Source organism: Cannabis sativa, chromosome 6 (assembly GCF_029168945.1).
Source record: "Cannabis sativa cultivar Pink pepper isolate KNU-18-1 chromosome 6, ASM2916894v1, whole genome shotgun sequence".
NCBI lineage: Eukaryota > Viridiplantae > Streptophyta > Magnoliopsida > Rosales > Cannabaceae > Cannabis > Cannabis sativa.
Genome location: NC_083606.1, coordinates 71,970,654 through 72,023,996, shown reverse-complemented (window position 1 = coordinate 72,023,996; position 53,343 = coordinate 71,970,654). Strand labels below are relative to the sequence as shown.

At 30.6% G+C, this 53,343-nt stretch overlaps 5 protein-coding genes across 8 annotated transcripts; 3 read left to right on the top strand and 2 right to left on the bottom strand.

Moving 5' to 3' along the window:
* The first annotated feature begins 8,104 nt into the window (after positions 1–8,104).
* On the top strand, positions 8,105–12,967 carry LOC115695863 (conserved oligomeric Golgi complex subunit 8). The gene is made up of 12 exons (XM_030622954.2): positions 8,105–8,355; positions 8,439–8,591; positions 8,821–8,969; positions 9,781–9,858; positions 9,960–10,053; positions 10,159–10,233; positions 10,407–10,703; positions 10,930–10,997; positions 11,125–11,179; positions 11,315–11,453; positions 11,787–11,971; positions 12,281–12,967. The coding sequence occupies exons 1-12, from the start codon at positions 8,233–8,235 to the stop codon at positions 12,575–12,577; spliced, it is 1,713 nt and encodes a 570-aa protein (XP_030478814.2). The 5' UTR covers positions 8,105–8,232; the 3' UTR covers positions 12,578–12,967.
* A 1,780-nt stretch (positions 12,968–14,747) lies between these two features.
* On the bottom strand, positions 14,748–16,502 carry LOC115695906 (large ribosomal subunit protein eL34). Its single transcript, XM_030623005.2, has 5 exons — positions 16,346–16,502; positions 15,975–16,076; positions 15,792–15,871; positions 15,130–15,239; positions 14,748–15,041 (listed from the first exon to the last, which is right to left on the bottom strand). The coding sequence occupies exons 2-5, from the start codon at positions 16,051–16,053 to the stop codon at positions 14,951–14,953; spliced, it is 360 nt and encodes a 119-aa protein (XP_030478865.1). The 5' UTR covers positions 16,054–16,076; positions 16,346–16,502; the 3' UTR covers positions 14,748–14,950.
* A 3,660-nt stretch (positions 16,503–20,162) lies between these two features.
* On the bottom strand, positions 20,163–27,069 carry LOC115695881 (serine/threonine-protein phosphatase PP2A-3 catalytic subunit). 2 transcript variants are annotated; one of them, XM_030622975.2, is made up of 11 exons: positions 26,704–27,046; positions 23,919–23,975; positions 23,342–23,425; positions 22,956–23,027; positions 22,453–22,524; positions 22,112–22,152; positions 21,712–21,778; positions 21,310–21,501; positions 21,103–21,192; positions 20,907–21,014; positions 20,163–20,791 (listed from the first exon to the last, which is right to left on the bottom strand). In XM_030622975.2, exons 1-11 carry the CDS (start codon positions 26,788–26,790, stop codon positions 20,726–20,728), a joined length of 936 nt encoding a protein of 311 aa, XP_030478835.1. In that variant the 5' UTR covers positions 26,791–27,046; the 3' UTR covers positions 20,163–20,725. The 2 variants fall into 2 exon arrangements, with proteins under 2 accessions (XP_030478835.1, XP_060973576.1); XM_061117593.1 differs by lacking the exons at positions 20,163–20,791; positions 20,907–21,014; positions 21,103–21,192; ... (5 more) ...; positions 23,342–23,425; positions 23,919–23,975 and adding an exon at positions 23,976–26,209 and having other exon boundaries at positions 26,704–27,069.
* An 11,851-nt stretch (positions 27,070–38,920) lies between these two features.
* Positions 38,921–43,264, top strand: LOC115695893 (proteasome subunit alpha type-5). Its single transcript, XM_030622994.2, has 10 exons — positions 38,921–39,098; positions 39,345–39,390; positions 39,488–39,569; positions 39,770–39,850; positions 40,679–40,792; positions 40,881–40,982; positions 41,873–41,931; positions 42,173–42,275; positions 42,705–42,770; positions 42,863–43,264. Exons 2-10 carry the CDS (start codon positions 39,377–39,379, stop codon positions 42,953–42,955), a joined length of 714 nt encoding a protein of 237 aa, XP_030478854.1. The 5' UTR covers positions 38,921–39,098; positions 39,345–39,376; the 3' UTR covers positions 42,956–43,264.
* A 1,083-nt stretch (positions 43,265–44,347) lies between these two features.
* Positions 44,348–48,499, top strand: LOC115695875 (F-box/kelch-repeat protein At1g55270). Of its 3 annotated transcripts, none has more exons than XM_061117592.1 (2): positions 44,348–44,484; positions 46,952–48,499. In XM_061117592.1, exons 1-2 carry the CDS (start codon positions 44,425–44,427, stop codon positions 48,200–48,202), a joined length of 1,311 nt encoding a protein of 436 aa, XP_060973575.1. In that variant the 5' UTR covers positions 44,348–44,424; the 3' UTR covers positions 48,203–48,499. The 3 variants fall into 3 exon arrangements, with proteins under 3 accessions (XP_060973575.1, XP_060973574.1, XP_030478828.1); XM_061117591.1 differs by lacking the exon at positions 44,348–44,484 and adding an exon at positions 45,271–45,395; XM_030622968.2 differs by lacking the exon at positions 44,348–44,484 and adding an exon at positions 45,396–46,013.
* Positions 48,500–53,343: the final 4,844 nt, after the last annotated feature.

Sequence of the window (53,343 nt, the reverse complement as noted above, 5' to 3'; positions counted from 1 at the left end):
GTGATAAATATTAAAAATGGTAAAATTAACAAAAAAAAAGTACATATATTTTTATACATAATAATATTGTATATGTTCTACAAAAATTAATAATTTAAAATTAAAATATATATTTCTTATTTATTAAGAAACTTTAAGAATTTTTTTTAATTAATATTTGACAAAGATTGAAAAATGCGAAAATATATGTTGCATTAATTTTAAAAAAAAATTACAACTAATTGGAGAAAATTAAATTTATCAATTACTCAAATTGTAAATAAATAAATATCAATCACATTATTAATAAATAATACTAATTTTGGAACAAACAATAGTGAAATATATATAACCTATAAGTTTAGCATTCACAATAGTGTCATGTCACGAAAAGTATATACATAAAAAGATATATTTAAGGAGTCTTATTATTCTAAAATAAAATATCATATATTAATAAATGAATATAATTTAAATTATTTTATGGATATAATCATTTTAAATATAAAATGACAATAATTTTTTTTTTATAATTAGAAAAATTGAAAAATAATTTACTTTATATGAAAAATAAAGATTGAAAAATATGATATATGAAAAATAATTAAAGATGTTTTTATAATTATTTTAAAATTTGATAAAGATTGAAAAATATAAAATTTTACTTTACATTCACTTAAAAAAAAATCAAGTAATTGGGTAAGATTAACATTATTAATTACCTACATAGTAAATAAATAATACTAATTTTGTCACAGACCAAAATAAATAAAAAAAAATATTGATGTATATAATCTAGAAGTATATTACTCACAATAGTTTTTAAACTACGTGAGACTTTTTCAAAATAACTCTCATGTTACTAAAAGTATAAAAAATAAAAAATAAGAAAAAAGATACACTACAATAAAAAATACATAGCAAGTCACCACTTTTGTTTAGACTTTCCTTTATATATATTGATATTAATTATTTTATTTTATTAATTAAAAATGAGAAAAATAGATAAAACAAAGAATGTCAACTAAAATTCATGTAATGCCACATAAATCATTTTAAATTTCATATTTTATTTTTAATTTTTAATGTAAAACTACAAAAAAAAAATTATATTTTAGGTAAGAACATCAATTTTTATCTCTAATTTTAACCATCTAAATAATTTAAACTAAACTTAAAAAATTATAATAAGAAAAATGCTATACTATAAAAAACAACTTGTAGAAATAGATATTTTCTATATTCTAAAATTTAAATAATAAAAAAAGTAACAAAAAAATTAAAAATATATATATATAATCAAGAATTCTCAAATAATCTTATAAGTATGGTCACCTCTTACAGATAAATTTTTAATTTTTGAAAAAATAAAAAGTTTAAGAGAAAATATTTTAGTTGTAAAAAAATATTTTTAATGAACAAATAACAATATAAAAATCTAGAATAGTAAAATAAAATTCGTAAACTAAAATTAATTTCATAAATATATGTATAATAAAAAATAATTATTACAAAGTTAATTATTTTATTGGAAAATAAATGACTACTTATACAAATATAACAAATTTATTGGGTAAGATATTAATCAACCACCCATAAAAAATAATATTTCTTAGACAAATGTAAGTAAAATAATAAAACTATTATTTATAACTTACATGGATAGCACTTAAAAAGTTTTTAACCAATGTGGGACTTTTAGTTTGTAGATGTAGTGTATTTTTGAAAGAAAATAAGAGTGTGTTAGAATAAAGGAAAAATAGGAAGAAAAAAAAATAGGATGCCACTTAGACTCTTCTTAGGCTTTCCTTTATGTATATACTAGGGGACTAAGCCGCGCTTCGCGCGGGTTCGACTGTATTTTTAATATAATTTATAGCAAAAGTATAAAATTATTATGATTATCATAACTATTAATTGCTATTATGATTAATGTAAAAACGATAATTGACACAAATTCTCACAATAAAAAATAAGTTGAAAAAATAAAGTAATAAATTAATCCTTAAAAAGAACACACATATATATATACATCTAAAATTATTATATGGTGTAATAATAATATAATAGTGATATATACACAACTTAAATGATACTACCAATTATTTAAAAAAAAAATGACACCATCAATACATCTTACCTATGGACATGAATTAAATTTGATGGTTAGTATAAAATTATATATATATATAAATACGAATTATATAATACAATTAACTATTTGATTCAATATGTATAATATTAGTACGTTATTAAATATTAGTTTTTTTATTTTCCTTAAAGTTCTCAACATTTGCAAATAGAGAAACAACTAATCTTGAGATGGACCTTTGGTTTTATAATTAGTTTTGAGAATGTTTTATAATTTAATGAATAAAATTATTGTTGAAAATTTTATAAAACACAAACGTTTGTATTCTTAGTATTATATTTATAATTTAATTGGTTGATTGATTATATTAAATTAAAATAATATGAAAAAATAGAAAAAAAAACTATAAATTAATTAAAAAATAGAAAATTAGATATAGTAATTAAAATAAGATGTTGAGAATGTCACCTCTTTTTTTACAGCTATATAAATATAATATAAATAGATATAAATTATATGATTTAAATTACTAAAAATGAAAAGGCACTCTTAATCTTTTTAAATAAAAAAATGACTATAAATATGTGATAATTATTAAGTGGATGATTAATGAAAAACTAATAATCATAATATTATTATCATCATATAATTTATCATCAGTCAATATCAATATATAATAGAAGGAATAAGAGAGATAATTAGAGCACTCTAATTAAGTTTAAATTATTGAAAGTTGTATTTTTTAGTGAATCACCTCTAATCATGTAAAATACGTATAAAATAAAAAATAATAAACTAAAATAAACTTATAAATAATATCAATAGAGATAATAAGATATGCTTAAAAAAAAGAGATAAAGAATAATGATTTGTATGGTATTTTTACTTATTATGTATATGCAAAACAAACACATATTAGTGTAATTATTTAATTTAAACTAAATTATATTATTTCAATATGAAAAATATAGGGAACTTCTCTAGTAGAAGAAGAGGATAACATGAAAAAATATTTAATAAACCCTATATATATTATGTAATTGCAACATAAAAAATTTGTACATAGATCAAATATCCAAAATTAATGAACAAAACTCATCCATTTATACAAAAACATATATAATAACATAAACTCATTTTAATTTCAACTTTACTATTATTATCTTCATAGCCGCTAGCTCATCTCTCCAATTAGTCAAGAGGGGCTCCATCAAAGACATGCTAACTACAAAAAAAAAAAAAAAATGATTCCTATCTCTACATTTTTTTTTTTTGTGAGAAATTAGCTAGATGGACATATGTATATATAGGAAAAAATTAATATGTATAGGAAGAAGTTAAATAGTTAAAGTAAATTTAAAAGTCTCAAATAAACTCTAAATTAAATCTACAACTATATAGGAATACAAATAATATGAATAGGGTATATTTATATATATTTATTGGTATATGTTAAGAATGTGAGTAGTCTTAGATATAGAATGATAATGAAGAGCCTCAAATAATATCTAATGACATGACTTTTAATTTTTTTTATGATAGTTAAACGTAACTAATTAATAGTGATAAAAATTAATGAAAATATTAAGTAAATTAGAAAAATAGAGAAAACAAAGAATAGGCAAAAATATTCCTATAAGTTGCCACATAATCTCTCTTATTCTTTTCCTTATATATATTGATATTATTATTATTATTATTATTATTATTATTAATGCATATATGTCAATGAAAATACACTATGAGTTAAGGTGAATATCAACTAACAAAAAAAAAGGAAAAATAAATAAAATTTAAAAAAATTATATTTAATACAATTAAAAATAAAAATAAAAAGTCTAAACTACTAACTATTATTTCATATATACAATTGACAAAGAGAAATGAAATAAATGTATTTTAAATTATTTATTTATTTTTTGTGAGAATATTATTTAAAATCTTAGCATCTAGGGAGATAAAAAATAAAAAGTTTAATTTGAGAAAGATTAATAAATATAATTGAATATGATAATTTTTGTTTTAAAATATAACATATTATAATATCGTTCTATTTTATTATGATATATTTATTATTCGAAAAATAATAAAATAAAAAAGAAAAGACTATTTCACTCTTAAAAAAATCACAAATATAGAATTAATTAAATCATGAAAGTTCTTAGTTTACTGATCAATATATATTGAGAGATACCATATTATACCATAAAAATAATATACTACATGCTACCATGCTCTAACACACACAAAGACATACTATATATCAATCTATTGAGCCAATAAAAAACTCAAATAATTGTGCTCACTGGTGAGAATGGAAACAACATATATGTTTCATTAAAATTTTAACAAAAGTAAGATATAATAACTTACATGAAAGTAGGGTGATCATAATGGTATTGGTGAGGAAAAAGAAAGGACTTCAAATATAGAGAATCATTCGTAGACGATCTAGAAAAGTTAAAGATTGCTTATAGTGTATGTAATTATGAGTGATCAGTATGTATTCATGTATTTAGATGCATATATTTATATATACACACTCTAAAAACAGCACAACAAAGAAAAAAAAACTATACGAATTTACGTAATAAGAAAATATTATAGTAGAGCACAAGTAATAATCAAAGCATGATTCACAAAAGAGAAAAATACATGTATTTATATAGTTGTAACTAAATATGAAATACTCAAGGGGGTTATGGATAGATAGAAAGGTTGGTAACGCATGAATTTATAAAATGTTAATTATCATTAATTATATTTTATTATGAATATAAAATAATTACAAATTTGAAATGTATACATATATTTTCTTTATTGTAAATAAAAAATTGAATCTTTTAATGAAATAGAAAGGAAAGTTGTGAAAAAAGTTTTTTAATTTATATTTAATGAAATCTATAGTGTAATGTAAGTTAGTAATGCATGAATTATGTAAGTAAAATAGAGAGTGACTTTTAGTCTTTACAATGTAAATAGAATTTTTAGAGTAAAAAAATAAAATCAAATAAAAAAATTGAAGTCTTTTAATGAAATAGTTTACGTTGTGAAAACGTTTTTTTAATTTATATCTAGTGTAATGTAAGTTACTAATGCGTGCATGCATAAGAAAGCTTAAATGTAAGTTACTAATGCATATTATGTAAATAAATTAAAAAAGATTTTCAGTTTTATAATGTAAATATAGAATTTTTAATAGAGTATAATAAAATAAAGTCAAAAAAATTAGAAAAAAAGGAAAATTAGAATCCTAGATTGTTAAGTTGACATATGTATATAAATTGATTGATATATATATATATTGATATTGATTAATGAATATATTGTGTTGGTATGATACATATGACTTTTTATCTACATATAGAAAAATACAAAATTATTAAAGTATTAGAAAAAGGGAAAAATAAGTATTGAAGATAATAACAATCTTAGGCATGCCACATAAATTCCCTAAAATCTTCCTTTATATATAAATATATATTTACAAAATTACTATACATATATCATATTTTTTTGGTGTAATAAAATATCTATCTATATATATATAGATGAGAATACTAATAGTTTAAAAGAATACTAATAGATTATTTATAAAAAATTAAGAATGGGGAAGTTACATTATTTTTTTTCTTATTATTCAATAGAAAAAAATTAGAAAACATAACAAAATAGAAAAAATAGAGAAATGGAAGGAAAAGATGCCACATCAATCCTCTTATGCTTTCCTTTATTTATATATAGATATTGATACATAATTTTATAAATACATCATCATTATTTTTAATAATTAATATATAAAAATATATTATTAATTATTATTAATAAAAAATAGAATAAATATTTGTGTAACAAACTATTATTTACATCTATAGTCTAATTTTAACATAATTTATAATATATAATAGATAATAACATTTGCATTGTCATCTAAAAAAGATAAAAAAGAAATATACTATTAACTTATATAAATTAACATTTTTAACATATAAAATCTCATGATTAATATCTAATTATAAAATTAAAAAAAAATTACCGAATAAATAATGTGTTCTCTAACATAGGCACATAAAATTATGTCAAGGGTTCTTGTAATACTATGATCAATCAAATTGTGAGACCAAAATTAATCAAGTGCATATACACCATATTAAAAAATTAAAAGATTTCTCACTTGTATTAAAAGGCATATTGTTACTTGTGTACATATTTTAAATTTTTTTTCTATGTTGTAAAAGTTCTACAATCTCTAAACTTCATAAAAGTTTCACCAAAGATATTAATAAAAGAAATTATAAATGCATTAATATAAAATTTAGAATTGTAGCAAGCAAAGCTAATTGTTACTTTTTTATTCTAATCTTAATTCTCTAAAAAAAATATTTTACATAAAGTTCATAATAAAATTGAAAAATATTCATAACAATGAAAATTAAAATAAAATAATAATATTGATTCTTATTTATAATGCAATATATAATTTTATTTTTCTCATAGACACACTATAAATACTATTTAGAATGCTATAATGTTTAAAACTATAAATCAAAGATGAGATATATTATTTATTAGAATAGAAAGAGATGAAACTATGAATAGAAATAGAATTATCATTTTTTATTACTACTACTTAGGAAAAGAATATGATAAATACCTCAAATATTTGAAAGCAAATGAGAAGAGATGGTGATTATTTTTTTTTCCATAAAGAGGGTTATATATACATGATATTAGTCATCTACTAATATGAATTAACTTTTACATATTAATTATAGGAATATAAAAAGTTCTTTACAATAATTATAATAATAACAATAGTAATAATAATAATGAATGATAAAAAGTTATAAAATATGAAAAGTCACTATATACATGTTTTAATAATAATAATAATAGTATTAATAATATGTAACTTATGTTGTGTTTCCTTTAACAAAATGTGAAAACTTTAGAAAATAGTAAAAATAGTTAGAAAAAAAGATAAGATGCCACCAAATATCTTTTGTGCTTTCCTTTATTTATATATATTGATTTAACATGTTTTTTTCCTATTTAAGTTTAAAAAATACTATTTATACCTAATAAATATAAAAGTGTACACTTTTAAATTGGTCATTGTCATGTTATTTTCGGATTAGGCACATCGACTCAAAAATGACCTATTTATTAAATGAGTTAGTCATGTCAATTCGAAAATAACCCAAATCTATTTAAGAAAAATCTAAACTTATTTATTTCGTACAAGTTTCGAGTCGTGTTCGAGTCTTACATACACCCAAGTGAAAATATATGCCTCTTACAAGAATGTCATCGAGCACCTATCAAACTTTATTTTTTCATACAAATTTTCATTATTAAGGTTCTGTTGAGTTGGTAATCGAGTTTCCATCGAGCTTTATTAAATTTGCAAAAACATTTTAGATTTAAAAAACTACAAAAATCATGAAAGAAAACATAAAAAAAAAAATTATACTTTATATTTAATTATTTATCGTGAGTTTAAGATCTAAATTATCAAAAAAAAAAAAATAGGTTAATTTCAAAAAAAGAGAGAGAATAAAAATAGAGAGAAAATTAATTTATATTTAAATATTTATTGTGAGTTTAAGTTCCTTTGCAATTATTTTCTAAAAACATATTTTATAAAATTATTTTAACATAAACACAAATTTTTCTTTGCAATTATTTTCCAAAATTATGTTTTATAAAATTATTTTTACTTTTTAATTTTTTTAGTTGAGAATCAAAACTAATTTTTAAAATAGAAAAAATATAACTTTCAACCCCGACCCTAACTCCTACCCGACTCCAGACCCGAACCCCAACCCCGACCTAGATTCCGGCCCGAACCCCAAACTTTGATGTCAACCCGTACTCAGCCCCAGAACCCGACCACGGTCTCGAACCCAGACTATTGACCCAAATCCTGACTTGTGCAAAAGTGATTAAAACATTTAAAAACAAAAATATTACCAAACGCAACTATTGTTTTCACATTTTCAAAAATATATATTTTTCAACTTCAGTAAAAAATAAATAAAAAACTTCAACAGTTTTTCTAGTTCCATGAACTAAGCTCTCAAATAAAAGAATTATCAGATCGGCTTCGGAGAGAAACGATTACAACTCCACCAGATCCGAAACCCTTCCAATCTCATTCCATGGATTTAGATAATGCGGCGGACGATTCCTCCGTCGTCGGCGGCCTTCTCCCTCTCGCCTCCGCCTCTCAGCAACCCTACGTCTCCGAACTCCTCTCCTTCACTCTCGATCGTCTCCACAAGGTTCTCCACTCTTTCTCTCATTATCAGCAATGTTTTGTATTTTTGTGATCTTAGTTTGATTATTATTGGTTTGAATTTCGCAGGAGCCTGAGCTTCTTCGAGTCGATGCGGAGCGAATTTGGAGGCAAATGCAAGAGGTTGCTGTTGGTAATTACCGTGCTTTTATTGCTGCTGCTGATGCCTTGCTCGCGATTCGTGGGGAAGTATCTTCCATTGATAAGCATCTTGAATCTATGGTGTGTTAGTTCTCAAAATTAAGCTTCTTATGTGAATTTGGTGGCATTAATGTAAAAAAAAAAAATTACATTGTTCTGCATTGGAATTTTGGAGTGTAATTTGTCAAACTAATTACATGAAAGTGTGAAATTTAGATGGGTAGAGCTGAAATTATGGTGTTATTTTCATGGATTTTATTGGTTATGGAGGATTTAGGTCTTGCTAAGTTATAAATTGTTTTCCTTGTAGATAGGTGAGATTCCAAAGTTGACATCTGGATGTACGGAGTTCGTTGAATCTGCAGAGCAGATTTTGGAAAAGAGGAAGATGAACCAAATTTTGCTAGCAAATCACAGTACTTTGCTTGACTTACTTGAAATTCCTCAACTTATGGACACGTATGTATCTTACTATATTGTTAGGATTTTATGTTGAAGTTAAATAGTTTACTTTTTTTATGGGGATCCTAATGAAATATAATGACATTTCTATTTGTTCAAAGCTTCAATGTACTCCTTTTTCTAGTTATTATGTCAACTATGTGGATTTTATTTTTCATAGATAGACAATCTACTACTGAATCTGATTAGTGAATATAATCTTAGTTGGTATTTCTTAGAAAGTCGGTTTGTAAAACCAATTAGATAAAGCCTGATCGGAGAACTAGGTAGTGAATTTTAAGGAATATATGGTCAATAATTTTTCTTTTGTTACTTCTTTTACAATCAAATGAGTAGATAAGTTTTTTTGTATGCTTTTTTCAGAAGCCAGTTTCCTGTGCAGCTTTCTATTTCTTGTTTAGCTGTATATGCTCATTGATTATTGGTAGATTATGATGAATCAATAAATTACTTGAATTCACTCCTTATTATTCTATTTCTTTCTTTAGGTTTCCTCTATTAATTTACTTCCATCTTTATTAATTCTTTTCTAATTGCTGTCTGAGCTTCCCGAAGCTCTTATTCTCGCTCAATCTTACTATGAATTCTTTGTATTTTCTCTCTTGATTTACAATAATTTTTATCCAACCTTGGCATTTTCTTTCTGCCTTTCACCGAAAAAAAAATTCTCAACCCTTATTTTTTCTTACTAATGCCACTAAGCATGGGAAATTTTTCTCAATTTTCGTAAGAAGGCATTGTTGAATTTTCTAGTGAGTTTAGCATCTCGTTTAATAGAAGCATTATTGTTATCTCCCCCCTTTTTCAGATGTGTAAGGAATGGGAACTTTGATGAAGCTCTTGACTTGGAAGCATTTGTTGCAAAACTTTCAACTATGCACCCCAAGTGAGTTGTTCTTGTTCATGTTATTCTTGTACGAGTTGTCAACTTGACCATAACATGAGGCTTAATTCTCTCTCTCTCTATCCTCCTTTTGTCCCTCATAGCTTACCAGTTATTCAGGCACTGGCTGCAGAAGTGAGACATATCACCCAATCTCTTCTTTCTCAGCTTCTTCAGAAACTTCGTTCTAACATTCAGGTATGATCAAATTATAAGAGCATACAAGCAAATTGTTTCATTCATCTAAGAATGCAGTTTAGGAGTTTATGCATCGTTCTGGACGTATAACTTTATTTCTTGCAGTTACCAGAGTGTTTACGGATTATTGGATACTTGCGTCGAGTTGGAGTCTTCAGTGAGTATGAAATGCGTTTGCAGGTATGACTATAATTGATATATGTTTTTTGAAGGCACAATTTCAGTACATATTTGGTGGTGATAAGTGTGTGACATGCATGTTTATTGTTTTTGGGTATTAAGATTGGTCACATCACATGCTCTTCTAGCCACGTTTTTTTTTAAAAGATTTTATCTGGCAAATATTTCTTCAGTTCCTGAGGTGCCGGGAGGCATGGCTTACTGGAATACTGGAGGATCTGGATCAAAGAAATGCTTATGAGTATTTAAAGGGAATGATAAACTGCCATCGGATGCATCTCTTTGATGTTGTTAATCAGTACCGAGCAATATTTGCTGATGACACATCAGGAAGTGAAGAAAACTATGATGGGGGACTTCTCTTTAGTTGGGCCATGCATCAGATCACCTCACACCTCAAGACTCTTAAGTTCATGCTCCCAAAGATAACTGAAGGAGGATCTCTGTCAAATATATTGGATCAATGCATGGTGAGCATCTTCTTTCGAGTCATTTTCTACATGCACGGATTTTTTGATGGAAAGTACATATTACTCAAGAAAATATGTCAAAATGTAGTTATGTTAATAGTTTTTATCTTTTAAACTTACTGTAGGTGCACGTATGTATGTAATATATTTATAATAACATTATTTGATCATTCTGCTACAAAATAGTATTTATGTTGACATTGTTAGTTTTTTTTATTACCATCAGTATTGTGCGATGGGCCTTGGTTGGGTTGGACTAGATTTTCGAGGCTTGCTTCCATCTCTTTTTGAAGAGTAGGTTTCTTACCTTTTTCTCACTTCCTTTTGGTTCATTTTCTTAAGATGGGGGTGTATCTTTCACCCCTATATTGTCTTAAAAGTACATTTCCTATTCTAAACATCAAGTTTGGTTGCATTGCAGGGCAGTGCTCAACTTGTTTTCGAAAAATATGAGTACAGCAGTTGAGAACTTTCAGGTAACTAGACAGTGGTAAAATTTCAAATTTGTTTTAGTATAAATATCAAGTATACAGATCAGTATTGAATCACAAAGATGACTTCATATTGTTTTATATGAACTGATCTAAATATTAATTGTTCTGTTACTCCAGTTAGTCTTGGATTCCCATCGTTGGGTCCCTTTACCAACAGTTGGCTTTCCGGTAAGTAGTTCGGGTGAAGATACACAGGATGAGGTTTCTCCACCATCTTATCTTATGGAGCATCCACCACTTGCTGTTTTTGTCAATGGTAAATTCAATATTTCTTCTCAGCTGTGTCTCTGTATTGTCAATATGGATCTCTTTTGTCAATGGTATTTGTTTCTTATGTTGCTGTATTATTTAGGTAACTCCTAGCAAAAGTAGTAATCGATGGCTGATGATTGAGTATAAAAATGAAGTTAATCTTTTTCCAATGCTTATGCAAAAGAAAACAATTGATTCCTGAGCCATAGGAGATAAACAAGATATTATAGTATCAACCTGAAATGGAAAAATGGTTTCTCTGTTTATTAATTTTGTCGCAACTCCATGGATGAAGAGGATTGATTGAATTTACTATTCTCTCTGTGTTTTGCAACAGGTGTATCTGCAGCAATGAACGAATTACGCCCTTGTGCCCCAATAAGTTTGAAGCATGTGCTTGCCCAGGAATTAATCAAGGGATTGCAAACTGTTTCCGACTCTTTGTTGAGGTACAATACAACTCGGATGCTTAGAGAAAACGAATCCGGACTTTTCCTCTCACTTTGCCGGGCCTTTATTGAGGTACTCCTGCCTAAATCACTGATTTTCATTTACACTTTGTGTATCTATGTTTACAATCACAGCCTTCGCATGCCTATTTGGTTGGGAGTAATCGAATTGAAATAACAAAACATTAACATTTTATTCCTTTGTTTGATTTCAATTTAAAATATTGGTATGACATTCTAATATACTGGTTTTTTCTTTTTACCGAAAATGGCTGTTCCTTTCAAAATTACATTTCCTTACATAATGAGAATTTTATTATTATTTATATCAAATTTTATTCTATTCTTATTCTAAATAAACCATTGCTTCATACTTTATTAGGTTGTTTACCCACATTGTGCGACATGCTTCGGCCGTTGTTACCCTGGTGGAGCTGCTCTCATCATGGATGCAAAGAGTTTATACGAAGGAGTTGGCCGGCTTCTTACAGTTTCTTCGTCAAGAGAACTCCCGAAACCCGTTATCAGTAATGGAGAAGAGGAGAAAAGCACAACAGAGAATGGCAAATTGCCTTCAGCCGAAAATGGAACTACTTCTGCTGAAAAAACTGGGGATGATAATGATGATGATACCGATCGAAAAGAGCAGAAAAGCCCGACTTCACAAACAGATGTGTGAAGAAGCAGAGTCCCTCAGAAGAAGTTGTTGATTCAATGTTGCTGTTGTAACTCACTAAGAAAAAGAAGAAAAAATGAAGTCGATTGTTTTAGTAGTTGGCTGTGATTCATAACAAGTTACATATCAAAGTAACAAAAAGCAATTTTTGCTGGAAAAGAAAGAAAGAAAGAAAAAACCAATAAAAAGAGGGAAAATTGATTGTAGTTAATAACACAATTTTGTTTATTTGTAATATAATAGAGATTTTTGTTCACCAAAATAATTATGGTGTCTTGTAATGGGTAAGTCTCAGAGAGAGAGAGAGAGCTATATATGCCTATAACGATTGGGGAAGAGAACACTTAAATTATATTTGCTTGACCAAATAGAAATTTGATTCATTTTGCAAAACAGGTTCTGAATTGTGAATTTTTCACGAAAAAGAAAATGGTGGTTTTTAAACAAAAGTAATATTTAAGACATTTTGTAAAAAATGATATAACTTTGATGAATGGTCTTTGATTGTAACAAAATAACTTAGTCACTTCAAAAATAAATAATAAAGTTGGGTCAGTTAGCGACAACCGTAATGAATTTTTTGTACTTCACCTAGGAAATGGTAGTGAAAATATTTTAGTGATTTTTTTATTTATTATTTTTTTAAAAAAAAAATAAGCGTATTCGTTCCATTAATTAAATAAAATTAGACTCACGGTCATTACATAAAAGGTCCTCCGAAACTGAGGAGGCTGGAATAGAACCATACAACTTGTGAATAAAAGCCAAGTTAGCTACATTATGGGCTGCAAAATTACAAGTTCTACTAACATACACGAAATTACAGTAAATAAAAGAGGGAGATGACTTAGAACAAAAGGAGACATAGTTCTCAAGCGTCCAAAGTGACTCCGTCCCATTAAGAGCATTGATAACTATTCTCGAGTCACTCTCCACCAAAACATACTTATAACCTATCTCTTGAGTCAATGAAACGGCTAAACAACAGGTCGCTACTTCTCCACATAACACATCCGAGAAGTCCAACCGAGCCGTATGAATCCGAACCACTCTACCCAGATGGTTCCTTGCTACCACCGCTATGCATATGCTTTCTAAGCCCACCCTGACATCACAATTCATTTTTATCCAATCCTGAGGTGGTGGCCTCCAGGTCCCCCTCAAAGTTGGTGTAAGGCAAGGCAAGGAAACATCATGAAGCTCTGCATAAGAAGTACAAATCTGGTCAATACATTTCAAAACATCCGGATGAGAGTTATTATGTATAAAATCGTTTCGCATCCTCTAGATAGTTTCAACAACAATCAAAGCATACAGAAAGACTTCTTCTACTCGAATCCCCCTATTATTGAGATTCCATATAAATTTGACCCAGTAATATTTTAGTGGTTTTTACATCACATGCTCACATTTTTTAAAAATATTGTATAAGTTTTATTTGGTTGTTTTATGAAAAGATAGTATTTTTTTAAAAAAAAAAATGTAAATTTTTGCTTTATGTTAAAGAGTAACTAAGTTGTAATTAACCATTTCTCTTCTATGGAGCTTCTCTATTTAAGATTTCTACAACTATGTGTAATGATGTTGAAGAGTAATTAAGTTGCAATTAACCATTTGCCTTATCATGTTGTTCATGTTTTTAGTTCTAACCACTTTAATGTCTATTAATACTTTAGATTTATTTATGATCCAAGGAACCACATGAAATGAGATGAAAATCTAGTACGGTTCTGGAATAGCAATGAGAACAATGATGGTCAAAATGTTCTTCCATTACAGCAACTCCTATCGAAAGGGTTCTCTTGGTCTTCTTGGCCTAATCATCTCTACGGAACCAGAGAAAGCTTGTTGCAGACTCGAGGTTTCTACCACCATAAAAACCAAAGAAAGAACAGGGAAGGAAGGTTTGTTCATGGCAGATAATGAAATCTTCACTATTTCAAACTCAAAACAAAAATTAATGTAAGCATACTTATCTTATTGATTCTCTATTATATTATATGTGATGAACACAAATTTGCTTATTTTGAAAGGTCTACTCATTGGTATTTTCCAAACTTTTGGGATGTAAGGTTTGAGTAGGCAGATTTAAAAACATTAAGCTTGATGAAATATCAAACAAAAACATAGCAACAAAGACGTAGAACCGAAAACCGAAGCAAAACCAAATCAGTAAGAATTTAACAAACTATAACTTGGAAATCAAATCAAACTACTACAAATACCATGTTTCAAAAGATTGATTGTCTGCAAATTTTGCACTAACTTAAGTAGCAAACAGAATACAGTAGTAAAACCATTTAAACATTTTGTTCCAATATTGAATAGTCGACTTAAAAGGAAGTCAAAATTTCACTCTTAGCAACATAATGTCACTTATTTAGCTGCCAACTTTTCCTTAGCCTTTTGAATCTTCAAAACCTTCTTCACAATCTTTTGTTCTTCCACCAAGAAAGCACGAATGATCCTGCACAATAAAATGGATTTGTTAAGAGACACTTGAACATAATAACAATTGGGAGGAAAATGAGTGTCATTAATTAACAGTTACATACCTCTCCCTAACAGCACTTCCAGAAAGAACACCACCATAGGCACGGTTCACAGTCCTACGGTTCCTTGACAATCTAGAGCGCTTGTATTCAGTGGGTCTCAAGTGAGGAATCTGCAACAAACCATAAATTAGACTTTAACAAGTTGTGGATGTAAAGGAAAAGTCGCAATCCAATAAGATGATAATAAAACAGAAACTAAACACCAAAAAGCTAAAACAGCAGAAGTCAAATGCAAGAAATGGCACGAGTCCAAATTCCAAATTCCAAATTCATTTCACTTCCTAGAACAGAAATCAAATGCAAGCAATGGCATGGCACACACACAAGTCTAAGACCCAAATTCTAAATTCTTCACTCCAGTTCCTAGGACAGAATTCAAATGCGAGCAATGGCACATGTGAATCTAAACCCAAATTCCAAATTCTTCATTTCGGTTCCTAGAACATAAATATACCCTATGTGTTCGTTAAGCAAAACTTACAATATAGTGGTTGTAATCGTATATATATAGCTATGAAACCTACTATAGCAAATTGATACTAAATAACTACATTAGCATTATCATGCATGACCTAAAAACCGAATCCATATTAAAGCTCAATCAAAAAGGTATGATTATATTATAAAGCAATTCATATGAAAAACAAAAAAAAACATCATACCCCCTGAATTCTCTTGCCAGTAATAGGGCATTTTGGGCCGCTAGCTCTCTTCTTGGTGGTCTGGTAAACCAACTTCCCTCCTAAATTATCGGAAAAGTACAGAGTAAGCAAAACCCAAAAACACCCAGAAATTCATGAAACATTTCGACAAAGAAATGGGCTTGTCTACGAAAAAATAAAAACCTGGGGTTTTGACGATTCGGTGCTGGTTCGATTTGGTGGCGTAGCTGTGTCGAGAACGATAAGTGAGACGCTGCACCATTTTTGATTGCTTGGGAACGAACTCTGCGATCCAAACCAGCAAAAAAAAAAACAGGAAATGGGGAAATTATAATCACCATTTCTACATTTGGAATTTCATCAACGAAATCTTGTACTTGTTTAAAATATGTAAATGGGACTCAACCAGATCCAGACAAGAAAGAAATTAGATGCAGATTAATTAGGTCACATAGATTTTCTCAGAAACCAAGTAAACAAACAATAAAGTATACATCTTTGGAAGAATACCATTGAATTGAATTGGATTGATGAAAACAAGAGTAGAATTGTACCTAAAACAGTTTGTTCCTCTTGGCGCCGCTGACTGTAAGAAAGTAGGGTTCTTGGAGAAGATGAGTGTAAACCCTAGTTCCGCATATATATTTGAGATTTGAGATGAGAGAGAGAGAGTTACATGTATGTTAAATTACCACTCTACCCTCTCTACCTTCCATGGGCTTTCTAGTTGGGCTTGCTTTATGTGTCACTTCTCATATCGTGTGTGGACTTTATTGATCGGGCCCATTCGTCTTGGTCTGATTTTTGTAAAGAGAAAATTATACTCTATACCATTTTTATATTCTCCTCTTTTATTTTTACCTTCTTTTTTAAAGTATCATTTTTATTTTTTTAATTTTTTTTTAAATATTGTACCAATTTTGCCCATATTACTTCAAGATACTTTCCATGTGACTCTCTTATGTTAGAGTATTTTAGGTACAATACATTTTTCAACTTACCCCCTCCTCATGCTGAAATTTATAAGATTGCAATTTTTTTCAATAAATACTATATAAATTTTATATTGTGTACTATGTAAAGTTTTCAATATTATTTCACAGTTATTTTTTAGTTGTTCCACTATTATTTTAATTGTTCTGTTTTATTATTTTACAGTTATTTTATAAAAAGACAGTATTGTTGTTAAAAAGATCTGTGATAGTAAAATTATAAATTTTTGTCCAAAATCTAATATTTTTGTAAAAATCTCTTTTTAATAAAAGATTATTTCAAAATATATATATCAAAAATTATTACAAGTAATTTCACATATTTTTACGGTTTTTATAATTTCATTTATATGAATTGTAATTTTTTAATGTATTTTCGTGTTGTACTCTTTTTTTTAATTATGTTATTATTTTTTGTTATTTATATATTATTTTGATATTATTGTTTTTTTATTTGATTTTCTTGTTGTTTTCTTCTCTCTTTATATATTTAATTTTCTATGTCGTAATCTCTCAGAATATTAATATTATGTTCCATTTTTCTTGTTTGGGGAAAAATTTGTGTTTGCAAAAGTTGTTTTTTTGCAATACAATTAATTTCTTTTTCTTTTATTGTAAAAAACATAACAAAAGTTTTTTCCATACAATCGAATTAATGTATGTATTGATTACAACTTATAAGATACTAAATTAATATTAATATTAATTGCCATTGAAACTCAGTTGTGTTTTAATTTTATATGCTTAAATTTAATTTATTTTTTAAAATTTGAAACATTAAATCTTACTATTAAATATTAACTTGATTGTATTATTATTTTTATTTTTACTGATTTTGAAATTTTACTGACATTAAAAAAAATATATTTTTAGCCACTAATCACCCTACATAATATAGTTTCTTTTTTAATAAATTCATGATTTAATTTTCATTAATTCGAATAATATCTCAATTTTGATTTTTTTTTCAAAATTTGTTACAATAATTTTATTTATTCATTTATTTTTTGTTATTTCCTTTGACAAACCTATTAGTTTTTCTTTATCCGAATTTCAAGGTTATTCTTTTTTTTCTTTAAATTTGAGTTAATTTATAATATTTTTGAAAGAGATTAATTGATAAGCTTATTATAATTTTTATGAAGATAGGTAAATTATGGAGACATGCAAGACGATTGAAGAGGACATTGTTATTCAAACAATATTTCAATTTTATTTTTTATTTTTTAAAATAATTAGTTTAAGAAAATAAAACTATATAATTATTTTTAAAATATTTTTTATTTAATAAAATCTAAATTGTGAAAGTTTAGATATTTGATTAATTCATATTCAAAATTAAGGTCATTATCCGAATTTTAAGGTAATTTATTTATAAAGACGTTTAGATATTTGATTAATTCATATTCAAAATTTAATATATTATATTAGCACTGATCAATTATACAATTGTTTTAAAATAATATATATCTTAGGAAAAGAAAAATTATATATAACACAATTCGTATCCAAACATTATGAAGAGATTACCATGTTATAAACAAACTCATCATCACAAACTTCACAACATGATAAACGACATCAATATTGGCAACGACATACTTATTGAAATATTTGTTAGACTCAAAGATATTTCATCCCTAATACGATGTCGTTTAGTATCCAAACATTGGTTTTCTCTCATTAACTCGAAGGAGTATAGCTATGCCAAACAAGTTCATCATCTTCAATCTCAATCATTATTGCCAACAACTTTACTATTCTGGAACAACTATAGACTCAGATTGAACAGTGATAAATTATTCTACACTTTCTTAACAGATGAATCTCGAAATTTTTATGGTAATACTTTTTCCAACTTCAATTATTTCAACTTCTTGCCATGGAATGAAGTGAAGTTATATGCATCTTTGAATGATTTGTTGTTACTCTTATGCGATAAAGAGAGATTCATTATTTGCAATCCGCTAACAAAACAATGGCTCGAACTTCCGAAGATTCCTCTATTTTCAATAAAAAGAGATTTTTTACCATTTAAAGGAATTGGTGGATTGGTTTGTGACACAAATACTAACAAATATAAAGTGGTGTTAGTATATTATGATAACAGCCCTGACATATTTCATTATATTTATTATGTTATGACTTTTGATTTTGAGACTAGAGAATGGAGTAGTTTGTTCTTTCCTCTCACTTTTGCAGTGTTGACTGAAAATAATGTTACATGTAATGGAATACAACATTGTCTAGTGACAAGTACTTTATTTGGAAATGCTCGGAAGATTATTACAATTGATTCCTATCGTGGACATATTGAACAAAATGGCTTGCCTCGAGACCTAAAGAGAGAGCGAGGCAAGTGTGATGCCATAAGGGTTCGCATTGGAGTGGTTCGTGAACAGTTAAGGCTTTCACAACTCTACAAGGAAAACAATGTGTTTCTTTTGAAAATTTGGGAATTCAATTTTGATGAAGATGAGGAATGTGATGTAGATTACTTGTCTTCCAAATGGAGTTTGGTGCATGAAGTTAATGTGGAGTGTTTTAAAACACGAAATTTGAGAGTGGTTTCTTTCCATCCAGACGATAGTAATTTGATATTTTTACTGCAAGATTCTTATATTATTTACCAATATGATATAGTGGGAAATAAGTTCTCAAAAGTTGGTCAATTTCCATTTATACATTGGGTTTTAAGCAACCTAATCACTAGGAAATTTCAAGTGCACACCCTTTCGCATCCTTTATTTCCAACCCCACTTCCCATACTTGGGTCTTAGAAGTTTCTTTTTTCTATTAATTTTGATGTATTTGAGTGACAAGATCCCAATTTATTTACAAAATTGGGTAGGTTATGCTTTTTGCTTTTTTTCCATTAGGACTATTAATTTTACTCTATTTTTTAGAATAATGGGATTTTTACTTGGAATGAGAAATGCTTATTTAATAATGAAAGAGTTCTTCCTTTCAATCAAAAAATAATAAGTAATATATTCTTTTACATTTTGCCCAAGACAGTGACCACTGTGACCAGTTCTATATTAAGTTTCTAAAGCTAAGGGAAAAATAATGAAGTGAATATTAATTTAATTAAACTTGTCGTGATTGCAACATAATTAAAACATACAAAATTATCATTTTAAACCGACAACACACATTGACCGAAATATCTCAAATAGACATTAAAAGAGAAACAACAAAAGCTTTTTTTTTTTTAGTTTAACTTATCTTTTTAGACCGACAACACTTTGTAAGCTAATCACAAGCAATTCTGATACTATATTAAAATTTAGAATTAATTAAAGCATTTTTAAGAACTAATTCCATAAATTGGCTTTAGACTTCAAGCATTTATATAATAGAAGAAAACAACCAACACTAGTGAAACTCATGCTACATTCATAAGAACTGGTAAAATTTAGTCCAACCTATTTGAGAACAAACATTTGAAAAAAATATTATATAAAAGCACCCATTATAATTAAGAAAGAAAAAAAATAAAATAAAAGCATCATCATCCCTCTACAAAACCCCAACCAACCAATTAAAAAAGAAAGAAAAAAAATGATCATCCTAATACAGAAGAAATAAATATGAGGGGTTAATGAGATGAGAATGGATCAATGGAAAATCAAGTGAAGAAGAGAATATTCCATGTTTGCTGCAAAAGTGTCTTCCCCCCCTAAAACCATATGCTGTGCCTTTTTCTTGCAGAGACACTAAAATCAAGAGAACGAATCGTAGTAAGCTTCACCCTCTGCTCGCTTTCATCACATATGCTTGTTCGCTGCCCCGACCATAACTGCTACCACTGCCACCACCACTACTACCACCCCACAGCTTAATGATAAACTTACTATTAAAGAAAGCAGCTTTTAAAACAATGTAAAATTGCGAGCAGGCACTAGCCACTGGAAATTCAGCAACTAATTTACTGTTTCATCATAGGAAATAATCGGGTGTTCTCCTCGTTACGTCAGGCTCTCCTCTCCTTGGAGCCGGCTCAAACTGTGAAACAAGGAACAGACAGACATTCAAAATATTGAATCTAAACAAGTGCATATGGCATGTGTGTGTGTGTGTAAATGCCCCCATGAAGCTTAGTTGGTGGAATTGGTGGAACCTGAATGAATGTGTGGTTTTTGCAGTCATCAACTTCCAGAATGGATGCCATGTTTCCACAACGATAGCAATAATTAGGTGCACTGAATATAGTGACCACTTTTTGTTCCTGCGACAGAGATTATGAAATCAGACATGGTTGCAAAGAACGATTAAGTTGAAACCTCAAAATGAAAATATAGGGGATAGATACATACATGACCCCAGTTATACCCTTCCATAACCAGCTGATGAGCTCTAGCAATGAGCTTCAAGTTATTGGTGTGGTTGAACTGTTCAGATATGTCCTGCCAAACCAAATTTTATCAAGGGATTAGTTTGGATGTTGCTTCATCCTTACAGAATCAAACTTGGAAACTCCCAGCCCTGACGAAATGGCAAAAGCAAAACATAGTGTAAAATACCTGTCCAAATGTGTATCCAGCCCCTCTTGGAGAGATACCCCATCCACATCGATCATCTGGGTCAGACCATAGAAGATCACACATAGGACCCTCATGGGGAACCTCTTGAACACGGTCAAAATTGCGAATGTTATCAAGCGTTTCAATGGATGGTGACAGTCCACCATGCAAGCAGAATATTTCGGATTCAACCTGCAAATGAATGAAAAGTTTAAAAACGAGCCTTTATATAATTGACAAAATTAACTACTTTTTGCAGAACTCCAAACTTAAGATAGATAAGATAGCCGAAGAACAAGTAATTGAACATTTTCTTTTACTTCTAACTAACAGGAATGGACCAATTGCTTTGATATTGACAAAATTTTCAAGAAAACAATGATAATATCTGATTAAACTCACCAAAGCTGTAAGTGGAAAATAGTCAAATAAATCTGTAAAGATCTTCCAAACATTGGCATTGCCATACCTACACATAGAAACACAATATGATTTTCAAACCAAACACATAACATCATATCATATATACTGAATATAGAGTGCAAATGAGAAATGGATGATTCAAGTGAAACAACAGAACCCCATAATGTCATCAAAGCACTATGAAAATAATCAAATAAACTTATCAGAATTTGTTTGCCAAAACAACTGATAAAATTGTGCATACAAAAACAAGAAAATGACATTTTCTATTGGGGTGCTACAACAGCAGCATGAAGCTATGTTCTAAGACAAAAGTAACAAGTTACTTTAGTATCTCATTATGCTAAACAGACTTTTAAAAAGGTAGTGAGAAACTCACTTCCGCAGGCATTCGTCATAAAATCCATAAACTTGAGTAATCTGCAATGAGAAAGAAAACAAATACAAGAGTCATTCAAATCCCAATTATAATAATAAAATCAGTGCAAATTTATATTTATAACAGTAATGAAGTAATGGCCCTTGAATTTCAAAACCTTGAAAACCCCTAGGAAGATAAAACATCAGGTAAAGGACAATAATATCGCAAAACGTTGTCTCAAATACTCATTCCTAGCGGAAATAATTATGATCAAACCACTTTTGTATAAATAAAATAAAAAGAACCCACAATTTCAAATAGAATTAAGCAGAACCATAATACTTAAATTATTGTTATACCTGACGACTTTCATGATTTCCTCTTAAAATAGTAATTCGTTGAGAATACCGCACTTTCAAGGCCACTAGGAGCTGCAAAAATAAAAATTGAATAATTGTATTATAATTTACTACAAAAAGTATCATGTCAAGTAAAAAGTCATTGTAATGCAGTTGATTACGGAAACATCAGTTTCTCATAGGCACTCCCTCCCCCAACCTTCTCAAAGCATCATTTTGAATCACACTATAACAAGTTTACCATTCAGCTACCTTATTGTTGTAACTACATTAAGTATTAAAAGGGACATTGCAATCAAAGGAAACTTGCATGACCTGTACAAAAATCCTGAATTGCATGCAGAGACAAACACAATGAATTCAAGGAGCCTTTTGACCTTCCTAACCTACTACTTCCAGTTCTAGAAGTAGAAATTATAACACATGCACAATCAACATATGCTAAAAATGGTAACAGATTCTATATAGAAAACTCGTTAGTTAAAAAGAGCAAGCATACTTACTGTTACAGTCTCGACTGAATAGTAGCCACGATCAACATAATCTCCCATAAACAAATAATTTGTATCTGGACACTACAAAAAAATTTAAAATTGAAGATTAGTATAATACTTAGCGCGATCAAATTACCAACACATCAATATAGAAACAAAAATTAGAAGGAGCTGTGTGAGAAGGCAAAGGAAATTAATGGACAATTCTTGTTTCTATATTCAAGAGATGTACTAATTGTGAAATACATCATTGATAAAACAGCATTGAGATATTAAACAAGATATGCCTCTAAATATAATGATACTACCTCAATAAAAAAATATACAGCTTTCCTAGACGAGTATTTCAATGGCAAAAACAAATGTAGCCAAGGGCCTCCAAACATAATAAATACCTTTCCTCCAATTCGGAAAAGCTCTGCCAGATCATGGAATTGTCCATGAATATCACCACAAATAGTAACAGGGCTCTTCACAGGCTGCATGAAACCAAAAACGTCAATACTGACACATCAAAATCGTTACAAACAAAAACCAGATATGCAGTACAGAGGGGAAAAAAACAATGCAAACTAATTTCAGATCCACCAGTAATTGAGTACCAAGATCATGCAACCAACAATAGATAATAATCCCCTACAGAATATACATATTCTCAAGCAAAGCAACAGATAAGCAATAGAAGATATAACAGTATATTACAATGAATTAAGTAGAAGTTTAGACAAGGATAAATACGTAGAGGCACCTCCCAAATGGTCTCGAATTGTCCTTACTAACAAGCACAGATGTCTATAGCAAGCCGTTCACCATTGGATACCTCAAACTTAAAAAATAATTGTTCTTGAGGTATGTGAAAAACATTAAGCAAGCTAGAGTTCGAATAAGTAAATTAATAATTATATTAAAAAAAATTGATTAATCAAGTTATTTCTTATAAATGATGATCATAAAATATGGTAAGATGAGCACCTGAACATTGCTTTCATCCATTAATATCTCCTTGGCCTTCTCGCACAGCACCCTTACCTATAATGAAAAATAGAGAGAAATTAACAGTAATGTCAAACAATGAAGACAGAAAGCTTAAACAAGGAAACTCCAAGGCCAGGATGACAAAGGATTATCTAAAAAAATAAAGCAACAGTTTCATCAAATTTGTTCCCACCATATTGCATCCACAAATTAAAAAAAGAAAAAAAAAAAAAAAAAAGAACCATCTGGGATAAGCTGGAGCATTCCCACAAACTGGAACTGGTGTTCATTAGTAAAGATTGTCACTCCAATAGAAAAAGAACAGACACTTGTTTATTTGAAACTTCTAAAGTTTTCAGAAAGGGAAATTAATTATACATAAATTGTTCTTTCTTTTTATTTTTGTTAGGAGTCAACGGAAGAAACCCAGATTGATTAAAATAAGCTAATCTTAATAAAAATAAACGTCACTGTATTAAAAATGTCTTAACTTAAACAAAATGAACAATGCGTTTATGAATGCATTAAATTAAAAGAGAAACTCTAACAATTGATACAAAAGATCAAAATTTAATTAATGTCCGCTAAGGAAACAACAGCTCCATAAATAATCTTGTCATCACCACTATCACCAAAACAAATAGATTTCAGATGTTTGTCCATGGCAAGCAACAACGATATTATCTCCTGCATGAGCACATGGGACCTGTCTCCAGCAACAAATTCATTAACTGAACCATCAACTTCAATTAGACTACAACCTGGCACTTTTGTTACCCTCTTCCTTTCCATTGTCTCTCTTACTGTTTTCACACAATCCCACTGGTCAGCAGAGGCATACATATTTGAAAGAAGAACATGAACCCCACTATGGTCCAGTCCTTGTTTGGCCAAGTGCCCAACCATTTCTTGACCCAACTCAACATTACCATGAACTCTGCATGCATTGAGCAGTGCACCCAACACATAAGAGTCTGGCTCCATAGGCATCGTTCTTACAACCTTCTTTGCCTCATCTATCATTCCAACTCTCCCAAGGAGATCCACCAAACAACCATAGTGTTGAACCCTAGGCTCAACTCTATAAACAGTACGCATGCTCTCAAATATTTTCAACCCTTCATCTACCAACCCCATTCTACTGCAAGCACTCAAAACACCTATAAATGTAACTTCATTTGGTAGGACTCCTTCATCGTGCATCCTCGTAAACAAATCAATAGCAAGTGTGCTCAGACCATGATTAGCCAGGCCCGAAATCAAAGAAGTAAAGGCATAAACATCCCTCTCTAGCATCTCATCAAATACAACACAAGCAGTTTCAATACAACCACACTTAGAATACATGTCAATAAGAGCAGTCCCCATCATTCTGTCTAGTTTTATTTTGTTTTTGTCCAAATATGTATGTATCCACTTTCCCTGGTCTAATGCACCAAGAAAAGCACAGGCAGTTAGAGCACCCACTATACTATTATGATTAGGAGCAAAACCGGAAGCCTGCATGTCACTGAAAACCTCTAAAGCCTCTTTGAAAAAGCCAACTTGGCAATAACCATTAATCATCGCGCTCCAAGACACAGTGTTCTTTTCAGGCATTTGGTCAAACAAGTCTCGTGCAATCAGAACTTGACCGGACTTGGCATATCCATTAATTAAGGATGTCCATGTAATAACATCCCGATTCCCACTCATATCAAACAGCTTACGAGCTGGATCCATACAAAAACAACTAGCAAAAAAATGTATTAACCCATTCTGCACAAAGTCATATGACTCCCAACCCAAAACAATGGTTTGTCCGTGGATCACTAAACCGAGAGATAGGTCAGAAAGCTCAGTACAAGATCTAAGAAGAAAAGAGAAGGTATAGTTGTTTGGTAAAAGACCATTCTCTCGCATACTCTTGTAAAGAGACATGGTTTTTAAGGCCTCATTTCTCTCGGCAAAGGCTCTAATCATTGTGTTCCAGATGTGGGTAGTACGGTAAGGTAGACAACAGAAAAGCCGATACGCATGACAAACATCACCAGCATCAGATGTTGCACAAAAGGATATAATCTTGGCAGCAGAATAAGAATCAAAAAGGGTGCCTGAAATAGTGAGGTGTGATTGAATTTGCTTGATTTGCCTGATTTGCCTTAAGGCGATACACTGATCCAAGAGGGAAAGAACTCTCCTACTGGATTTCATATGATACTATAAGTAATCCAGCTCAACTAGCTGCCAACTAGAATTAACAAACAGGCTTAGAAATCCAATATCCCAAACATTTGAAATCCAAGCCTCTGTTAGTCAAAACAACAGATGAGTTTTCAGTTTCAATGGCTCGTATGCTGAAATCTGAACAGCCCGTCAACTAAACTAAAAAAGTCTATAATGCTCCCATCGCAAACCCAAATCCAACAACAAAAGAAACTATAACTCACATTTCGTAATATTTTTCATATCAAGATACAAACTTTTATAATGCACGGCTGCCTAATACAAAGAAAGAGAGAAAGAGAAACAAAGCTTCAACGGATCTGATAAATAATCACCAAAGACAACAACAAGAATCTCAAAAATGTAAATTCGCACAACTAGATCAGACAGCCTCCGAAAGACTCAAATTCAGCTCAAAACAACAGATCAAAAACGAATACAAGCCACGAAATTTCTCGATCTGAATAACATTAACCCCAAAACAAAAACAAAAACCTAATCCAATCGCAAAATTAACCAAAAAAAAAACAAAAAAAAACGCAACATTTCTAAAAAAAAAATAAAAAATCCAAAGTACCTCTTGTTCGGACAAAGGCTTGCACTGCATCAACTGAGCAATCTGCTCATCGAGGTTACCATGGGAGTTCGAAGGGACCGAATCCATAACAAGTGGTTCTCCTTCGTCGTCAAAATCGCTCCAATTACAGATCAAAGAGTGAAGATCCTTCTACGTATTCCTCTCCTCAGAAACCTAGAGCTAACTCCACAAACCCTAGAATTCGTCTTCTTCGAAAACCTCTCTGGTAGAAAGAGAGAGAAAGAGAAAGAGAGAGAAGAAGAAGAGAGAGAAAGAGCGGTGGTGAAGAACCCGATGTTTTTATATTTTTATTTTTATTATTCTCCAAAATTATTTTGAGGAAAAATAGCCTTTTTCATTTTTTTTCTCTTTTTAGAAATTTTGCATTTGGACAACAAAACATAAAAAATAAAAAAATATATATTATTAAATAAAATATATGATATTTGATTGGTTAGATGTGTGATCTGAATTCCCTTTTGGGGTTGGAAGAAACAATTTGTAAATTATATTTTTAACAATTTGTCATCTATTCTAAGTGCACTAAGTGTTAATTTATGTACACCTTAAATGGTCGAGCGACAAACATGAATCAAAGATATCTTAAAAAAATTAGACAGTAAACTAACAATAACCCAGCTCATTACAAAAAGTAAAATTTCTCGAAAAAGCTAAAATCAATACTAAGCATTTAAATTCGAGCGAACTAAAAGGTAACCCAAGAGTAAGAGGTTAGTCCAACGCAACCATTAAACTTACAATAACAGCAAAAGTCCCATCAACTCTCCATGAAGTTGTAACTTCAATTCCTTGAGTTCTACGAGAGCCATTATACAAAGTTCCTTAGAAACTGGCTCCAATCCAAGTGTTAAATCAATTACAAAATATATTTCTCGTTGTGATGATAACTCTGCATGTTCTTCTAGGAATACATCTAAAAACTCTTGTACTACTTTTATATCTTCAGGTAGAATTGACTCAGGCCAAGTGGTATCTAACACCACTGCTAAAAACCATGTGCATCCCTCCTGGAACACTGATATGCTGAGGAAGACCTCTAACTCATGGCTTTTGTAGCTTGTTCAATCTCTTACCTACACCACGAAGCACTCGTGAGTCACAAAGACTCGGTAAGAAAAGTAAAAACATAAACAACTTACATCCTTACACAAATATAAATAGACATACTCATTAAATCATAACCCGATTCTCATATACTTAATTCACAAGCAAGAAATCACGTTATCCAGCATAAACAATCAATAATAACAAATATTTGTCTAAAAGACAAACTAATACCTAATAGAGTAACAATCACTCACCGTTGCCTAATGAGAAAACTTTTATATCGTTGCCTAATGAGGTAACTCAATTTCACTATAGTTGCCTAATGAGACAAGCGATAAATAAGAAACCTAACAATATCTTTAGATTAGAGTAATAACTATTTCTTATATTGTTGCCTAATGAGATAACCTTTAATAACTTTTTCTTATAGATAGTAATAACCAAATCATATATTGACATGCTATGTGGTACAATTGTACTTTTCTTATCGCAAGTCCAAATTCAAGCGTGCCAATCAACTTGAATGGAGAACACTCAATGATCTGAGCCCCTTATGTCACAACAATAGTAAACTAGTAAACAACTCATCTTAATCCATTATAGGACTTAAACTCTAAACTTGAAGTTTCCTTATCAATAAATAGCGTAGAAATACCCTATATATCGATAAAATACTAAAATCAATGCACGTAAATCTGGGCCTAACTGGTCCACCGAAACCCCAACCAGTTCACACCAGATAGGCAAAGATTTGAGCTTTTAAAGGGAAATTTGAATTAATATGCTTACATTATCTTTAAATTGTTCTCATAAACTTATACTTAACAAAATTAATTATGTATGACACTTTTATTGTTTTCCCCATAATACCTTCCCCAATTACATCAGCCCTCTCTTCCCATCATCTTCACACCCGAACCATTCCACCACCACCAAATTTTTTATTTCTTCTCTTCACTCATTTATACACTACAAGCTACAATCTTCCACACTACAAGCCACCACATTAGAAGCTAGAACACTACAAGCTCCCACATGGCATCAATGGGTAAGTAATTCTATATATTTTTTTTAAATCTTATTTTTTGTTGTTATATTTAATTAAGAATGTTGTATTTGTTGCTTGATCTGTGGATTGTTGCTGTTATTTTGCTGTTTTTTCTGTTAAAATGTTTGCTACCTGTGAAAACTGGATTTTTTCTAGTTTTTTACATTTTTTTCGTCGGATCCGATGGGGTCCGATGCTGGCCCGATGGGGGCTCGATGTAGTGGAAAATTTGTTGGCAGGGGTGAAGACCCGATGGGGTCCGATGGTCGGACCAATCGAACCCCATCGGACCCGATGTGTAATTTTATTTATTTTTAATTTTTTGAACCGTGGGTCTGACAGTCCTCCATATGGGTCCAATGGTCGGACCCATCAGACCCACTGCTTTTTTTTTTAATTTTTTGAATCATGGGTCCGATTCTCCTCCATTTGGGTCCGATGGGTACCATATCGGACCAATCGGACCCATCGGACCCGAAGCTTTTTTTTATTTTTTTTAATTAATTATTCTTGTAATTAATTATTAATTATTATTTTATGATTAATTTATTTTGTATTGATTTATTAATATTTGTGTTATTAATTATTTTTTTATAATAATTATTAATTATTAATTATTATTTTAGTTAATGTTTTAAGAATTATTTTATTTATTATTGATTTATGAAGTATTGTTTTATTAATTGTTAATTTTTTATTTTTTTATTAATAAAATAATTAATAATTATTATTTTATTATGAATTATGAATTATAGTTTTATTTTTTATTATTTTTATTAATAATTGTTGTATTATTAATTATTAATTATTGTTTTATTTTTTATGGTTTTAGTAATAATTATTAATTATTATTTTATTATCAATTAATAATTATTGTTTTATTATTAATTATTAATTAAGATTTTTGTTGTAAATTATAACTGTATTTTTTAAATGTATGTGACAGGTTCAACTATTAATGCGTATGTTATGTATAATGGTGTTTGGGAGCTTGATGGTAGAGATTGGGTTTATAAACGGGGCAAAAATTTGACATTTGACATTGATCCGAACCTAAGCTACTCAGGTTTGGTTGATGTTTTTTATGAGGAACTGGATGTTGACAAAGTGAAGTATGACTTGAAATTGGAAGTAAATTACAAGTCCAGGAAAGGCTATGAGTATCACCCTGAAGTTATTGGAAATGATAAGCGTGCAAGGTACTTTTTATCTACACTTGCGAAGAAGCCAGATGAATTTACTCCTTTGTTTGTGACTTTGTTAAAGAAGAATGTTTGCGTCGATCCTAGTCGCACACCAAGTTCTTGTTGGAATTATTTTACCAAGATCTAGATTTACTAACAAGTATGTTTGATTAACAACCTAATATGAATTCTAAAACAATGAAAATAAACACATATAAAGTTTAGAAAACCTTACAGTGGGTGCAGCGGAATATTATGACTCCTTCCATTCAGATCTCTAGCCCTTGATTCCTTTTTGTAGCAGAGCATAATCAAGATCTGAATCTGGATCTTCTTTTCTCCTTCTTTGATGTAGATTTTCCATAGTCTTACATACTATGATTGAGATACCACTTGATGTGTGTGGGCACTACTCATCACTCAAGGAATTTCGAAAATACAGAGAGAAGAAAAGAGAGAGAAGGTGGCATGTGGCCTTTTCTGAAGGAAACAATGTTCAAAGTTGTGTCTGTTGTTTCCTGAAGCCAACACTTTCTATTTATAGAATACCCTCTAGGTTTAGGTTAGAATTGTATGGCATTAAAATAATGGAAACTACAAATGGTATTTCTCATGCATGTGGCCGGCCATATAAAAGGAATTGGGCCTCACTTTACAACTTTCCCATTTTGTTATTTTCCATTCCCATTTTCTCAAAAATGCCAATTTTCCAATTTAACCTTTTTAAATGCCAATTTTAATTTTTTTAATAACTTAAAAATAATTATTAAATAATATTATCATTTAATATATTTATTAATTTAGACATATAAAGTCTCTTAATTAATAAATAAACCTAGAATCTCTTTTCTTTACAATTTCGCACTTGCTTAGTGAAAATTCATAAAGTAGACATAGTCTAACTTTAGAATTATAATTGATTAATTAAAATCAATTAACTGAGTCTTACAAGCAGTATGGTCTCAACTAGTATGGGGACCATGGGTCTATATAACCGAGCTTCCAATAAGTCAAACCGAATTTACCAAGTAAATTCCCTAACTTATTAATTACTCATTGAATCCACACTTAGAACTTGGAATTGCACTCTCAGTCATATAGAACGCTCTATATGTTCCATGATATAGACACGTCATTAGTTATCCATTGTTATAACCCTATTGTGATCAATGACCCTCTAATAGATGATCTACATTGAAAAGGCACTACTGTTACCGCTACACCTTCAATGTATTTTATCCTTAAAACACTTAGCTCCGTATAAATGATATTTCAGCAAAGTGAAATGAGATCTCCACGATTTATTTCTGTTTAGCCAAGCTCGAAGGATATCATCGTTTCACTTCTAAGTTCCTATAGAAGTTATAGGTTCCATATTTATGGTAGCGCTCCCACTCAATTATACTATCATGTTCCCAAAATGTACGTATCACCCTGACCCAAAAGTAGGCTTAACTAACAAATCAAAGAACATGTATAGTACTCTTGAGATCGAACCTACCCATATCAGGATTAAGGTCATTTGATCTAGGATCAACAGGTGATATTGAATTGAATAGATATTACGGTAAGTTTTAATATATCTAATCAAAGTTCAATATCGGTCCCTTCCGATGTATACTCCATACATCCGATACTGGTAAACTTTGCCAATGTCCTGGAAAGGACATAACACTTTTCCAAGGTGTAAGAATGCCTATCGCTGATTATACCATGTCAGTCTAAATCCAGTGTTCTAACAAATCAGGGAATAAACTTTTGAACATATAATTAAGATTATATTCCACTGTGTTGACAACACTATAATCTTTAACAAACTCATATGTTTTGGACTTAAAAAAGAATTCATACATTATATACATATAATCATGAAATAAATCATGTGAACCATGCAACATAAAATGTTATTTCTGATCTTTATTAATAAGTAAATCTGATTATATTGAAATGAGTTTTATTTAGGGCACAAAACCCAACAGCTCTGTTAAGGATAATCGTAGTGAGGTTGGGAGTTTTGTTCCAGAAACACATCCAGAGGTGTTGGTTGCAGATGTATTACCTGAATTAAACACTATGATGCCGAGTGCTTATATTGTAGCACAAATGCCCTTCATTGGTGATTTATTTGATGGTCCAGACCCTGAATGTTATGTTGAGGGCAATGATGGCGTAAGAGACGACCAAGGTACAGAGGCCCCTGCTGTTGTACCTTTGAATTTGACTCCACTATCGTACCAAATACCACCGAGGCCACCGACACGGAAAAGAATGCCCCGTAGAGAAAATTGCCAAGCGATGTGAGATTGCACGACTTACGTGGTATTTGCTTAAAGCCTCCATTGGGCTTCCCCTCACAGACTAATGACTTTTATACACGGGTACACCACTTGGTTGATTCCTGGATTGACGACTGGCCCTGCAAACTAACATAAGTATTTCTAGTGTGTTTTGTCCTAACTCGTACGCTTCATGGGAAGACTTTCTAGGAGGTCACCCATCCTAAGATTACTCTAAGTCTAGCACACTTAACTTTGGAGTTCTTAAGTGATGGGTTACCATAAAACAAGATGCACCTTGTTGATAGAGGTAGTACCAACCAATCTATTTAAATCTTCTTCAACTGTTTAGTCTCATACATACACAATCTTAGAATCATCACACTTGACCTCCCCCAAGTGATGTGGGATCGCATAGCTTACCCGTATTTTCTCTCTACGGATCACGAGACTACTGACTATCACAACCAAGATATTTATTGAGTTTTTTAAAAACCAAACTAAAAGAAGATTAAGTTGAAGAAAATAAGATTATAAATGTACAAGATGAGATATTTTACGTGGTTGGAATGTTAAAGAATTTTAGTCCATGAGCCAATATTATTAAGATTTTTATCCATTGAGTATTTAATACTTTTTATCATACAGGTTTTTTGACCAACATTTGTAACAAAAAATTCGTAACTCTTTACATGCATGGAAAATACCTTATTTATAGGCATTTTTGGTTAATAGGATGGGATAACCTGGACCCATTAGGGTTAGTGATATTGAATAAGCCCACTGGTGGGGTAAATATTGACTTTTGGGTCGATTTGGTGAGGCCTGGTGTAGAGACAATTGTCGTTTGTATGCGAACATACTATTAATAGCGACAGTTGGGCATGAATCGTCAGTTTGTTGAGAGAATGTTACAGTAGTGGGCGTTGGCCTAAAAATGTGATCTTCTTTTTGTTGTGTGTCTTTCCGAGGTCTGACACAGGGGACAAGCTGCTAGATTTATCAAGATTCTTGCTATAGTGTGCCATGTAGGATGGTTCTTGAACACTTATTCATTCCCATACGCCTCTTCGACTACCTTTCCTGGATGACCCCTGAGGGTATTCACCTTCGCCTATTTGAATTCTTGTTGATTAAATGTGCAAAATCCTTACAAAACCATCCGTCCGACTTAGTCGCGAGGAAGCCACTATCAGATTCAAACACTTTGTCCAGCTCTACTCATGAGTGGGGTGGTCAATCCATTTGGGCCTAGTGAATGAGCCCGTTAAACTAAATGGATTGATTTGAATATCCACGTGTCACATATTTAAAAACGCAGATAACATTTTTGAACTCAAATAATTCTCTTTGTTGTTATGTCTAAAGACATTTAAAATAAAAACATGATCAAACTTTTCACGTCATTGCTTTTGATCTTGTTCTAATACATATTTACATTATGCTCATTATTTTGTAGGACAACCACTTCAAGTTGTTCCATATAGACATCATCATTTAAGTCACCATTTATAACTTTTGTTTTAACGTCCATTTGATCAACATGTAGGTTATGTATAAAAGGCAAAATGAACAAATTCTTTATTGAAGTTGTTTGTGCTATTGGCGCATAAGTATCAAAATATATCAATTCATTCACATTGCCTATATTTTAAGTCATATTAATTAGATCTAATTTAGGTTTTCTTTTTCCAAGTTCCACCTAAATTACTAATTTAATTTAAAGTTAATTAATTTTTGAAAAGCATTAAATAAGAATCAATATAAACAATTCATTTGAACATCAAAATAAAGAATTAGAAATAAATTTATTTATAAACATAGATTTCTATTAAAGCCCCCAGTTTTTATAAGGTTCAAAATATTAGTACTTATGTGTAATAGTTAGTAGTTTTGTGATCTGTAAGAGAAAATTCCAGGTAAGCTGTGCAATTTTACATCGCCTGGGGAAGGTCAAGTGTGATGATTCTGAAACTGTATAGGTATGGGACTACACAATTGAAGAGGGCTTAAATGGATTGATTGGTACTACCTATATCAACAAGGTGCATCTTGTTTCTAGTAGTCCATTACGAAAGAACTCTAAAGTTAAGCGTGCTTGACCTGAGATAATTTCAGGATGGGTGACATCTTAGGAAGTTTTTCTAGGAAGCATGCAAGTGAGGACAAATCATGCTGGAAACACTCGTGTTGGCTTGTAGGGTCAGTCGCCAGTCCAGGAAGCAACTAAAGTGACGTACTCGTGTATAAGAGCCATCATTCAGTGAGTGTAAGGACCTAATGGAGGCTTAAAGTAGAGTTGTTACAAATCATATTTGACATGCAACGCCCCTGCTTCAAACCTCTATTGGGCCTTTGCCCACAAAATTATGACTCTTATACAAGGGCATGTCACTCTGGCTGCTTCTTGGAATGACGACTGGTCCTGCAAACCAACACGAGTATTTCCAGCGTACTTTGTCCTCACTCGCACGCTTCCTGAGGCATTAATGAACCTTAGTCCACAATTCAATATTATTGAGCTCTTTAGCTATGAAGTATTTTACATAAGAGTGTTCTTGCAAAAATTCCTAACCATTTGCATGAAAATGAATATTTATAAGCTGCACTCAGGGTTCTTGGGTGGATCTGACCCGTTAAGGTTTGCATGTGTAAAATAAGCTCACTAATAGGGTAAAATACATTAGAGTAAATTGTGTCAAAACCCTCAATACTTTCACCTCGCTAACAATTAATCCCTATAACTCATTTTTTGGTATCAAAACCCCCAAAACTCATGTTCTGTTAGAAATTGAGCTTTTCCATCCATTTTCATTTGTTAAGTGACATACTGGATTGTCCACGTGTACCAGTTCACACGTGGCACAATTTTACTAGTCATATAATTAGTTTTTTTTTTTAAAAAAACATTTTAAAATTAAAATAAATAATTTGAAAATTATATATTTTTTAATTTTTTTAATTTTTTCTTTTTTCTTTATTCTCTTTCTCACAAATCTAGTATTTTTCATTAATTTTCCAATCTTCATCTATTTTCCTTTTTCTCCCCAACAATAAAATATTGAGATACACCTAAATTTCCTTTTCCTTCTTCTTCTGAGCTACTATCATTCTCAATAATGTTAATAAATGCGACGACCATTACATCCCCCTCTTAACAACCCATTTTAAATCTAAAATCAACACATAAATTATCTTATATTCAAACACAAACAATAAAATTTAAAAATCAATTTTATCTTCAATTTAATTCAGGTCTGAAACTCAAAACTCAAACTTATCAAACCCTAACTCAAATCTAAATCTCAAACACAAAATTTCAACAATCTAAGATTTCAAATACATTAATAAATTAAATTTGTGTATGAACAAATATGGAAAATACAAAAATTGACATCTATTTGCACGGAATAAAGAGGCTTCAGATCTGGAACTAGAGGAAAAAGCTTGAGATTTTGAATAAAAGGCCCCTACTCTCTCTTATTCTTGTTCTCCAACTTTAATGGCATATCGGGAACCTCTGCCTCGTTGTCAATTTGGAAAATCAACGTCCACCCATATCGAAGCTCCATCCTTATCGTTAGAAGGTAGATCTGAGATGGAGGAGTTGGAGTTGGCGTTTGTGTGTTTTGGGGCTTCAGAGTTAGTGAAAAGGAGGAGGCTAGAGGAGGTTCGGGTTCAACGCTGGTTGTGGAGGAGGAGGATGTCAGGGACAGAAGAAGAAGAAGAAATAACAGTGGGTGGTGGTGGTTACAATGGTTGTGGTGGTGGAATGTGGAAGAGGTTGGACCAAAAATGAAAAGACACGATCTCAGGAAAGAAAATAAAAAGAAAAAAATGGAAAATAATTGTTTTTTTTTAAATAATTACATGAACCAATAAAAGTATGTCACGTGTAAACTATGTATACGTGGACAATGCAACATGTTGTTGGAAATTATTTTACCAGGATCTTAGATCTACTCACAAGTATGTTGATTAACACCCTAAATATGAACTTTCTAAAACGATGAAATAAACACATATAAAGTTTAGGAAACCTTACATTGGGTGCAGCGGAATAATATGACTCCTTCCGTTCAGATATCTAGCCCTTGATTCCTTTCTGTAGCAGAGCATTATCAATATCTGAACCTGGATCTCTTTCTCTGAATCTTTGGTGCTGAAACTCCTTCTTGCTGAAAGTCTTTCTTCACGATCTTCCTCACTATGATTGAGGTATCACTTGCTGTGTGTGGGCACTACTCTTACACTAAGAATTTCGAAATTTCAATGAGGAAGAGAAAGAGAGTGGATTCGGCCAAAGATAGGGAGAGAGAAGGCTCAGGTATTTCTGATTCAGAAAGTGTGAGAAGAAAAGTGTTAATTTCCTTGAAGCCTTCACTATCTATTTATCGCATTCCACTAGGGTTAGGTTTGAATTATTTGGCATTAAAATAATGAAAATATCAGAGGGAAAACCCTACAAAAGTGGCCGGCCCTATACATGTGGATTTGGGCCTCACTTTTTGCAATTTTGCAGTTTTATCTTTTCTGCATCTGATTTTCTCAAAAACGCCAATTTTCTAATTCAACCATTTAAATGCCAATTCTAACTATTTAATAACTATAAATAATTATTAAATAATATTGTCATTTATCATATTTATTAATTGAACCATACAAAGTATCATAATTAACAAATATGCCCCTAAAACTCTTTCTTTACAATTTCACCCTTACTTAGTGAAAAATTCACAAATAGACATAGTCTAAATTGAGAATTATAATTGATTAATCAAAACCAATTATATGAGTCTTACCAGCAATATTATCTCAACTAGTGCGGGGACCATGGGTCTATATAACCGAGTTTCCAATAAGTAGATCAAGAATTTAGCACTAAAATTCACTAACTTATTAATTCTTCGTTGAATCCACGCATAGAACTTAGAATTGCACTCTCAGTATAATAGAATGCTCAATATGTTCCACCATATAGATGCATCATTAGTTATCCATTGTTATAATCCTAATGTGATCAATGATCCTCTATATGAATGATCTACACTGTAAAGGGATTAGATTACCGTTACACCCTACAATGTATTTTATCCTTAAAACACTTGATCCCGTATAAATGATATTTCAGCTTATGTGAAATGAGTACTCCATCATTTATGTTCGTTTGGTCAAGCTCGAAGGAGATCATCCTTTGCTTACTATTTGCCAGATAGAAGCTATAGATTCCATGTTTATGCTAGCGCTCCCACTCAATTGCACTACCGTGTTCCCAAAATGTACGTATCATCCTGACCTAAAAGTAGGCTTAACTAACAAATCAAAGAACACGAATAGCCTTTCAAGATTGAGCCTAATCATAACAGGATTAAGAACATTTGATCTAGGATCAACTTGGCAATATTGACTTGAATAGATTTTACGGTAAGTTTAATTAAATCTAAGTCAAAGTTCAATATCGGTCCCTTCTGATGCATACTCCATGCATCCAACCTGAGCTTTACTTTAACCAATGTTCTGGAAAGAACATAGCATTTCTCTAAATGCAAGTAAACTCTTGTTGTAGATTATCATATCAGTAAAACCCTGTGTCTGATAAATCTAGGAAACTTTATTCACATAGTCATGTTTACTTTCCAATGTGATGACAACACAATAAACAGGATCAAGTATGTGAAAAGGGTTTCAGATGAATTCATACATTATGTACATATAATCATGAAATAAATCATGTGAACCATGCAACATTAAATGTTATTTCTGATCTATATTAATAAGTAAATCTGATTATATTGAAATGAGTTTTATTTAGGGCATAAAACCCAACACATGTTACTTAAAAGATGAAAATGGATGGAAAAGTTTAATTGCTAATAAGACACGAATTTTAGGGATTTTGTCGCTAAAAATAAGTTTTGGGGGTTAAATGCTAGTGAGGTGAAAATATTGAGAATTTTACCGCAATTTACTCAATACGTTATAATATTGACATTGGGTTGGGTAGGTGAGACCCAATTCATAGGCTGTTTGTCATCCGTACGGATTCATACCATTTAATGGTGACAACTGGGCATGCGCCACCAATTGTGAATAATGGGTGTCAAGATAGTAGATGTTGGACAAAAAGTGGTTTGCTTTTTTGATGTGCGCCATTTCCAGGTCTGACACAGGGGACAAACCCTCTTCAGGATATGGTCTCAAAGGTGTGCCATGTCGGATCGATCCCGAACGGTCCGTGACAACCCTCCGACTACTCTTTCGAGATATCCATAGGGGTATCCATCTATACCTCCTCGAATGCTCGATAATTTGGTTAAGTATTAACCTTCCAAGTTTATCCATCCGGCTTTGTTCGTGACAGTGTCGTGGTTGAACCCGAAGCCCAATCTGATTTTTTTCTTAAACCAAGCCATTGATTTATTTAGGCCTTATGAATGGGCCATCAAGCAGATTTGGATTGCTGAAATTTATATGTGTCATGTTCTCGAAACACGGATAACAAAAAGAAACAAAGGGTTAACTTTATAAAAATAAAAATATATGGGGTTTGATCATAAATTACTATGTTTATAAGTATTTATTTCTAAAGAACAATTGAAATTTACTACAAATATAGGGGCAAATTTACAAATAATCATAATATTCCTACTCTTCTTCTCCAACAAGAAAACTTTACACAGAAAATTAAAAAGAAGAAAGAGACTCATAAATAACCCTAATTTCCTCACTCTCAACTCTTCTTCACTTCTTCTCCGATCTCTCTCCGGCGGTTGCATCTTCTCTTATCTCCGGCTTCAGGTGGATTCTTCCTTCAATTTGGTAAGAATCAGTTTCGATGAATGCGAGAATTTATTTTCATGTTATCGTATGACAAATCTGAAGTTGGAAGGTTTCGAAAGAATGAAATTAAAGTGTCAGCCTTTAATCAACAGTGATTTTCTAAAATTGTTTAGCTCCAATCGGACCCATTTTGCTGTTTGGCTCAGATCAGTTCCAATGATGAAATTTTCTGTGTTGTAGTGTTATTTATGCTAATGCTGTTTATGGGTTTTTACTCTTATGCAGTTTCTTCAGGTTTTTAATCCAACCTACCAAAAATGTTTCTTACAAGGTTCGTGCACTGATTAGTTTTTTGGGTTTTCTTGTGCAATTTCGAATTTTTATAGTTTTTGTGATAATTTTTGTTTTTGGGGCTTAATTCATTGAAGGACCGAGTATGACAGAGGAGTGAACACTTTCTCTCCAGAAGGTCGATTGTTTCAGGTTGAATATGCCATTGAGGCTATTAAGGTGTGTAACTTTTTCTTTCTGTTTAGTTCTTTGTAGACACTATTATTTTTGGAAATGAATGATGAAAATGATGGTTACCATAGCCACTCATAAATCTGAGCTTGAGATAGTGTTTTGTCTTGTTCATTTGTATTTTATTTTATGTTTTATGGTGTTGGAAATAACGTATAGACTGATTGGGTATTCTGATTTAAATACAGTTGGGTTCAACTGCAATTGGGTTGAAGACAAAAGAAGGTGTGGTGCTTGCAGTTGAGAAGCGAATCACTTCGCCATTGTTGGTCTGTCAAATACCTTGCTTGACCTTTTTTCTTACATAAGTAGTGTTTCATATTGCTTGGTAGGATTTGGACAGACCTTTGCCACCCCATCTGTATATTATGTTAGATATTCTGGTTTGTTTTGCGTTGGTTGAACTTGAAACTTAATTTGTGTTTTGCACTGTGTAGTAGTAAGAAATTACTAACCAAAAATGGGAAAAAAATGAACTATTTTGGGTCGTTAGTTTAATTCCAATTTACTATCATGATGGAAACTACTTTTAGATTATTATTGTTATTATTGTACTGTGTTTATTTTCTGTCTTAGAAGATACTGATATGGCTCTTTATGGAAGAAACAATCAAATTTTAGGCTAATTTCGAGACTAACTTAGGTATTACAGGTTGCTTCAAGAGGACTCTTTTCCCCTTGTTGTAAATAAATGGCATATTTCAGTTAATAGCTGCCTAATTAATAAGTGTTGTTTCTTACTGCTAATATACTCTCCTTACACACCTAAGCCAGTTCAGCAGGATACTAGTAAATCGCACAATACACAAACATCATGTACAACAAAAATCACCTCATTTTACAAACTCTCTTAGTTGTTCTTCCTTCTATGAAAGTGAATATTATGATAGGAGGCTATCCTTTCTTTTTATTACTCTTTTTTTCTTTATTATTCTTTTGTTCTCCATAGAGAAAAGCTAAACAGGCTCCAAATTTGAGATTGGTTTAAATATTATTTTCTAATTATTTTATCTCTTTAATTTGTTGGTATTGTCATTTTTGCTGATATTAAATACTGTTGATGTTTTATTTTGGGTGTAAATTTGCGTCATTTTCAGGAACCAAGCAGTGTCGAAAAGATAATGGAAGTTGATGAGCACATTGGATGTGCCATGAGTGGATTGATTGCTGATGCCCGGACACTTGTTGAACATGCTCGGGTGGAAACTCAGGTGATTTTTTTGCTCATGTTCTTTATCGTAGCATGTATTATTCTTATTCTTGTTTTTTATATCGATGTTTGAACTTCAATGTTTGCAGAATCATAGATTCTCATATGGTGAGCCAATGACTGTAGAGTCCACAACGCAGGCTCTTTGTGATTTGGCTCTGCGGTTTGGTGAGGGTGATGAAGAATCCATGGTAATAATGATTCAGGAATTATTATTATTATTATCTATGTTCCCATTCTTTTCTTTGTTTTTTTCAACCTTTTGCTTAGTTTTTTAAATTTTATTTTGGGCATCTCTAGCTTGTTGCCACTGATGTTTTTGGCCATCTTCAATGCCTTTTGTCGTGTTTTGTTGCAATTCAAGTCAACCACCTGCTTTAAGCTTTAGTGTTTTATTCTTATAGTTGAACCATTTAATCAATCATCAAAATAGTTTGCTTTTTTGGTTTATTCTGCTTGATTGTTTTGTTGGTTCAGTTTCTAAATTATGATTTTTCCAGTTGTACCTGATGATAATTGTGGTTGTAAGAGAACTGTTAAGCAAACAACATCAATTGTTGTGAGATACTAAGTTAAAGCTTAGTTTGCTTAGCTATATGTTGTGATCTCTGGCAAAGCTCAGTCTTATTAAAAATTCAAATCATAACGGTCAAGCTTTTGATCCAAAACTCGTTTTTAATGTGTGTTGGTGTACTCAAATCTGTGCTTTATATCAAGTTCTTGTGAATGTGAAGTATGCCACTTGAGGATAGCTCAAGTGATTAGGTGAGATAGTGTGTGTGTTTGAGTGGTAGTTGGTTCAAGCCTGTGAACCCCATAAATATCTTATTTAAAAAAGAAAAAAAGGTAGAAAATAAATCTGTTATGCTGCTCTTCAGAGTCATTAAGACTAAAAAATGGTCCTGTGTAGTTTCCTTTTTAAAATAATAAATTAATTAAATAATTCAAATGAAGACCCTACAACTTGTTCTTTTTATGTTTGCTAATATGAATTTTTCTTCTTCTTAATATAGACTCTAATGTGGTTTATTGAAACCATTTTTCTATCTTTTCTAATCTGTTACTAAATTATCACATGCAGTCTCGTCCTTTTGGAGTTTCTCTTCTCATTGCTGGTCACGATGAGAATGGCCCGAGCTTGTAAGTGTATTGATATCCATAGCTGTAACCTGTAACCTGTAACGATTATTGAATTATTAAGCTGTAATTGCTTTTAAAGCTCAACGTTAGGAAAAAATTGATGTAGGGAATCACAAAATTTTCAAAAGAAAGAAAATATCGAAGGAGAAAACAATGTGTTTCAAACATGACACCATAGAATGTATGAGTTTTTTTTTAGTTGAAGTAAGAGTCACAACAAAGGTTCTATTTGTACCTGTAGATACTACACCGATCCATCTGGAACATTTTGGCAATGCAATGCAAAGGCCATAGGATCTGGTTCAGAAGGAGCAGACAGCTCTCTGCAAGAGCAATTCAACAAGGTAAACTTATACACCGACTCTTAATGCAACTCAATAATGTACTTGTTGTGACGAGGAAACACTTTTTCGGTGACATTTTGATTGTTTTGCTACTTTTAAAGAAGCTTTGGTTGTGTTTGTTGATTTTGTTTTTAAAAGACTAAATGATAGATAATTTTAAACTCGAAAAATATTATGAGAAGAAAACCTCAGCCACTCATTTCATAACTTAGGGGAAAAAAATTTAATAAAGCACGATGCTATACCTGCAAACCGAATGAGAATATTTGAAATAAAAGTTCGAGAAGATCGAACGATAAAACCCCGTTGAGTCATTCTTTTCCAATTTCACTAATTACTAGTTATGTGAGGATTTTGCCAAAATATATGCTCTATCCTGTTGTTCTGCAGACCGAGTATTTTGATAATTGAGTATTTTGATTTTGGCAGGACCTAACACTTAAGGAGGCTGAGACCATTGCTCTTTCTATCCTCAAACAAGTCATGGAAGAGAAGGTAAACCATTATATTTGGTATCAACTTCATTTTACTACCTTTCTCATTGACCTTAATTTAAGACTTAATCGACTTTGATTCGGGCAAAACAGGTGACACCAAACAATGTTGACATTGCGAAGGTGGCTCCGACATATCATCTGTACACACCTTCTGAGGTAGAAGCCGTCATTACTCGCCTATAAGTTGTGGAATCTCTTTTGCTTACCGACGATCGCTTCTCTAAATTTGTTGTCTTTGCTTCTCTAAATTTCTGGGAATGGTGATGAGGATGATTTGCCTTTGTTTCTGATTGGTGTTCTTGGTTGTTGGATATGATGCAAAGGCTTCAAAAATTGCTTTCAAGTTAGAAAATTATACATTATTCTGGATGTTTAGAACGATTAACATTTTGATACAATTATATGTTATCCAGTGAAAAAAAATCAAACCTTGAACAAGTTTGTGTTTTAAACATAATATTTACTTAAACATTGAAAACAACTATAGAAAAAGTATGAGGGTCACCAAAGTTTTTTATTTACCATCATACTAATTATAAAATCTATTTTTTAACCCAACAATTTACAATATATATATTTTAGAAAATATCTATATTTAAGTGGTTGTATAAAGGAGCCAACCCAACTATAGCTATTTTAGGACCAGAGTATTTAGTTGTTGAGAGATTGAATTAAATGTGAGTGTACTTGATATATTGTGTGCCACATACTACATTTATATATTGAGAAAAAATAAATAAATTGTGTAGTATGCATTAAATAATTGATTAAAAGATTTAATAATTATGATATGATTTTACTTTAACCATATAAATAGAATAGATTGTATTTTATATATTATGGTATTCTTTAAATGTAAGTGAAAGAAAAAATTTGAAAATGTTAATTTGATATATTTTTTTTTAAATAAATAAATAAATAAATAATTGCTCTGATACCTAAAAAAAAATTTACTCTCATACATTAAAGAAAATGTAATTTACATTATGAACATCTCAAACACATATTTAGTTATCGATGTGATATCTTAACTACTCATATTTATGTGTACATGTTGAGAAAAATAATAGGAGATGCTTAATAAAAAATCTTCACATATTTAATTTTGTGAAAAATGAAATAAGATTTTTTTTTAATGATAGGTACGTTACTAAAATTAATTGGTCAACTATTACGATATCTAAAATTAATTCAGAATACTCTGTCACTGAATTTTTTTTTCGAATAAAGCCACATGTATAGAAATGGTTGAGCCAACCTATTAACACTCCTCGTTGAAAGTGGTCATAGATATGGTATTAGCATTAGTACATTGCTCAATCCAAATGCTCAAATTCCTTTCTCAAGTTACAAAAAAAAAAAAAAAAAAAAAAAAAAATTCTCGTTGAAAATCCTTATCTCCATACATCAGTATACACGTTGAGAAAACAAAAACAGAATCCTCTCACATTTAATTTCTGGACAACTGGATTACTTTTTCTTTCAAAATAAACGTTACTACATTAAATTGATCATTTATATCATATTAAAAAAATAATTAAACTACAGTTGAATCTGTGTATATATATACTTTCTTGAAGCATAAACACAGAACATCCATAACCAGAATTACAGTGAAACTAATCTCTTGCTTCAAATAGCGAGTGTTTGATATGGAAGAGCATAAATCATTTATGAAGAAAACTATTAACTCAATCGTCCACTTTATTAAGGTATTTTCCTCTTCCTCTTAAGACTTGTATTTTATAAGAAAATTTAAGTGTAACTGTAATTTTAGATTATTCATTTCATAATCCAAGTAGTGTTATTTCTTCCAATCAAGAATGCATGTGCCATGGCATATCCCATTATTATTATCATGATTTCATTCTATTTCTTCATATAATTTTATTGTCACCATCTAAAATCATCTTTTGGGTGTTTGTTTTGAATTTTTTGAGGAACAAAATGGTTTAACCACAATCATTTTTAAGTTGGTACCAGAACAAATTTTAGGTAATATCTCATTATTTCGTTTTATTTTTTAATTTTTAAGTTACTTATCAATCTAAAATTATAATGGTCGGAATACCCACCATAATTACTTTCAGTATTTATTTTATTTTAAAAATAAAATTCGAAACTAATTAATAATAACTCTGAAACAAATTTATTTTACAATTATTTTTACATTTGTGTTATGTCCTCTATTATTTACTATAAATAATTTATGAGATTTATATTATTTTACTAAAAAACAATCATTTTATTTTTTAAATAAGACATCTGAATCCCAAATCTGATAGAAAAAATCAAAACAAATGTTTTTAGATCTGAAATTTTAGAATGAAGATTTTGTTTTGTACTTGACCTCATTTAAAATATTAATATAAGAAAATAAAAAAGGAATCTTTTAACTTAACTTGTTATAATACACATAGTATTAGCTTAGCATTACTATAGTTCTTATTATTATTAAATTAATTTTTGTTGTTATGATAAAAAAATGATATTATTAGAGAAACAAGATTCAATGTGGTTTGTGTCATTTGACTCTCTCTCCTTTCTCTCTCTGTCGAAATGGGTTGACCCATTAATGGCAATAAGACTTTTCCTTAAAGCTCTTTTGTCTTCTGGTGAGAAGGTGAGACTTTAAGTAGTTTTTAATTCATACACAAAATTTTCACAAAGAGAAAATAAATAAAAATGCAAACTTTATTTTAGTTACAATCAAATTACAATATGTTAATTTCATAAAAAATTAATCTTTGTAGTTATTCAATCTAAACCCACTTAGAAAATCAGAAGTTGGTGAAGGCTTATGGGTCCAGCTGTACTCTTGAGCTAGAGAGAGAAAGAAAGAAGGAAGAGATATCTCTCTCTCTCTCTCCTCCTCTTTGGGTTTGGTTTGCTGTTAATGTTTTTGTTGGTGTTTTGTTCTCATTCTTCTAACTTAGGAAGAAAAAAGAAAAAGCTTTACTTTTTGTGATCTTTGTTTGCATTTGAAGAGGAAAAAAAGAAAAAGATAAAAGAAAAAAGAAAAAAGGAGAGAAATTTATTTTTCATTTTTGAAGTTTGAAGTTTTGAAGAACAAGCTCTCGATCTGAGCTGAGACTCGAGCTTGTTTGATTTTGAGTCTTTTCTTTTCTTTTTTTCTTGGTGTGTTCTTTCTATGAACTTGTGATATAAAATTCATCAGATGGACCGAAGTGGTGTAAGGTCTTCTAATGCTCAAAGGGGTTTTCGAGTTCAAGCTCCATTGGTTAGTTCAAAAACCGATCTTGACCCTTCTTCACTTTTCTTCTTTGGCCAATGTTTCACTTCATTTTTCTTCAAATTCATCAAATTTTAGAGATACCCAGATGGGATTTCAGTTAAATTATCAACAATTTTTTCAGTTAGTTTGCATTTTCCTTTTTGGTTGGTTTTCTTAAAGAAAACCCTTTTCTTTTTTTCCCTTTTAAACTTAGTGGAAAACCCAGATAATTTTGGAAATTTAAGTAGCATTTCCTTTCATGATTTTTGCTTTAGTTTGAATTTTGATGAGCATTTTGTTCTGGGGAACATTTGGTTTGTGGAGTATTAACTTGGTCTTTTTCATTGTTATGATTGGACAACTGCATTTTCTTGTTTATGTTCTTAAAGGCTAAAATTTGAGCTTGGTTTATGTTAAGTAATTATGTTACAGCAATTCTTCTCAATGTGTATGCAAATGAGCTTGAAATTTGAAACTTGGGTTGGTGTGATTAGTTTGGGTACAAATAGTTATTGTTGCTTAGTAATGTGTTGCTTTTGTTTTGGTTAACTTGACCTATTCATCATGTTCATATCATCATTTTTGTCCTAGATTTTGATCAATGCCAACTTCAATTTGCTGTTTATTTCATTGAATAGCAATATATAAACATACAAGTATGAACTTAAAGAACAAAAAGGAAAAAAAAATAGAATATGCTATAGAAATTCTGAAATTGCTTTTTCAGGGTGAATGAAGAGATAAGATTAAGATAATGTATGGTTGAGGAGTTTCCATATGGGGTTTTTGATTCTTAAAAGAACCGATTTCGGTTACTTTTATAGCTCTTTTTTCTTATACTGCAGGTTCTTTATTTCCTATGTTATCTTGTTTAGCTTGTAGAAAGTTGTAATGGGGGTATGGATTTTGCTATATCTTGCAATCTAATCCCGAATATTTTGTAGGTGGATTCTGTATCATGTTATTGCAAAGTAGACGCAGGTTTAAAAACAGTTGCAGGGGCGAGAAAGTTTGTCCCGGGATCAAAACTCTGCATCCAGCCCGATATCAATCCAAATGCACATAAGGGAAAGACTTCACGAAGAGACAAAAGCCGGTTCCAGGCACCTCTCCTGCCTGGCCTACCCGATGATCTTGCAATTGCTTGTCTAATCAGAGTCCCCCGAGTCGAGCACAGAAAGCTTCGCCAAGTCTGCAAGAGATGGTACCGCCTTTTGGCTGGAAATTTCTTTTATTCTCTAAGGAAAAGCCTTGGAATGGCAGAAGAATGGGTTTATGTTGTCAAAAGAGAACGTGATGGGAAGATCTCTTGGCATGCTTATGATCCTACTTACCATATTTGGCAGCCACTTCCACCGGTACCAGGAGAGTATTCTTATGCACTCGGTTTTGGCTGTGCTGTTCTTAGTGGTTGCCATCTTTACTTATTTGGAGGGAAAGATCCTCTCAAAGGATCAATGAGGCGCGTTATTTTCTACAGTGCTCGAACAAACAAATGGCATAGAGCACCAGACATGCTTCGCAAGCGCCATTTCTTTGGTGCTTGTGTCATCAACAACTGCTTATACGTTGCTGGTGGGGAATGTGAAGGAATCCAAAGAACTCTTCGTTCGGCTGAAGTTTATGATCCCAACAGAAACCGTTGGAACTTTATTTCAGACATGAGCACTCCTATGGTGCCTTTTATTGGGGTTGTTCATAATGGAATGTGGTTCCTCAAAGGTTTAGGTAACCACCGCGAGGTAATGAGCGAGGCTTACTCCCCCGAAACCAACACATGGAGCACGATTAGCGATGGCATGGTTTCTGGTTGGAGAAACCCTTGTGTTTCTATGAATGGGGAACTATATGCTTTGGATTGTAGAGATGGATGCAAGGTTAGGATCTATGATCGAGCTACGGATTCATGGAACAAATTTATCGATAGCAAGCTCCATTTAGGCAATTCGCGAGCATTGGAGGCTGCTGCGCTTGTGGCCTTGAACGGGAAGCTTTGCATAATCCGTAACAACATGAGTATTAGTATAGTGGATGTTTCGAGCCCCGATAAACATGTCGAAAGCAACCCTCAATTGTGGGAAAATATTGCTGGGAGAGGTCATTTTAGGACTCTAGTAACTAATTTGTGGTCGAGTATAGCCGGTCGAAGTGGTTTAAAGAGTCACATTCTCCATTGTCAAGTTCTACAAGCATGATGAAATTCAGGTAGAAAAAACCGAAATTCCTTTCGTTGTAGAAGAGATTTCGATGTGAAAAAAAACTATTTTGAGGGTTGATTTTGTCTGTTAAATCTCTATTTGAGGTTATTTGTTTTACATTCATGAAAAAGGAAAAAAGAAATATGAGTAGATACATGTAAATCTTTGTTACTTGTTGGAAAAATTAGGTTGAGATCTTTCTTTTGTTGTTGGTTTTATATTTATGTTGGTAGAAGAATATGTAATCCTTAGAATATGTTTTTTGTGAATATATACTTAGGTTTAATCTCTGCATATTGAATCAAATTCATGTTTAATTTTCATGTTTTATTATTATTTGCATTGTAATGTTGTTCATTGAAATAAACTTCATTTATATTCAATTTACTTTCACAAACAAACTAAAGAAAGCATGATGATGAGTACATACTTTGATTGTGAGAAAAGAAAAACACAAGAAAGAGTAGAAGGTAGGAAGAGACGATTTTTCGTCATCTTTTTTGCTAAATTCCCCGACATTTCCTCTCGTGGAGGCGTTTCAAAGTTTCTTCACGCTCTTTCTTTAGACCGTTGTGAAAATTCTTAATGAAAGCTTCTGCTAGATCATCAACATCCTTCTCTTCTCGACCGAGTTGGCGTCTACTAACCGCTTCCTTTCCCTTGTTGTTCATCACCGTTGCTTTGAAAACTTCTCTGCTTGAATCCATTACAGCTACCGAAAATGTTTGTAATCGAAAGTTGGGTTAAGGCTCAAATTTTGCTTTCTTGGTGTTTAGAAATGTGGAAAAACATGTTGCTTTTATAGGTAAAGTTTTGAGCTTTAGAAGCAATGGTTTTGGTGAGAAAAAAAAGCAAAAGGAAACATTTAGAGAAAATTGAAATTGAAGCTAAGCTAAGTTATGCTTTATCTAGAATATAGTACAATATATTCTTGTCAACTTTGTTATGGCATTTGTGGTTAGATTCCTCTAAATGAATATTTTGGTTATGGCTCCTCCATCATTGGATTATTATTATTATTATAATACTCTCTAATAATATGCTAATAATTGATAAATATGTATAAATAAATATCTAATCTTGATAAGATGAAACCAAATGATGCCTATTATGTGTATGTATCCATATATCCATATAAATTGCTTATTATATAAGATTATATGCTTGGGAAGGATTTGTTTTAACTTAATTATTTGTTATGGAGAGGATTTTTACTTGATATAAAAAACTTGGTTTTAGAGTACATTTTAAAACATGGGCCTTTGTGTTTAATAGTAATATGCTCTGGTTTTTTATGGCAAAATTTCCTAGACAAATCAAAAGGGTCTCAAAAAACAAATCTATTTAGTATTCTAGTGTCACTTGTCTGTCTTTTTAATTTGCACTTGGGTTGGTTTGGCAAAGCTTAGAAATGTACTTATTGAGATTTGTGAAATAATGTGAACAATAGTTGTGGGATAATTACATAAAATACTATTTTATATAAAATTTTTATATTTTTATGTTTATTTATTTTTTTACATTTTTATGATTTTTAATTAAAACAATACGAGAATAACAAGATGACTACATAAAAGTAACAAGAAAATAACATCAAAACAACAGCAAAAAAATAACATATAAATAACAAAAAATTAATAACAAATTAATAAGTATACAACATAAAGATACGTCAAAAAATCGCATTTTTTGCAAATGATAAAAAATGTAAAAATGTTTAAAATATTGTACAATCGTATTTTTATATATTTTTTTTTTGTGTATTTGTGAAATAATCCCTAGTTTTTTAAAGTGTAGTACCTTGCTAAATAAGAAGAGATTGTTTTGTAAAAATAGCTTTTACAAAATTTTTTATTATCAAAATAACTTCATAAAAAAATTTATATCAAAATAACTTTGTATGGTCGCAGAAATAACTATGAATTACACTGTGCGACCAATATGGTCGCAAAACGACTATAGATTTATACTGTGTGACTATCATGGTCACATAGAGTAGATTAAGTGAGGTTATTTTGTAAATTTGAATATTTCATATTATTAATTTGACAAATTTCACATAAAGAGAGTACCAAAAAGAAATAGAAGTTGTGAACTTGTAATAAAATGGTTAGTTTATGTAAGTTTTCTTTAAAAAAATTATGGAAGTGTATTTATATTTTTTGGGGTGTAGATAAAATTTGGGACATTATATTAGGGGGTTAAGTGATAGTGTTACAAGCTGAAATTTTAATTTTTTTGGTTTGCTGATTGAGGACGTTATAATTTTATTGTCTAAACTTTTTTCTCCTTCCCTTTAGATAGTTATAAATCCGTTGTTACATTGGATCTTTGGCAGTCTTAGTGTATCTCTAATAGAGTGCTATAAATGTGGTGTACATGGATTAATGAAAAATTTACATAATAGACTAAATTTTTTGAAAGAAAATTACAAAAATACGTCACTATGGAAATTTTTTTATTTTTACTCTTTGAACTTTTCTATTTATAAAAATACTTTTTCAGTAAAAAGAATAAATCCTTTTTTTTTTTTTTTATTGTTTTATGGTTTGTTTATTTGTATTTTAGTTGTCATGAGATTGTTTTTCTGGTTATTTTTTTTTTATAAGTTATTTCTTGTTGATTTATAGTTGTTGTGAAATTGATTTCTCATTATATTTTAGTTGTATTTTTACTTTTTGCTAAATAAAGTGTATTTTTGTATAACGTTTTATATTTTTAATTATATATTTAATATAATTTTATATATTTTGCATAAAACATTAATGTTTTTGTTGATTTTTTTACCTCTTTTTATTAAAATTAAGTTCGGAGTTAATTGTGGCATAATTCTTAATATTTTCACTTCACTAGTAATTAACTTACAAAACTTAAATTTTGATAGCAAAACTCGTATTTTGTTTGTATTTAGCCATTTCCATCTATTTTTGACAGTTAACTGCTACCGTGGATTATCTACACAGATATAGTGTACATGTGGCATAATTTTATCGATCTACATATAATTTTAAAAATAAATTAATTTAAAATATAAAATAAATCATTTTAAAGAATAAAAAATTTATATTTTTCTTCTTAAAATAAAGTTTATAAAATTTTTATTTTTTTTTTATTTTTTTTCAAAAAATTCCTCATTATGTTGTAGAAAAAGCTAAAAACAGAAAGCAAAAGCTCAAGGATAGTATGAGAAGAACTTATCTTTTTTTCTCTACTTGAGTATGTTGTGGCCAACTTAAGGTCTCCACTTTGTCCCTCCTTTAAAAGATTGACATTTGGCAAAAATAAATAACTCATTAAAACACTTGTATTGTATTTGTATCCACTTGTTAGAGTATATTCTACCATAGTATTTATATATAAATATATAAATATATATGATTTTCGAATGAAGTTAAAAAATAAACAAATGTATATTTGATTGTAGATGACTTCATATATCCAATATCCATATCCACTTTTTAATAAAGGGTTAATTAGGATTTTTGTTCCTTAAATTTTGATATGTATTAAATTATGTTTTTTAAATTTGTAAGTAGTTAAAAATTTCTTTTAAACTATTGAGATTGTTAAATTTTAAAAATTTTGTCTAATTTTAGTGAGGAAAGTTTAGGAGATATAATTTAATACCTGTTAAAATTTGAGGGACATAATTTGATAAATATTAAAATTTATGGAGTATGATTTACTACATAAACAATTATTGAATTAATAAAATTGAATACAATTAGATAAAAAGTTCTTAAATCCAATAATTTCAATAATTCAGGAGGAATTTTTAACGCTCAAAAAAGTTCAAAGAACATGATTTAATACATGTCAAAATTTAGGGTGCAAAAATCCTAATTAGCCTATAAATAATATATTAACATATAGAAGATTGCCATTAGGCTCTAGTGGTACCTAACACCTTTTATAGATAACACAGGCGTTTGGTTGGGAGGAATAAAAATATAGGAATAGGAATGAGAATGGGAATAAGAATAGGAATGGAATGGAATAAAATTTAAAATACATAAAAAAAAATTGATAAAAAAATAATTAAATTTTTTTTCTTGTTATATTGGAATGATCATTCCTTCCTTTTTAAAATGAAATAGCCATTCCACCAAAATGGTGGAAAGAGCATTCCATTGGAATGCCATTCCAATACTTTAAAATGCAACCAAACAAAGGAATGGAATGAAAATTATTTCCTTTTCATTCCATTCCATTTCATTACCTCCAACCAAACGCCACCTAGTGATATTCTCTAAAAACTATTTTCATAAGTTATATAAACTCAATACTTAATTACACTAATAACAATATGACACGAAAAAAAATACCAATACTACCATTTCACATTTCTCTAACATATATTACATAGGATTAAGGCTATGTTTGGTGGGAGGAAAGGAGAGTAGAATGGATGGATAGGTTAGTGAGGATGGAGAGGATTGTTAATCTCCTTTGTATTATTTGGTATTAGGTATGAGGTGGGAAGGATGGAGAAAAAATTAATTAGTAAAATTACAAAATTATTTTTTTAAAAGTGGTTATTGTATTTCGCAAAATATATTTTATCTTTTTTTTTTTTTTTGTTAAATAAATATATTTTATCTTTTTCTATAATATTTTTACTCTTCCTTTACCGCTCTTCATCCACACACATCTCCTTCTACTCCTACCAAAACAAATTTACAAATAAGTTATTATTTCCAATTAATAATTGTGCCACGTGTCAAGTTATTATAAGAGACTTTTTTGATGGTCAATAAAAAGGGCAGATGATTAATGCACATACACACATCATAGGGTGAGAAAGAAAGAGAGCATTCACACTAACACAGTAGCTACTACATTTATGGAGCAAAGAAGAGACAGCAAATAAAACAAACATCAGTGTGGCTTCTCAAAATCTTTTGTTCGAGATAAAGATTGTTGTTTATGTGGATCGGAAGAAGAAAGTGCCCTGCATTTGTTTCGTGATTGCAGCTTCTCAAAAGCAGTGTGGCTAGGAAGTCGATATCCTTTGAGGATTGATTGTATTCCGGGGGACAATATGATCAATTTCTTGGATAAGCTTATTTCTTCTATGACAATAGTCAATAGAAAGGAGCTGTTAAATTTTATTGGTTGTGTGTTCTCTGAGATTTGGA

Excerpts from the sequence above, each read along its gene's own strand:
- LOC115695863 (XM_030622954.2), top strand. The coding sequence starts at position 8,233 with ATGGATTTAGATAATGCGGCGGACGATTCCTCCGTCGTCGGCGGCCTT. Across the intron at positions 11,454-11,786 it reads ACTTGCTGTTTTTGTCAATG|GTGTATCTGCAGCAATGAAC; the intron begins GTAAATTCAATA and ends GTTTTGCAACAG. Across the intron at positions 11,972-12,280 it reads TTTGCCGGGCCTTTATTGAG|GTTGTTTACCCACATTGTGC; the intron begins GTACTCCTGCCT and ends ATACTTTATTAG.
- LOC115695906 (XM_030623005.2), bottom strand. The coding sequence starts at position 16,053 with ATGGTGCAGCGTCTCACTTATCGTTCTCGACACAGCTACGCCACCAAA. Across the intron at positions 15,872-15,974 it reads CCGAATCGTCAAAACCCCAG|GAGGGAAGTTGGTTTACCAG; the intron begins GTTTTTATTTTT and ends CCGATAATTTAG. Across the intron at positions 15,042-15,129 it reads GGAAGTGCTGTTAGGGAGAG|GATCATTCGTGCTTTCTTGG; the intron begins GTATGTAACTGT and ends TTTATTGTGCAG.
- LOC115695881 (XM_061117593.1), bottom strand. The coding sequence starts at position 26,114 with ATGAAATCCAGTAGGAGAGTTCTTTCCCTCTTGGATCAGTGTATCGCC.
- LOC115695893 (XM_030622994.2), top strand. Across the intron at positions 40,983-41,872 it reads AGGGTGATGAAGAATCCATG|TCTCGTCCTTTTGGAGTTTC; the intron begins GTAATAATGATT and ends TATCACATGCAG. Across the intron at positions 41,932-42,172 it reads GATGAGAATGGCCCGAGCTT|ATACTACACCGATCCATCTG; the intron begins GTAAGTGTATTG and ends TTGTACCTGTAG.
- LOC115695875 (XM_061117591.1), top strand. The coding sequence starts at position 45,285 with ATGTGGTTTGTGTCATTTGACTCTCTCTCCTTTCTCTCTCTGTCGAAA. Across the intron at positions 45,396-46,951 it reads TTTTGTCTTCTGGTGAGAAG|GTGGATTCTGTATCATGTTA; the intron begins GTGAGACTTTAA and ends AATATTTTGTAG.